Genomic DNA, 58,464 nt, shown 5'->3' on the forward strand with positions numbered 1-58,464 from the left:
TTTACATACCATGACATTATTGCAATGACAGATACAGGCCATTATACATTTTGTCAAAACCTATAAAATTGTACGGTGCCAAGTGTAAAGTATAATGTAAACTATAGACCAAGGTTAGTAGCAGTGACTCAATGTGTTCATCAACTGTAACAAATGTACCATACTCGTGAAAGATATTGTTGATGTGGGAAAGTTTGGGAGGGGAAGGGGGAGGAGTATAAGGGACTCCCCTAGATTTTTATGTAACATTTATGTAATCTAAAACTTCTTTAAAAATAAAAATATATATTTTAAAAATTTACATGCCATTACCAATGAAGTTTACCTTCTGGGAACTGCTTTGGCAGCTGATCAGTCAAATTCATTTACTCCCCCTACAAACTGATTTCTAAAGACACAGTAAGATCTCTTGATCCTAAGAGGTTTAACTGATGGCATTGGGAATTATCTGTTACAAGCACTTTTTCCACATTCATGGAACACTGGAGTATATCTGTTATAATGGGCCAGAATTGGCCATGGCAAGTTTGGCTCATATTCTTAACATCAGTGCTCATGAAGCAGCCAGCATGCCAAACTGACATAAGTAACAACAACAAAACTTAAAATCACCTTTGTCTATAACAGGTTTTAGTTAAAATAAGTCAGAATTACTTTATTGAATGCCAACATACACACAGTCAACCAAGGCCTGCTTCTTCTTTTGCTGCTGCCCTTCTGAAGTGATAAGAGGAAGGCATAATCAAAGTTTTTGTGAACCAGGTATTCTTCTGTATCTTATAGCACTTGAAATTCTAATAATGCTATGTAGAATATTCCTGTCTTTGCTAATTGCTATTTTAAATTCATTTCCCCAGAATTAAAAGTCAAATTGTAAGTTTCTGCAAGATTTTTCTATTTATTGGAGCATACCAAATTACCAATAAAACAGGAAGAACAGTGTTAGACAGGATATAAATGGCTTTGCAACCAGATAGAGGTAGGGTCAGATCCTGGCTCCAACGCTAGCCAAGTCACTGGTGAAACCACCTTTTCACATCTACACTCCCTACCTTGAAATTTTATTATGAGACAAAAGAATAATATTTGTAGAGAATTGGGCTTTTATTTTAAATACAAGTAATGAGAATTCTTGGGGACATTCCACTCTCCTCTGTCACTATCAGAACAATGCTTAAGTGAAGAAACATTCCTTTCCCTAACTTATGGCTTATTTGGACACAGTTGTGGTTTCTAAGGAGATATGCTTTGCTGATGTTACTGGTCATCTCCCCTGTCAAAGCAGAGCAGCCAAAGAGAATGAGTAGTAGGTCCTTGAGCTGGTATCATTCACTCTTCTGTAACTCTCTTCTCTTATTTGTAATGCTCATTTCTACTTTGAACGCGTGTTTAATTTAACTGCATTCTATGTCTGCTTCTGAAGGGAAAGTGTCATCTTTCTTTTCTATTCCCCCACAGTGCCCAGCAGCATGTTAAATATTTATTGATTAAGAAAATATTTGAGTGCCTACAATGCGCCAGACCCTTATTCTAGATTCTGGGTATACAACAGTTGACAAAACAGTAAAAGTCTCTGCCCTGTGGCACTTACATTCTATTGCATATTGGAAATGCAGTACTTGATTCTTGCTGCATTGGATAGGACAAAAGGACATTCTAATTCTTTTTCTAAATCTCATCAATTAAGCTGGAGAATTAAGGCAAGTAATTTGATGTGTGTGCTTCTCTACTTTCCAATATTTAGCAAATATATACACAAATACATGCATGGGAATCCCCACATCATCTCTTGGTTGATTGGCAAGAAAAAAAAATAGTTTACTTTCCCCAGTGTAAATAGTATTTGTGGCCCATTTTAAGAATTCATATTCATCTAGACATAATTGTCTTCAATCTGATAGGTACACTATAAATCCAAGAGATTTGGTAATAGAATTTTTAATGGTTAAAAAATAGTTAAAAGGGTTTTCAAACAACAAAATAAAAAATTACACCATTTTAGGTTTGCCTTTTAAGATGGCACAGCTAATCTTTAATATACATTTGTTAAAGGCACCATATATTAACAGGGTGAAGAAAGCAAGAAACCATGACTAAGCCACTTTCCCCAACTTCATTTTGTACAAGTGTATACATTTTAAGGCAGATGCTTTTCTGTGTAAAATACAACAGAAGAATATTCAACATTATATATTACCTGTTCACACACACAATTTTTTTTCAATAGCATTTGTCAGTATATTTATGAGAAAGCATATTAAAACAGTTTTCCCTAATAAGCTTATAGGAGTTGACGAACAATTTTTTTAAATTTTGGAGATTTCATTACAGACCCCTCACAGAAGATATAGAAAAGTCAATCTTTTCTTCTTGTTTCTTCTTTTAAAAATGTCCATATCAACTTGTTCACTATGTCAGGTTGGTCTTGCTGAAGCCAATGGCTGGCTTCTGACAAAATAGTTAGCCTGAAATAGTTTTGAACATATATCTTTGTGACTTCAGCCATCTCAACCTCCATAAATGCATCTCTCTCTCCCCACAGTAGCAGTGTTGGAGTGGTCACCATGTGATGTCTGAGAGGCAGACAGCTATAAAAACAAAACACGTGGGCTTGAGACTCATTGTAAAAGTTAAAACAATTTTCTCCATGATGCTCCATAAGGGCATGTGCTCGCAACAGGATGATATCGCCCCCAAGGGGTCAAGATACCTTACTCTGTATATATATAAAGCATGGATATACATACAGTAGACAGATAAACAGCATATCAGTGATATTAAAATTTCATGGGGTGAGGGCGATTAGGAAAAAAGTATCTAAAAAGGCTCCTTAGGGAGGTGGTGATGAAAAAAAAAAAAGGTTGAGAGACACCGCATTAGGCAATCAACCTGTACAATAAAAAATTTAAAAGGCTTCTAAGAAAGAATCCAATAAAATTTTAAATGGGATGAGGCTAGCAAAATTTATAGTGAAGATTACAAATTAAATATTAAATTCATCACTATGAGGAATAATTAGCTTTACAACAGGGGTTCTTAACAAGGGGTCCATGAGTTTGAATTGAAATTCAAAAAAACATTATTCTTGTGGGGATGTATCAGTGCAGGTGTGATATATTTATTAAATAATATGCAGTAGAGTGTGGACTTAGTAAGGGGTCCATGGTTTTCACCTGACTGGCAAAGGGGTTCAGGGAACAAAAAAGGTTAAGAACCCCTGCTTTAAAAGGATACCAGGATTTCTGAATGTTGTGTTACTATTTAAATACATTTTAACTTGTTTGTTAAATAATCTGATGCATTTTATATGAAAATTGGAACTTAAAAGTGAGAATATATGGACAGAGATTTAATATACGTGATACTATATTTATTTTGCAAAAAGACTTTAAAAAGAGTTTTTGTTATGTATTTTTAAAAATACAGAACAGCATAAAGAATAAAAATTAAATCATGCATAATTCCCACTGAAAAATAACCTTTGGTCATTATCTATGCTTATAGTCACAACTATATGATAAATACAATTCAATAAACATATACAATATATACACAGTATACAAATACACATTTTACATTACATGTTAAGAATTTTCTCATTTCATAACAGTTTTCAAAAATAAACATTTATTTTTCAAAATAAAAAGACACTATTTTATGGTATAATTACCTGTAAATGACTTGATTATTCTACTACAGTTGAATTTTTAGGTTTTGTGGTATTTTCCATTGTTTTAAGAAATGCTATACTGAGCATTTTGTGACAAAATCTTAATGGACATTTCAGATAATTTCCTTGGGCTAGCACCCAGGTAAAATCCTGAGCTGAAGGTCATAAACATTTTTAAAGCTCTTGATACCTTCTGCTACACTGTTTTTCAGAAAGTTGGGATGGTGTTAAATTATACTCCCATTGACTAGATGGAACAAGACCTCTCCAGCAATGAGTCTCATTTTTGCTAGTTATCAGAAATCTTGGCTTGTGGCTATTTGAGGTCCATAGTGGGATGTAGCTGGAATATGCAGGTTGACAGAAATGCTCACCAAGGCCTGAACTCTTGACTCCCATGGAAGGAACCATTATTTGGTTATGATACTTGTAAAAATTAAGTTTTTTTGAATAGGTAAACCAATAGAAAAATGCATTTCATACTTAATTATTGATGGATGGATTGCTACATACCACTTCCAAATCACATATGTTTTAGAGGGCATACAATGTTTAAAACTAAATATGTTCTAACATTTATCTGCATGTTTTTTAGAAATATCTGTGCATATAATAATTGAAACAGGAAGGTAAGGGGAATTTTAAAAACCCACTGAGGGAAGTGGATGTGGCTCAATGGATAGAGCTTCTGCCTACCATATAGGAGGTCCAGGGTTTGATACCCAGGACCTCCTGGCCATGTGGCGAGATGGCCCACATGGAGTGCTGCTGCATGCACGGAGTGCCACCCTGCACAGGGGTGTCTCCATGCAAGGAGTGCCCCCTGTGCAAGGAGTGCCGCCCCACGCAGGAGTGCAGCCCACCGAGGAGTGGTGCCTCCCACATGGAGAACTGACACAGCAAGATGATGCAACAAAAAGAGACAGAGAAGAGACAATATGAGACACAATGAATTAGGGAGCTGAGGTGATGCAAGAGAATGACTGCCTCTCTCCCACTCCGGCAGGTCCCAGGATGGGTTCCTGGAGCCACCTAATGAGAATAAAACAGACAAAGAACGCACAGCAAATGGACACAGAGAGTAGACAATGGGGCTGGAGGGGAGAGGGAAGATTAAAAAAAAAACTACTGAATGGACTGGGGGAGAGTGTAAACTTTAACATAAACTATAATCAATGCTGTGTAGCAATGCTCCAAAATGTATTCATCAAATGCAATGAATATACCACACTAATGAAAGAAGTTGTTGATGTGCAAGGAGTGGGGAGTGTGGGGATGAGGTATATGAGAACTTCATATTTTTAAATGTAGCATTTTCTGTCATTTATGTATCTTTAAAAAAAGATAATAAAAAAATTAAATTTAATTAAAAAAAAAAAAGCCTATTGGTAGGGCCCACTGGCAAGGCACTAAATTCTTGGCCCTACTTTGGAATTTATGCTCTCCAGTGTGACAGAGTTGAACTCAGTTTGTGGTTTCCCTACACATGGCTCTTCTGACCCTTATATTTGAACCTATAATTAGTACTAGGTGTACGTCCAAGAGACTTAAATCTTTGGCCTGTTCATGTACCAGCCAGGCCCTGAATCTCAATGGAGTTGAAACCCTACTCTCCTGGTCATTGAACTCACACAGGACAACTGACAAGGAGATGATGATGGACAACAACGATCCGAAGGAACTGAGAGAGTCTACAACTGCAAGCAAGAGAGTTCCATCCATCTGCCCTATAGGATTGAAGCCCCCTCTCAATTAGAGGGGAAGTGGGCATCACTTTCCTAGAATCATCAGGATTGGGGATGAAAATGAACTATGGACCAAAGTAGACTTACTGGTATTCTACTGTAGACTTATTGTGATTCTAGCAATGGAGGGACTTATATCACTGATGTGAAAGCAGTGGCCCCTGGAGGTTCTGAGGGCAGGGAGAGGGCAAAACAGGTATAATCTGGGGGCATTTTTTGGGCCTTGGGAATTGTCCTGAATGACATTGCAATGACAGATACAGGCCATTATATATCTTGCCATAACCTACAAAATTGTGCGGGAAAGAGTGCAAACTACAATATAAACTATAATCCATGCTTAGTGGCAATGCTCCAAAACATGTTATTCAATTGTAATGAATGTACCACACTAATGAAGGATGTTGTTAATGTGGGAAAATGTGGGAGGTGTAGGGAGCGAGGCATATGGGAATCCCCTTTATTTTTTATGTAACAGCTATGTAATCTAAGCATCTTTTTAAAAAAAATAAAAAAAATATAAAAAAAAAAAGCCTATTGGGTTCAAAAAAGGAAAGAGTAAATTCTTCACTAGATTAAATTGGGAATGAAAAAGGGGCATTTCCAGAAAAGCATATTCTCTGGTCCTGAGGTTCCAAAATGTTAGATTTCACATGAAATTTAAGTTACATATAAAATAATAGAAAACATTAAATATTTTAAGAGCATAGTATGTTAAACTGAATACCTTATTGGAAAACACAATGAAGTATTTCTAAATAGAAAAATAATTTTAGTAAGTATAGAAACAAAAAATCTAAAAATCTGTAATAAGTAGTAATGATTATTGCTCTATATTTTTAATCATTTAATCTATCAAAATGCATTTTATGGCTTCATAATGATCAAAGTGGAGATAATAGAATCTCATAGGGTATTTTGAATGCATGATAATAAGTAAATATCCCTTTCACCTAAAAAAAAAGGTATTTTAACTAACCTATTTCTGAATTTAACATGTTACTCCCCCAAACTCTGAGTTATTACCTGATTTGCAAGTATTAATGCATCATTTTCCATAATGTTATACACTTCATTGTTAACTTTTGTTTGTGGAAGTATTTCATTACTTTCATTAAAAAGTAGAGGGAAGTGGATGTGGCTCAAGTGATTGAGCTCCTGCCTACCACACAAGAGGTCCTGGATTTGGTTCCTGGTTCCTCCTCAAGAAGATGAGCAAGAGAGCAAGCTTGTGTGATAGGCAAGCACAGTGAGCTGACAAAACAAGGAGACACAAAGAGTAAAGACAATGAGAGATACAGCAAAGCAGGGAGCTGAGGTGGTTCAACCAATTGAGTGTCTCTCTCCCACATGAGGGTCCCAGGTTCGGTTTCCAGTACCTCCTAAAGTGAAGACAAGTAGACAAAGAGAGCACATAGCAAATGGACACAAAGTGCAGATAGCAAGTGCAAACAACAAGGGGGAGGGGTGGGAAATAAATTCTTAAAAAAAAAGTAAAGTAGAAAATAATAACACCCACACACCTACCAACTCAATTTAAGAATAAACCATTGTGGGAAGCAGATTTGGCTCAACTGATAGAGCATCTGCCTACCACATGGGAGGTCCTGGGTTCAAACCCAGGGCCTCCTGACCCATGTGGTGAGCTGGCCCATGTGCAGTGCTGATGCATGCAAGGAGTGCTGTGCTACACAGGGGTGTTCCCCGCATAGGAGAGCCCCACACGCAAGGAGTGCTCCCCTCATGGAGAGCCGCCCCATGCAAAAAAAGTGCAGCCTGCCCAGGAGTGGCGCCATACACATGGAGAGCTGATGCAGCAAGATGATGCAACAAAAAGAGACATAGAGTCCCGGTGCTGCTGATAAGAATCCAAGCGGACACAGAAGAACACACAGTGAGTGGACACAGAGAGCAGTCAATGGGGTGGAGGGAAGGGGTAAGGAGAGAGAAATAAATAAAAAATAAATCTGAAAAAAAAAAAGAAAAAACCATTGCAGATATAATTGCATCTTTCTGCACAGCCTTCCTTAATAGCATTTCTTTTTTTCCCTTCACCCTAAGACAGTAGTTCTCAAAGTATGGGCCCCTGGCCAGCAGCACCAGCAGCACCTGTGAACTTTTTAGAAATGCCAGTTCCTGGGCCCTATCCCAGACCAACTGAATCAGAAACTCTGGGGACGGGGCCCATCCCTCTGTCTTCTAACAAGCTCTCCAGGTGATTCTCATCCATACTAAAGTTAAGAATCACAGCCTGATGAATAATAACTAGGCTGATTTTTGTTCTTACCATGCTTATGAATATTTTAAAACTTTTATTATATGTGTTAGGATACTTCTTCTCCACTCCTCTGGTTTCCATGAGTAGACATTTTCCTTAAAAGCCCTCCTGGATTCTTGCCCACTCCTGGCTGGTAGATGACAACTGTTGGTTCACAGCTCTATACTGGGTGGATCTATCAAATAATATGTCCTGAGCCTAAGGGATTTATTCTCTTTCTCTCCCTTTCTCTCAGATCTGGGGAAGTGAGGATGAGTTTGCACTTCAGCTTCAAACTGTCCCATAGGCGAGCTGTTCCAAAGTCTAGACTAGAGGTAAGGAGTTAGCAAGACCATTTTGATTCTCATATTAAGCCCAGGCTTCAATCTAGCCTTTATCAGTAATGAAGGTGATATTTTGGTTTTCATCTGCCGACTCTTGTTTCATTTCTAACTGGTTCTGAAATGGGGTAGGAAAAAGGCATGCTATTTATCGGATCCCCTCAAATATCCCAACAATATATATTTCTCTAAATGATATATTCTGATATCTGGCATGTTTTTAAACTATATATAAATGGCATCTGTGTTAGGATGAATTGTGTCCCCCAGGAAACATGTTCTTAATCTTTTGTGTGTATGTGTTCTTAATCTTAATCCATTCCTGCAGGTGTGAAGCCATTAAAAATAAGACCTTTGGATGATGTTAATTTTAGTTAAGGTGCAGCCAACGGAATCAGGGTGGGTCTTAGTCTATTGGAGGCCTTATAGAGAAGGCAACAGGGAAAAAGCTATAGGGAGGGGTGGAGGCTGGAAGTTAACGGAATCTGGACACGAAAGGAGAGGACAACGTCACCATGTACATGGCCATGTAAAAGCGAAGACCCAGGCAGCCAGCCCCAGAATGCCACAGTCTTGGGACGGGGAAAGCATCACCTTGTTGACACTTCAAACTTGAACTTTCCCTTGCCTCAAAGTCCCGAGCCAATAAATTCCTCTTGTTAAGCCAACCCATTGTATGGTATTTGTCTTAGCAGCCAGGAAACTAAGACAGCATTGTATGGTACATATCCTTCTAGAACATGCTTTTGGGCTTTAACACATGTTTTTAAGATTGATCCATTACTGATACACGTAGCTCTAGTTCATTTTCACTCCTCAATAGAATTTCATCATACGATCCATTTACACAGATTGATCCTTTTTTCCTGTTAACAGACATTTACATTTTTCCAATTATTTTGATAATTCAAGTACTACTGAAAACATTCTTGTACATGCCCACTTTTGCACATGTGCAGGAGTTTCCTTAGCATATACTCCCAGAAATGGAATTGTTCATTGAAAGGTATGCACATTTTCAACCTTACCTTACTCGATGTGGTCAAGTTGTTTTTCAAACTGATTGTATGCTCCATAGGCAGTGTTTAAGAATTCTCTTTGCTTCATATCATTACCAACACTTGTTTTAAAATAGTTTCCAATCAAAGGAATGTGAAATATTTTTCATTTACCTGAGGTGGTAAAGACTGCTAGTTTCTCCATCTGTAGCTATATCTACTTCCTGATTTCTAATATTATTTGTGCCACTTCTTTTTCTCATGATCAATGTTGCCAAAAGTTTATCTATTTTAATAGTCTTTTCAAAGAACCTGCTTTTGGTTTGTTGATTCCATCTATTGTCTTTGTCATCTATTGAATTAATTTCTGCTTTTATCTAACTTAAATTATTTCTTCCCCTCAATTTTTTTTTTGTTTACACGCTGCTATTTCTCTAGCTTCTTGAATTGGACACATAACTTTTTTTTTTAAGATTTATTTATTTATTTATTTCTCTCCCCTTCTCCCCCCTACCCCTGTTGTCTGTTCTCTGTGTCTATTTGCTGCGTGTTCTTTGTCCGCTTCGTTGTTGTCAGCAGCACCGGAATCTGTGTTTCTTTTTGTTGCGTCATCTTGTTGTGTCAGCTCTCTATGTGTGCACCACCATTCTAGGGCAGGCTGCACTTTCTTTTGCTCTGGGTGGCTCTCCTTACAGGGCACACTCCTTGCGCGTGGGGCTCCCCTACGCAGGGGACACCCCTGCATAGCAGGGCACTCCTTGCATGCATCAGCACTGCGCATGGGCCAGCTCCACACAGGTCAAGGAGGCCCAGGGTTTGAACCGCGAACCTCCCATGTGGTAGACAGATGCCCTAACCACTGGGCCAAGTCTGCTTCCCACATAACTAACTTTCAATCTCCTTTTCTAATATAAGCATGTAAAACTATATATATCTTCCTGTTGTTTTAGTAGTGTATTTCACTATATTTTGATATTATCATTTTGTTGTAAGTTTTTAATAATTCCCATTATGATTTTTTTCTTTGACCCATGAATTATTTATGTGTTATTCAAATTTCTGAATATAGGGGTTTTTTAAAAAGTTGTTGTTATCAATTTCTAACTGCAATGTATTTGGAGAACATAATCTATATGATATTGATTATCTGGTATTAGTTAAGACTGGTTATATATTCCAGTATGTAATCAATCTTTGTCAATGTTCCTGTGTGATGGAAAAGAAAGTATATTTTCTAATTGTTCAGTGCAGTGTTCTAGTATTGTTCATTATACCAAATATGTTGAGAGGTTCTGACCTTTTATATCCTTATTAATTTTGTTTGGTTGACCAGTTGCCAAAAGAGGTGGATTAAAATATTCCAGTGTAATTGTAGATTTGTCCATTTCTCCCTGTAAATCTGTTTTGCTTTTTTTAAATGTTTTGTTATCAGCTTAGACTTTACCCTCTTGCAGGTTAGGTCCTATAGCTAGTCAGAGTCCCAGTTCCTTCTGGTTCCTCAGTTCCAGGTTTAGGACGCCCTTGGACCACGCCATGGTCCTGGGCAGGCTTGGGGTGATAAATGAACACTGTTTTCATGCCTGCCTATTATAATATACTACACTGTATTTATACTCTTATGACATAGTATAAAAGCCTGATTTAGAAGATGTGTTTGGCTTTAATTATCCTTTATAATGAACTGCTCAGTGGGGTGAGTTGTGCTTCTAGAAGATCTGATGTGACCTTAACCCACCTAGATTTAAGCTACATCAATCTAGTTAAAAACTGTCTTTTGCCTTTATCAATTTGTGAGTTTTGAACTTCACAGTCCTGCTCTTCTCTTCCTCTCTTTCTCTCTGTCTCTTCCTCCATGCTAACTAACAATGCTAGTGCTTACTCTTGGGAAGACAGGTCCTCCTGGTAAACAATCATTGAAAATAATCAAAAATTCTGTGTCCACTTGTATTCTTGTCAGTGGTACCCGGAATCCGTGTCTCCTTTTGTTGCATCATCTTGCTGCGTCAGCTCTCCTTGTGTGGTGCCATTCCTGGGCAGGCTGCACTTTTTTCGCACGGGGCAGCTCTCCTTAGCACTCCTTGCCTGTGGGGTTCCCCTACGCGGGGGACACCCCTGCGTGGCACAGCACTCCTTGCGTGCATCAGCCAGCTCCACATGGGTCAAGGAGGCCTGGGATTTGAACCCTGGACCTCCTATGTGGTAGGCAGATGTTCTATCCATTGAGCCAAATTCACTTCCCACCCCTGTCTTTCTAATCATTGCTTTGCTTGATAAATTGTCACCTGCAAATACCATCTAAATGAACAACTCTATAAGTTTTGTTGTTGTTATCAAAAAAGGTTTGGAATTTTCCTCCTTTCCTTTCATTCATATAATCCCTTGACTCCCCTTGAATTCTTTATTCAAAGAGTTTGAGGAATTTTGTCTCATTAGACTAATACTTGCTATAACATTTTTATATCTTCTTTCAAACTTTTTGTGTCCTTATGCTTTAATTGTGACTATTAATGCCATATAGCTGGGTTTTTGGTTTTTTTTTAATCCAGTTCACATTCTCTGTTTTTTAACTGGCAAGTTTAGTAAAATAAATAATATTTATTCTGATTACCGACATACTAAAATTGCTTCTGTCATCTTATTTTATGCTTTCTATCTGCCCTGCTTTCCTTCTTTTTTCTCCTTTCCTACCTTCTTTTGAACTGACAGTTTTCTTGTTTCCCTCTATTATTTTACAAAAAAATATTCTTGGCCACTATCGTTCCAATAGTAACTCTTTCATTCTTTGCTCTCTTTCTGGAATGCTGGATTTCTAAGTCTATTCTTAATGGCTAACATACCTATCTTTTATATTTTTAAATCTTTACACCTCTAAGCTACATTCTGGGTAATTTTCTTAGATCCCTCTTCTAATTCAAATGCTCTCTATAGTGTATCTGATCTTCTATTTAACTCACATATGGAATTTTAGATTTCAATGATCATATTTTCCATTCCTGGAAATTTTTTTTGGTTCTTTTTCAGCTCTTTCAAATCTTTCTTGGTACCATCTTATTCTTTTTTCATTAAAAAAATCTTTTATGTTTTTAATTATTTAAATGCCATATAATCTCTATTAGTTCTATCATGTGAAATCAGGAGTTCTGCTGTAATTATTAATGGTGGATTGGTGTTTTTTTGTAATTTGGTTTAAGAACTCATCTTCAGGGAATTTTATCTGTGAGAATATTGTGAGGCCTGAGGTAAGAGATGTATCTTCCAGAGAGGTCTTTGTTTTTGCCAGGATTCCTACAGGATGTTACCAGCTTAAGACCATTTTAAAATATAAATTCTGACCTGGGAATTCTAGTATCAGGCAGGTAGTTTAAATTCAACCTCTTCAAGTTAGGCTCTTCTTCCCACCCTCACTTTCTATGTTCCAGATACAGTGGTTTTTGTTGTGTTACTTGAAGCTACAACCCTCCATTCTTCCAAACGGACTTGGTACAAGTGATTTCTTTTTTGGAATACTGGTCCTCCTACCCCCAACCTCATCGAGTCAAAACCTAAGTCATCCTTCATTTATTTGTTTAAACATCATTTCATCTGAAAAGACTTCTTTAACCTCTTCTTCCACTCCAGACCAGGTCAGCTCCTTTGTACTATAATTTCTTAGAACTCTATACCTTTCTTTCAGAGGTTTTGTGTTAGTTTACAATCTGGACTCATTGCTGTGATTATATGATTACTGTGACTCTCCCACTAGGCTACAAGCTTTGTGAGATCAGGACCTTGTCTGGTTTTGCTCATTGCTATATCCTGAGTCCTATCATAATCTAGTACATAGAAAAAGCTTAGTAATATTTCTTAAATGAATAAATGATCATTAAAAATAGAACTAAAAGCATACATCTGTTCAAAATAATCTGAAGGAATAAAGGAGGTGGACAGAGTTATGGATAAAACAAGTGACAGCTACATAGAGAGTTCTTTACACTATTTTCCCTAGTTTTTCATATATTTGAAATTTTCCATAAAAAAAGATTATGCAACTTACTAAATAATCAGAATACTTAATCTGAGTCTTTAGATAAGGCATGAATTTAACCTTAAAAATAAAATGTTGACTCTTTAGGATCAAGTTGAACTATTTTATTTAACTAAAAAGAAATATGGGGGAGCAGATGTGGCTCAAGCAATTGAGTACCTGCTTCCCACTTAGAAGGTCCTGGGTTTGATCCCTGGTGCCTTCTTCAAAGAAGCAAACAACAAGCAAATGAAACAACAACACAGGGAACCAATGTGGTTCAAGGGTGGAGTGCTGGCTTCCCACGTACGAGGTCCTAGGTTTCAATCCTCAGCCACAGCAAAGAAAGAAAAGAAAGAAGGAAGGGGGGAAACGGACTTCGGCCCAGTGGTTAGGGCGTCCGTCTACCACATGGGAGGTCCGAGGTTCAAGCCCCGGGCCTCCTTGACCCGTGTGGAGCTGGCCCATGCGCAGTGCTGATGCGCACAAGGAGTGCCGTGCCACACAGGGGTGTCCCCCGCCTAGGGGAGCCCCACGCGCAAGGAGTGCACCCATAAGGAGAGCTGCCCAGCGCGAAGGAGGGAGCAGCCTGCCCAGGAATGGCGCCGCCCACACTTCCCGTGCCGCTGACGACAACAGAAGCGGACAAAGAAACAAGAGGCAGCAAAATGACACAGAAAACAGACAACCGGGGGAGGGGAGGGGAATTAAATAAATAAAAAAAATAAATAAATCTTAAAAAAAAAAAAAAAAAAAGAAAGAAGGAAGGAAGGGAGGGAGGGAGGAAGCGAGGAAGGGAGGAGGGGAGGAAGGGAGGGAGGGAGGGAGGGAGGGAGGAAGAAATTATACTGACCTGAAGATATTTCGGTAATGGTTAATGGGACCACTTAAAGCTCCAGGCTGGGAAAAGACGTAAATATGAGCTTCAAGATCTTCTGTTGTTAATCGACATCTTTTTCTTCCAATGCCAGTGCTGTGACTGGTAAAGAGATGTTTCAAAGCCTAATTTAAAGTAAAAGAGAATAATTAATACTTTCCATTCATCTAATAATAAACGAAATATCTGGCTTTTGAAAGGGCATGAAGGACAGTGGGCAGTTACAATTCCTAATTTCTGCTCTAGTCAGGTTAGGGACCTCACTTATTACAAACACATTGTATGCATTTCTCCTTTCCTGAATTTTTTTTTTATATTTTTCCCTTCTAACTCTCATGCACATGTCACTCTTATGAAAAGTATCCTACCTACTCAGTGTCTCTTCAAATCTTACAAGGCCCAGCTCAAGAACTACCCCCATCTGGAAGCCTTTCCAAATATTCCATCTAACAATAGTTTATCCATTTCCTGACAACCAGTTATAGAACTTGCGTTTCATATCAGTGTTGTACAACTTTTTTGACCACAGCCAGAGTAAGAACTGTATTTTACACCATGATGCAGTCCACAATCATACTCACATAGATAACTGAAACAGCCCTGACTTTTAATATAGTATGTACTAATATTTTCAGTTCAATTCTATTCTATTCATTTTTTAAAATTCTAATTAAAAGCTTCTAATGCCAGCATTTCGTAGATAAATGACTGATTCCAGATCTGGCACAGGAAATAAAAGATAAACCTGGGACATTAAGGAAACCAGCTATCACAGGCTAAGGGGCTCATGTCAAAAGGACACAGGAGACAACATGAAGTAGTCCCACTTGCCTGATATGGGACGATTTAGTCTTCAAAAAGAATTACTGTAATTGATTGATACACATCAAATATATTATTGTGAATTTTAATTCGTGATCTTATAATATATGCAAAAAAAACTTCTCATTGGTCATTACTGGAGGTTTCTATAGCACAATCATTGTTTTTTAAAGCAGTTTTATTGAGATATAGTCATATACCATACAATCTTTCCAAAGTCTACAGCCAATGGCTGTTAGAATAATCACAGGGTTGAGCATTCATCACCACAAAAATTTTTAGAACACAATTCATTATTAAAGTTGATTAATAAAGGGGAAAAAGCAAGCATTTATCTTAGCATTCTTGTGTGAACTGCACTTCAGGATAATCAAATAGTACATGTGGAAAAGTTCTTCTTTATAGAAGAATTCCAATTAATAAATTAAAAAAAAATGATAGAATCAGAAAATCACCATACTGCACATCCCAGTGAAAGAGTGGGCCTAGGCAATGATCATCAAGGGATGTGAAAATTACTTGGTGAACGTTTTTTAGGAAATGTTGGATAGGCTGAAAACTTGTGAGCCCACTGATGACTGTTAACATTACTAAGACAGGGACAACTTGATGTTACATGTTTCCTGAGGTAACACAATAGGAAATACACAGCAATACCTATTAAGAATTCTTGTCAAAATAAAACCGAATCTAACCAAGCCTCTAGATCAGCAACATACACCAATTAGGAAGAATGGGCCAGAGGAACAAGTTAAATAACATCACAATGAAGCAATCCACCAAATCCAAAATGCTCAGGATAAATGACCAAATTTCTTCATGAAATAAGTAGATTTAAAGAAAAAGAAAAAAAAGGAAGGAAGGACTGTTATAGATTTAAAGACTCTTAACAACCAAATACAATGTGTGGGCTTGTTTGGTCCCTGATTCAGAAAAATGAACCATATAAAAACAGTTGCGAGTTAAGGAAATTTGAGTATTAGCTTTTAATATTAGATTTGAGTATTAGATGGGTGTTAGATAACATTTAGGCATTGTTCATTTTTGTCGGTTTTGATAACGGTAGTGTGGTTTTATAGTAAAGAAATAACCTTACACTAAGAGTTCCAGCCTTTGCCTTTGGCTGTTGTAATGTCCTGCCTGATAAGGGGGTCTCTACTTACCTGGGGGCCTTGGGCCACACTAGATGGTAACAAAGGCATTTATGGTGGGAACTTACCTACTCTACCTCTGCAAGGGCTGGAGACTCAATGTCAGCCATGTGGGCAGTTAGCCTTTCCACATGATCAAGCCCTAATAAAAAACTCTGGACCAGAGCTCAAGAGCGCTTCCCTGGTTGACAATACTCTGTATGTTGTTAAACATTGTTGCCAGGAAGAGTTAATGCTGCCCTTGGGGAGGGTGCAACCAGAAGTATTTGGAACCCTCCTGGACTCTGCTCCACATCTTTTCCCTTGGCTGATTTTAATCTGTATCCTTTCTTGGCAATAAGCCATAAATGTAAGTATAACAATTTTCAGTGAGCTCTTTGAGTCCTTCTAGCAAATTTTTGAACCTGAGGATAGTCCTGGGAATCCCCTCGAACTGTCAAATGGTGTTAGAAGTGAAGGTAGTCTTGGGGACTGCCCCCTAAGTTCACAGTAGTTATGTAGAAAAAGAAGTCCTTCTCTGTCAGAGATATAAACAAAAGTATTTCTGAGTAAAATTATATTTTGTCTGATATTTAATTTTAAGTAATCCATGAAAAAAAAAAATGAGTATGATCGCTAGACTCCATATGGGGCTCAATGAGCCACAACTCCTGGAATTCATGTCTTTCTTCTGAAACGGAATCTGAGCAGGCTTGTGACTCACATTAGCCAAAAGAAAGCAGCATAAGTGACACTATGTCAGTTCCTGCTTGTTTTTTTGGAGGAGGACGGATACCCTGCTATAGAGAACATGTAGAGAAATTTTATAAGAGACCATCTGGAGAGGGAGAGGATCTGAGATAACATGGACACAAAAAAGGCCCAGCAGTCTCAGCTAAACCCAGTTTTCTAGCTGTACCAATTATCCAAGAGTTAAATGAGCCAACTTGAACCATTGGATAATGCAGTCCCAATCAGTATCATGTGGAGATGAAGAACCACCCAGCTGAGCCCAGTCAACCCAGAGAATAATGAAAGATAATAAAATGGTGGCCATTTTAAGCCACTAAATTTCTGGATGCCTTGTTATATAGCAATAGATAACTGAAACAGACTGAACTGAACTGAAACATTTAACCGTAAAATGTTGAAAACTGTTGAAGATGGGTGTTGGGCAGATGAGGGATTTTTTGTTTTCCCCAGAGTATGTTTTTAAATTCAATAGTAAAAAGTTTAAAAATAAATTTCAGATTCCTGGGTCCAATCTAAGTCCTCCTAAATATCAGAATGTCACATCAGGAACTAATAATATTTATTTTTAATAAATAACCCCAGTGATTTTCACTATACAGTAAAGTTTGAGAACCACTGCACATTCTGTATCATATACTCCAGCCCTTGATTATTTCAAATTTAACCATGCTGTTTCAATGAGGCATGTGTTTATCTCCTCCTTTTCCCTAGGACTTCAACGTCCTATTAGGGGGGGTACCATGACTCTTTTTTTTTTAACCTCCCCCAATATCTAACATAGTGTTAGACATATAAGAAGCATTCAATAAACTTCTCAGTAATAGTTAACTACATATGACTCCTAGTGCCAGTGTTCAGTGGTACAGATACCTGCATGCTTATTTTGGAGGTTTTGTTTACCCCTAACGCCTTCCAGCTCCTCTGCCATCAATTCTTCCACCCATCTATATTCACACATCCCCCATGAGATGTTCTCCAAAAAGAAGTATGCTTTTGGGGACACAGGCTCTCACAAAAAAACTGAACAGCCAGGTACTCAAATATACAAACAGACTGTAAAAATAAGTAAGCCTATAAGTGAGGTCTTAAAAACATTTATTTATTTATTAAGTTCTAATTTTTTTCTATTTTTATTTCTAAGGATAGATTTTATTTAAAAATGGCTTTTACTAATGATGACTTACCTCAAAATCATTTATTGAGAACATAAATTCTGGGAACCATGGTATTTGGAAGAAGTAATAATGGCTGGATTTGAACAGCTGGGCAGGGTGTCGTAAAATATATTCTGAAATTAAGATGACATGTTAGACCTTATCCAAAGGGTATAAATTATTTACTATTGAAAGAATTTCTTTTTAAGGCAATTTCATATTTAAGATGATCCCATAAAAAGAGTCTAAAGATAAGGATATATATATTTTTTGGAATAATTTTTATGTTCTTATATTTTAATAATGTAATTACTGGTATTTAGAAAATGTATAGCACTATTATTAAAAAGAAAATTCCACCTTATGAAGTCTTAACTTAGGAGGGAACAGGAGGCCAAACAACACTGCCTTTCCTCCAAGGTCATTATCACTGACCTGACACTTTCCTTAGGGGATGCATGTGGAGTTAATTTGCTCTTGTTGAAAAGATTTTCCTAACAGGCTAATTTGACTTGAACATCTATTCATTTGGCCTCAAAGGGAACTGAAGTGTTTCTTATAAATTCATTCATGCATTTAGACAATTTATTCATGCAATGGCTATTTGAGTGTCTAGTGTGCCGAGGGATTTAGCAGTGAACAAAATGTAAAAGACCCCACAAACAAGGAATTTACACAATAATAATTAACAAATACTTAAAAGATCATTTTCGATGGCAATAACACCATAAAGAAAATAAAACAAGGCAATCCGATTGAGAGTTACGGCAGCGTGGTTTGGGGGGATTATTACATAGTAGAGCTGGTCAGAGAAGGCCTTTTTGGGGAGGTGAGACATGCGCTAAGCCCTGAACGGTAAGAAGGAGTCAGCCACACAAAGATCTAGGTAGAGCAGCCCAGGAATATAAAGTAGAAGTACAAAGGTCCTGGTATTGGCCCATTCAAGAAGTAGGAAAAAAAAAAAAGTAGAAAGGACAGTGTGACTGGTGTGTAGTGAATGAGGCGGAGGTGGCACAAGGTAAGTCATAAAGGAAAGCAGGAACCCGATCATGTAGGGCCAGAATGGTAAGGATTTTATTTTAAGCACTTTGGGAAGACACTGAGGTTTTAAACTAGGGAGTAATGGGATCTGATATAGATATTATAGATGTGTACTTGTGTACTGTGCAGCATGCTTTTATTTTTCTTGCTTTAGAGGTCATTTTTTCCTTATTTCTCTTTCTGCATCTATATTCGACAAAGTTGGAAATTTTAGAAAAATAAATTACAGGTAAACGGAGCACTGTTCTGCCATACTTTTTGTAAAGTCATCATTGAACAAGATCTATTCAGCCCTGTGTTAAGGGCTATCAACACAATTAAGAGAAATTACACAGGCATGTTACTTTGTAACCACATATTAACCTGACCAGGGTTGCAACTATTACTAATGAAATGTTCCAGAAATATCCCAAGTATCTTCTTGTTGAAATGTCCATATAACATTTACTCTAGTTCTGATGAGTTGAACAAGCATGTAGCATGACTTCTGGTACCTAATTCAACTGAGAAAAAATATAATGAATCTCAGTTAGACGTTTGAATACTATGTTAACCTCCTGTACCTCAACAGAGAAAGGTCGACTGGACAGGTACCAAAAATTCAACTCTTACACTTAAAATATACAATATTTATGTAGTCACAGTCCCTTTCTCCCTTACCTGATTAATTCTGAGGAAGAAATAGAAATACATTATCCTGTACTTTTTGTTCCCTAGATTGCTGCCGTGGGTCACAGCATACCTGAACCTCAGTAAACTTGACAGGAGTAAAGAGGTATAAAATTACAATTTTTGTCAAAGCCAAATTAAAATGCACTTAGTCATTGTTCACAGGTCTTTAGTCTGTCTTAAGATTTTTGGAAGTTCTCTTTAAAGTGGCATTTACTCAGGGGTTCCCCAAGACCCTTTCAAAGTTCCAGGAGATCAAAACTATTTCAAAATCCTAGGACATTATTTACCTTTTTCTCTATGTTGACCTTTTCACTGAGGGTACAAAAGCAATGGCGGATAAATCCACTGATGCCGGCGCATAAATCAAAACAATGGAAGCAAACACTACTAGTAGTCATTGCAGTCTCTGCTGCCACACACTTGCCATTAATAAATTGCCAGTTTCACTTATTATTCTTGATAAAGAAGCAAAGTTACCTATTTTACTAAATCTCAAACAGTGAGTAAATGTCTTTTCGATATTCTGTGTTATGATATAGAATACAAATAAAGCAGTTCTGCTGCCCACCTAAAAACAATGATTGTCTCTAGGAAAAGCACTTCTAAAATAATTTGAACTGGTGAGTTGAACTAGCTGCATTTTTTATGGAACATCATTTTTACTTGAAGGGACAAGTGAAATTATTGCCACTCAGATTTGGGTATTTGGCAGATACTCTCTTGAAAAGAGACAAAGTGAGCCTGTCATATCCAGGAAAACAACCGACCGTATTTGTTGCAGTGGTAAATCTCAAGTTTTCAAATGAAAATTATAATTTGGAAAACTTTCATCTGTTACTATGGGCTTGACAGATTTGCAATAATTAAAGAATTTTCTGATGAGATTGGGGTGATAATGTTAATTTTTTTTACATTGTATAATGAAATGTGTCAACATTTGGAAGATCTTCATAACTTGGTGAACCAATATCTTCCAATGCATGATTATACAAAATCATGCATGGGTAAAATATTCATTCAAAGTGCTAGAATTACCAATGGATTTTAATGTAACAAAGTGCAAAAAGCTCATTTATATAATTTCAGATTCTACACTGTAACTTTAAGAAACACCAATTTTTGGTTTGGTATGGTATTAAAGAATAAAATCAACAGTGATATGAAAAGACTAGTGAAACACTTCCTTTTTCCAACTACATGTCTATGTGAGGCCAGATTTCTTCATATACTCCAACCTAAACAACATGCTGCAACAGATTGACGCAGAAGCAGCTATGAAAATATAGCTATTTTCTATTAGGCCAGAAATTAAAGAGATTCGCAAAAATGTAAAATAATGACATTCTTCTCACTAAAACTTTGTTTTGGAAGATAGTGCTATTTTTCATTAAACAGGGTACCAGAGAAACAATTGAGTTTGTTTTTAGGATTAAATGAGATAAATGTACCTGAATAGAACTTTTTAAAGTAATGTTTCCATGATTTGTTAAGCTACCTTCTGTCTGTATTTTATTTTTTGAAGTTGAAACAAAGTTGACTACAATAAAATGTTACTTAGGTTAACATGTAATGGATTAATTATTATTAATATTAATGAATACCTAAATTTTGATTTCTCAGTTTTAATTTACAATACAATGAATATAGACAAAACAAAAGTTCTATAAGATCTTTAATAATTTTTAAGAACACAAAATCCTAAAATTTGAGAACTGCTACTTTAAAGAATATTGCCATTCTTCATAGCCAAAGCACTCAGGCAAGAGGAAAATTTGTTTTTAAACTGTCAAGATTCATTACTGTCAAAGTAATGTCACTGCATTTTTTCCTTTTCTCCCTCTGCAATTTAACAGTAAAATATTTTCTAAAAGGGAATATAACTATGCAAGCAAACATGACGCTAAATTTTCTTAGTCCCTTCGGGAAGATTTAAAGCCAAGATATCTGACATTGTTATGGGTTAACATTATTATTTTAGTCGTTTACTTTTTGAAAGATTAGGTAAATCAAATTTTGCTTTTTTAATCCAAAGTGTCAGATTTGAATTGCCACGTTAGCATAGCTGTTTCAATGAAAACTTAAACTCACCTGTGAATACATTTGGATGAGGAAAGTTAATAACAATAAGTTTTATCACCACTTCAGGATAACAGATGGCAATCAGCCAAGCAATCATGCCTCCCCAGTCATGGCCAATAAGAACACATTTGCTATAACCTGTAATCGAGAAGCAAATGTTGACATTAGTGAAGGGAAACAGCTGCCTAATCACCTCACATAAATAGTTACACTTCTGAAACTAACTTATCCTTCTGCTATCCTTCCCTAATTATGCTCTTTGGACAGAGATCATTGAATTTGATGATTCCAAACCTGTCTGCACTTTTAAATCACCTAGGTAGCTTTTTACATATAATATTTAAAATAAAATTTAGATGCTCAGGTTCCACCCTATGCCCACAGATTCAGAATCTCTTCCAGAAATCTATATTAAAGAATAATAAAAATTCTGAAACCACCAGCTCAGCTCTAATCCCATGAACTAGGTTTTGGAAACCATAGTAAGACCACACATAATTAGGTAATAAGCAAGAACATTTGGGCAATTTTAAAAATATATTATGAATTATTTTTTAAATACTGAGGAATTTTGAGTTATAATAAAATCATAAAAGTTATGTCCAACTTGTAAATCTTTATTTCCAGGAAGCATCTTATTTTCTCTATAACTTCACAAATCCAATGTTACAGCTCAATATAATAAAATCTCATGAACATGGAAATGCAAAGTTAAACTGAATTAGAGCAAAGACTTGATTAATCAATTGATTAATTTCTATTGCTTAATAGAGAGTTCTACATGATTCCTTTTGTATGGATGGAGAAATCATTTGTAATTTATTCCTAGAGTAGTTAAAATTGCTTTATTTTTAAAATAAGTATCCCTTACTATCACCCCTCCCACCACTAACTAATCCCCCTCCCTAACCACTGCCCCACATACAAACACAGAAAAATATATTTATATTATTGATTTGGCTGGAAAAATGCATGGCAAATTTAGGTCAAGTCTGACTGAATTATCACAAAATATGAATGAAATATAGCTGTTGGAAATCCATGTCCCTGAGGCTATTTTACTGTAATCAGACTAAAATTACAATATTGCACTGTCATCCCCAGACCCTCTCCATTTTTTCTCTCTAAAAAATTTGACCTTATCTATGCTCTCATTAGATTATTGTAGAAAGGGCCTTTAATTTGATTTTATGGAGTTTCTCACTATATTCGTTGCATTAACATACTTAAGGTAGCAACTGACTTTCAGTGAAAAAGGTTGTAGTAGAGTAGATATGGCTAGAAAAACATTTATTTCTTTCTGCTTCCCCACTTCCATAGAAAGAATACACTTCCCTGCCCCTTTAATGTTAGGCTTGGCTATGTTTTTAGTTTTGTTCTTATGGCGGGTACATGACTTACTGGACTTGGGGCTTGGCCGTATGACTTGGTTTGGACAATGGGCTGCAACCAGAAACTTGAAATGTGCTTGTGCAGCTTGGCTTATTGCTGCTTCTGCCTTCACCATGAGAAGAGAATCCCTCAGCCCCTGAACCTGGGCTCTAGCCAAGCCCCGTAGGAAGCAGTCCCAGCTCACCCCACAGCTGGAAGCAAAGGCAGCCAGTGGGGCCCAGCCCATCTTACTATATTAGCCAATCAGCAGTTGGCCTACAGATCCATCAGTATAGATATAAATGCTTATTGCTTATGCCAGTGAGTTTGGGGTGGTCTGTTACACAACATTTTTTATACAACATTGTGGCACTAGCTGATTGGTACAAGAGAGATACTGCAAGTACTTCCCTATATTATAACATTTCTCAATGAACATTTAGGTATAAGTTCTGAAAAAATAATTGTCTGAGGGTAAAAATAAAAATTTCAGTTCTGAAAATAATATTATTATTAACTCTCTGTATTATCTCCTTTTAAAAACAAATACTGCAAGTTATCCTTGGCTGGTGAACAGAATTTGAATGTTAGCCCCTTAAAAATAATTAATACTTAAAAATAAAAACTAACCTACCTAAAGTATCCAAAATATCCTTTATATCTGTAACTAGACAGTCCAATTTATAATTATCTTGATGAATGGGAGCATCTGTTTCTCCATAGCCTCTCAAATCCAGCGCTACAACACGGTATCCACTTTTAAATTCCCTCAATTGGTGACGCCAAGAATACCTAAGGAAGAAAGACATAGTAAAAATATAACTAATACAAAGAATAACATTATAGATGGAAAATTATAAGAAACTCCTCATTTTGAGAAAAGCTGCATGTGAGCAGAAAAGATCTGTTTGAGAAGGAAACACTGACTTTGTTAGAATTTTTTTTTTACCATTACAATGGGGAATAACAGAGGGACATATGGGACATAGTTTACAGAATCTACAAAATATCAGACATCAAAAACTATATGCCTATTGTCCTTAATAAGTCAACTTTCTAAACTTAATTGATGCTTACAGATATCAGGGGATCTGTACTGTGTACAGTTAGTTATTTCACAGCCTGAATTTCTAAACAAAATAGACTAAAAAGGAAGATGAACTTGAGAGCTTTATCAAAACATCTGAATGCTTAACTGCCCCTGTACTTTTGATGGAGTAGTATGAGTGAAATGTTTCTTTAATGCAAAACCATTTGATTCTCTGATTGAAACATTTACTAGATAAAAATTTATTTCCCTAAAAAAAAGTAAAATTTCCTCACTTTATTCTATTATTGAATTGGGTTAAATGTTTATAATAATAACAACAACTTACTTATAGAGGACAAAAGTCTGAAGATAAAAAAATGATTAGAGGGTGGGTACAGTTCAGTAGTTGAGTGCCTGCCTTCCACAAATGAGGTCCCAGGTTCAAATAAAATAAAAATAAAAATAAAAAATTAGAAAACAATGATTATCATGGAAAGCATCTAATAAAACAATGGTTTAAGCTAAACCTCTGCTTGCTAAAGGAAAATTCTTCTGCGGAGAAGATCCTGCACCATGAACACAAGCAAAGGTGGTATTAAAAATATTTAGCAACCAAAACAGCATCAACACTGATCAGTTAGAGCAGGGGTTCTTAACCAGGGGTCCATGAACTTGAATCGAAATTCAAAAAACCATTATTCTGGGAAGTAGAAAGTGACTCAAGTGATTGAGCTCCTACCCACCAGATGGGAGGTCCTGGGTTCGCTTCCTGGTGCCTCCTAAAGAAGACGAGCAAGACAGCGAGCTGGCATGACAGGCTGGCACAGTGAGCTGACACAATGAGATGATGCAACAAGGAGACACAAGGAGGAAAGATAATGAGAGATACAGCAAGCAGGGAGCAGAGGTGATTCAAGCAAATTGGGTACCTCACACCACATGGGAGGCCCTGGGTTGGTTTCTGGTGCCCCCTGAAAAAAAAAGAAAACCAAGCAGGCAGAGAGCACACAATGAAAAGACACACAGAGCAGAGAGAAGATAGCAACAAGAAAGAGGGGACAAATTTAAAAAAACAACGTTATTTTTGTGAGTACGTGTTGGTGCAGGTGTGATATATTTGTTAAATAATACACAGTATAGTGTGGACTTTGTAAAAGTTCTGTGATTTTCACCTGACATGAAACAAAAGGTAAAAAGGTTAAGAACCCCTGAGTTAGAATGACCACAGTGCTGGAGCCAAGAACCAGAGGACTTTTTCTGGGCTGGGCATTCCTCTAAGCCTGAACAGGGAACTGCAGAATTAATGGAAATACACAGATCCATGAGATTTTCTTCTTCAAATAAGCAAAATCTTTTTCAATAACAGAAAAAAAAGACATGATTTAAAGTGACTCACTACGTTATGGAACTCAAAATATGTATTTTAAGAAAAGCATCTGTGTTCATGGAAACACAGTATAAAATTATCTGACACAAGCCAAAGGGGATATCATTGTCTGAAAATACTTTTGGAGTGCAATAGGCAAGCGAACATAGTGATTTAAGATTATCAACCAATAATGAGAGTGACTGCAACGTGATATGACACAAAGCAACAAGATCAATGAAATAAGTTAACCACTTTATATCAACAAATTATCAGGAAAGGTCAGATGCATATTTGGAATTATGAATGGATACAGAATCTCTGATCCATTACTAGGATATCTGTGACTTGTGAAAATCTGCAAAAGCATTGCTAATTAAGATGGATTTGAAAGTGTTAATAAACTATCTTTCTTGGCTAAGTCATACTATGTTGCTAATCTTTTTCATTTTTTTCTGAGTTGTAATAAACAAATGAAGTAGTTGGTTTCCTTAAAGAGACTCATCTGTCAACACATATGGTTTTATTATTTTGTCATTAGCCTTACCTAAAATTAAGAATTGAATTTTTATCTTTGTAACTGAAACCCAACTTTTCCCCTTTCATAATACCTTATACCCAATCATAAAGTTCTGTGGATTTAAACTTGTAAATATTTATTTAATCACTCTTCCTATCCATCCCTTCTATCATTTAAATTCAGGCTTTCATTAATGCAGAAACCTATTGACTGGTCCAACTGTGTCCATTTCATTCTCCTTGGCTCTATCTTCTACAAAGCCAGAGTGATTAAGCAAAACCACAAACTCTCTCATGTCATCTCCGTGCTTAAAACCTTTCCTGGACTCTCTGTTACTCAGAGAGTGAAGCCCAAATCATTAAACTGGCAGGCAAAATCTCCAGGATTTGACTATTGCCCAATCTTCCATGCTGATTACTTTATACCCTGTGTCATTAGCTTTATTATAATAATAGCTAACATGTGTATCATTCTTATTACATGCTGAGAACACATCTACATGTTTCACATATAGGAATGTTTGATCTTCAAAACAATCCTAGGAAGCGGTTGTGGCTCAAGTAGTTGGGTGCCTGCCTGCCACATGGGAGGTTCCAGGTTCAGCTGCTGGTACCACTTAAAAAAGACGATCAAGACAATGAGCTGACACGATGGGATGGCATGGTGAGCTGACACAACAAGATGATGCAAAGAAGAGACTCAACGAGGAAACACAATAAGAGAGACAGCAAGCAGGCCGCAGAGGTGGCTCAAACAATTGGGCACCTCCCTCCCACATGGGAGGCCCCAGGTTCAGTTCCTGGTGCCTGTTAAAAAAAAACCAAAGAAGACAAGAACACAACGAACAGACACAGAGAGCAGACAGTGAGCGCAAACATCAAGGGGGGTGGGGAAATAAATAAATACATCTTTAAAAAAAAGAATCCAATGCAGTAGGTATTATTCTCCCCACTTTACAGATGAAGAAACAGAGGCACAGAGATACTAGTTAAAGTGTCAAAGCTCTCAGAGTTAGCAAATAGCAGAGCCAGGACTTAAACTCCTGTTTGAGGCCCTGTTGTCTGAGTCCATGCTACACTAAGCCACTTGGATTGAATGCACACAGGTATTGGTTTTTGGTGGGGTTTTTGTTTGTTTTGCTTGTATCATTTTATCCATATGGTTTCCTTGGTCTGAAACTCCATCACTCCCCTCCACTCCCCTGTTTCCCACCATCCCTGGCCCTCATCTGTCAATTAACTCTTCCTCACATTGGCCTCTCCTCCTCCAGGAACTTCCTAGACTCCCTCCCTTACGTACTTGACCAGGGGGCCCCTTCTGAACTCTCACACTTGTACATACTCTCTTCATTGCACGTGGTACACTGTGATATAATGATCTACTGATAGCTGCCTCTGCTCTAGATTGTGGGCCCTCTGAGTTGCACGAAAAATACCTAAGCCACTCAGGGGCTCAGAACAGATTTATTGCAAAAGTGAAACAAACAAATGGAAGCACTTAATACTGCTAGTGCTAGAAGTACCAATTGTTCAATAAGATAATAGATTCCTGTCCCAGTTCAAGCCTAAGACACTGACAACTAAAGTTTCCAAATTCCTGTTAGGGAATTTATATTCAATTTCTATTAAAAAGTACATTGTTTTATTATGCTAAGTGAAATAAGCCAGACACAAAGGTTAGATAGCGTATGAGTCCACTTGCATGAAATATCTAGAATGAGAAAAGTCACAGAAGTAGAAAATAGAATAGAGGTTACCAGGGGCTGGGAGGGAGGTGGAATGGGGAGTTCATGCTCAGTGGGTACTGAGTTTCTGTTTGAGGTGATGAAAAATTGTGGTGGTGATGATAGCACAACATTGTAAATGCAATTTTTGCCACTGAATGGTGCACCTAAAAAGGGTTAAAATGACAAATTTTATGTGATAATATATATATACACACACATTACCACAATAAAAAATTTTTAAAAAAGAACCAATAGGTAACAAAAATATATTTTAATTTAAAAAATATTCTTCATTTGAATATCTTTTTTAAAAAAGATTTATTTATTTCTCTCCCCTTGCCGCCCCCCCCCCCATTGTCTGCTCTCTCTATCCATTCACTGTGTGTTCTTCTGTGTCTGCTTGTATTCTCATCAGCAGCACCAGGAATCTGTGTCTCTTTTTGTTGCGTCATCTTGTTGCGTCTGCTCTCTGTGTGTGTGACACCACTACTGGGCAGGCTGCATTTTTTTTTGCATGAGGCAGCTCTCCATTCGGGGCACACTCCTGCATTGCAAGGCCCTCATTGTGTGCATCAGCTCTGAACATGGGCCAGCTTACCACACTGGTCAGGAGGCCCTGGGTTTGAACCGTGGACCTCCCATGTGGTAGGCAGATGCTCTAACAGTTGAGTCAAATATGCTTCCCTGTTTTAATCTTTACCTATGTCTTCATTTAGAATTCACTTAAAGATTTCAAGATAGAAATTGAGTCCAAAATAACGTGTTCAATTCTGCAATATTTTACATTTAAAATTGTACGAGAGATTATGCAGTCATGATACCTGCATGTGTCATTATCTCATGAATAATTTATATTGCCTTAAAAATAAATTCAACTCCTGTTAACAGTGAGTGGAGGCAAACAATAACCTAAGCATTTCTATTTTAATACATTACAAAAGATAATTTTTAAATGTTATCTTCCTAGAGTTCATAAATAAAGCATTTTTTATTTACACTTTAACTCTAAACAAAAAAGAACGGATCTCAGACTGATGGGCATGTCATTCATACGATTAAAACAAAAACATTTTCCTCAATAATGAATGAACCACATGACAAAATCAATAACCCTTGAAAAGCTCACAAATAAACACAACTAGCTATTTTCATCCATGTTGCCTTTTTCAGGTAGCTTTAACTAACAGCAGAGGACACTCTGAGGGAAATAACCTCTTTCCAAGTTACTACTCCTCTCTTCTTATAGAAGGGCTCCTGGTTTTACCAGGTCAGCCATTCTCAGACGTAGACTATCCTTTCCCTCTTCTCAACAGAGAAGAGGCGGTAGTCGTCAGCCTCTGTACTCAGCTGTGGGGATAAAGAGCCCTCACTTGCCTCAGCACTTGAGCGATGCTGCTTGCATTCCATACAGCTGGTGATGAAGATGACTAAAGAAATTGCCTGCGTCAGCTCAAAATATTTTTAAAAGAGATTCAAATTGAGGTGGAAAGAGTGGGAGAAAAATCATCCTTGGATAAATAGCCTTATTTGGGTCTAATTTAGCTAAACGTCTCATAGATGTGTATCCTGTTTGATGTTTCCTTCAGATTTTAAGAAGGAAGACATGGGATTTTATTGTTTCTGTGCATTATCTAAAGGTACTTATTAAATGTTACCATTTCTACACAGCTATTTTTAACTAATAATATTAAATGCAGATAATACATTATATTTGTATGGAGCACTTTCACACAGATTACCAATGTATGATTGTTTTGTTTTCAGTGTATCAAGTATTTCTGGCCCGGGCACAAATTATAATTTCAAATAATTAGGCAAAACTTGATTGATAGAACAACAATGCTTATAGTTATAGTATAAAGTAAAGTTGGTTTGAAATGCCTGATATAAAGTTTTTAGGGCTTTTAAAATGAAAAAAGAAAAAGAAACAGAGAGAGAAATGGAAAAGAAAGGGCTTTTGTAAAAGAGAAGAGAAAGCCAGAGAGACAGACTTGAAATGTCTTATTCAGAACAGCTTTGTCCTAAACTCTAAGATTTGGATTGATGTTTTCCACTAGAATCTGAATGGATTTAACTAGACTCTATAAAGATAAATAGTGGCAGTTTGGAAGGAAAGACAGAGAGAAAGAACTTCACCAGAGGTTTTGATTTGGATTATGACATACTCAGGGGTTTTGTTTACCAGCAGTCTCCATGCAGTTGTTCCAGACTCTCCATTTCTAATCTCCCATTTTGGATTAATGGTCAGCAAAACTCAGGGAATTCAGTGTAGTCTATTGAATTACCTGCTTTGTTTTGTTTTCTTTCTTTCTCTCTTTGTCTCTTTCTTTCCCAGAATAGAGAAATTACTATCTGACATTTGGATATCCACAATGAATGAATGGGAATGAAGATGAATGAAGAAAATAAACATTTACTGAGTATTCACGGGGGCCATGTGCAAGGCCTTTAGCATGTTTTGTCTGTCTTTTTTCTCACAACTGTCACAATTATTGTAGATGATTGTACAGGGTTCTGCAGCAAGTCAGTGGCTGAGTTGAACTTCCTTCTTTCCCTCCTTCCCTCCTTCCCTCCTTCCCTCCTTCTCTCCTTCCTTCCCTCCTTCCTTCCTTCCTTCCTTCCTTCCCTCCCCCCTCCCTCCCCCACCTTGAGGTTTTCTTGCTATCTGCACTCTGTGTCCATTCACTGCATGTTCTTCTGTGTCTCCTTGTCTCCCTTTGTTGCATGATCTTGCTGCGCTAGTTCTCTGTGGGCACGGGCTGTCACTTCACCGCTGGTGCAGTCCAGCCTGCCTTCACAAGGAGGCCCTGGGACGCGAACCCAGGGCCTCCCATATGGTAGACGGGAGCCCAACTGATTGAGCCACAGCCGCTTCCCTGAATTTACTATTCATGTTACACTAGGCAGATTTGACAAATGCTTCGGACTCATATTTTATTGTGAGCCAATCCACCAAGTGAGTCCACATACATATTCTTGTATTGCACTGGCCTGTTTATCTATCATTTTATTAAGTTGTCTCCAGAATGGAAGAACAGATAAGTGTTTAATATGAAAATAATTTATTTATGTAAATAAATCTTCATGAGGGGAAAGATCTCAGGAAAAGGCATCCATAAACTTCCTGCTCTGGAAAAATTATGAAATACATGGGTCCTCATCATCCTCCATTCATTGTTTTTCAATGTCTAATACTTCCTAGGGCATTAGTATCGTCAGTGTGTTTATTAATAAAATCCCTTTCATTCATAAAGTATCTTAAAGTAATATCCCTTTCAGAACTAGATGTCTTTTAAATCAGGACTTTGATGATGAACAATTTAAAACTCTAAAGGAGGTAAAGAATCCATAAAAGTGGAATTTTAAATATTATGTGAGATAGTAAGAGAAAAATCTGGGGACAGGGCATTGTCCTTTGAGTCAACTCAGAGAATATGATTTTTTTCCACCATATTTCTTGACCCATTAGTTGGTGATCACAACCCTTTGTTAGTAACACTCTGGTTTGGGGGAGCAGATGTGGCTCCTGCTTCCACATGGGAGGTTCTGGGTTTGGTTCCTGATGCCTCCTAAAAACAAAAAGAACAAACAACAGGCAAACGAACAAAAAAACCAGCCCGGGGAGCTGATGTGGTTCAGTGGTTGAGCGCCCGCTTCCCACACACGAGGTTCTGGGTTCAATCCCTGGCCCTGGTACCTCAAAAAAAAAAACCCAAAAAACAAAAAGTCTCCTATTTTCTTTTCACTGCCTTATATGTATCATCTCCTTTAAAAATGTTCATTTAAAAGAGTTTAATCATGAGTTGCTTTTGTATGTACTTATTGGCCCTGTAGGGATCAAAGAAGAGCAGAACATTTCCCCCCAGGTAACTAGCAACTGTATATTTTTGGCTGTAGGTTTTCTTCCTAATATGAAATATTAATTTGTACTGCATTCATATGTGCCAGGTTGCTGTGAGCTTTGGAAACAGTTCATCTTTTGGGCTCCATGAGTTCTCTTGTCTTTTTGCCTCCCCTCAATCTAAGTCTCATCAAAAGTTTCCTGATAGCAGGTACTCCAAGCCTTTGGTTTCTTCTAAATTTCCTTTACATTCCCAATGTTATATTTTGTCCGCAGCAGGTTCTCTATAAACAGTTTTGTGACTATGTCATAAATTTGAAACATTAAAAGATATTTCTTTTAGACCTCAAAAAACATAAATTCAGGATGGTAGCGTGTAACTATCTTTAGACTAGAAAGAAAACCATTTCTGTGATTCAAGAACATTCAGGAATGATTACTTTGGGCAAATGATCATACAGTAGGGTCTATCAAAAGTCATTACTAAAAAAGACGTTATTATAAGAAAAGTCTTTAAAGCAAAAGAAAAAGTTAATTGATAAATTTTACCAGAATTCTGGAAATCCATGAAGTAGCAGCATAAGTGGTTTGCCTCTTTCTCCAGCAGCAACATAATGAAATCTTAACCCGGAATCCTACAGTAGAAAATAGAGGGCATAGAACTTTAATTGTATTTTTTGTGTTGTCCAAGTAAAACATTTAATACTTCCATTTCACTAAAAAATACTCACCAGCATTATTTTTTTCAGACAAATGTTCTTTTAATTTATTCTGACATGCTTTAAAGGAATGAATTACACTATTGAAAGAATTATCATCACTAAGTTTTGCTTTCTTTTGGGTTTGAGAGAGAAAAAGAAAACAACATGCAAAGGAGATTGAGAGATCACCTGCATTATTTTTATTTTATTTTGGTTTTTTTTATTTTCTTTTGCATTATTTTTAATGTCAAAAAATAAAATAAATATTATGAATTTTCAAAAGTAAGTAAACCATGATTTATCAACAGGAAGAACTGACAGATTCACTGCTGGTTTATTTTTTCTTTTTTTAAAAATATATTTTAAAAATTTTTTGAAGATACTTAGATTACACAAAATGTTACACCCAAAAATATAAGGGATTCCCGTATACCCCATCACTGTTGTTAAAATTTCCTTCACAGTGCCTTCCCTTCTCATTCTACAACAATTTTTACATTTATAAATTATGAGCTTCTGTCCCAATTTGTGACTTTCATCTTACTGATGTGTCATATCATCTCACTCAAATTCTGCAGGACATGTAAATAATTCCAATCCAAATTTATATTCCTGCCACATTTACCTCCTAGCTGTGTACTTTTCTCACTTGCCCGTCAAGAGCTGTGCCATCAGTTATGTAATTCACACCTCCTTCCCTTATTTTTAGGTCTCTCCTTCCCACATTATTATTTTAAGTTGAATGTTTCACGTACTGTCCCCCTTGCTGCCTGCCTCCCTCGTCACGTCAGTACGGGTGTTCCTCACAGCAGAGTGCCCTGAGTGCTGGAGCCTTCACTCTGCGTGTGGTTGACAGGACTGCCCGAGGAAAATAAAAAGCATTGGAATGAGACACGAAGACTGCAAATGTGAGGCGAAGTGAAGAAAGGAAAGTGGAGAAAATAGCGTGAAAGAAAAACAAAACTCAGGAAGCAAGTGAGTTAGAGAAACAACCATGAGCCAAAAGATGAGCATGGAGACGAGGTTTTAGATGAGGCAATGCGGCAATTAGGTTTTCAGAAACAAAAGAATCTCAAGGGTCGGTCGTCTAATTCAACCTTATCATTTTACAGATTTAGAAACTGAGGCCCACAGATGTTAAACACCGGTCAAAAGGTGGTTGGGAGCAGGACTGGGACCAGGACCCCTGTCTTGGTCTAACTCCCAGAGCAACTTTCTTTTCACTCCTTGGTTCTGTCCCTCTGGGGAAACTCTGCAAGGAGGCCAGAGTCAGAAGAAAAGTTTCGTAGAATTTTTGGTGATTCTTATACTACCTTTACTCCTCAGATTGACCCGAGATAACAAATCTGACTTGGTCTTTAACTCCAGAATGCCTACTTAAAAGTTCAGTAACTTCCTTTTTATTGGTGGCTCAGTGAGTCTTGGAGGGTTAACTGCTGTGGGTGCTTAATTAAATTTAGGTAACAATTACTTTATTGCACATACAATGCGGCAGGATTCTTTTACAAATATTAACTCATTTAATTCTCATATCAACCCCAGGCCTAATAAGGGCAAGAAAGAAATGCCCCTTGCCCCTCCAAACTCCAGCTGCTGAGCAATTTAGCTTCTAATAGGAATCTGGGACTTGGTGAAATAAATATCCCCTCATAGGAGGCTAGTTTTGAAAGGCCTGTGAGTCAGACAGTAGGGTGCATCACAAAGAGCCATTTCCCCTCACCACCTGGAGCCTTAGGAAATAGAATATGGGGGGGGGGGCACGAAGGGAGGTGAGAAGGCTTAGGGTAAAATGGACGATTAAAGAGTCTGCGTGCATGGTTGATATTTACTTTTTGTTCCATTACTTTGATCCTTGACTTCGTAGTCTGCTTCCCTCCCCACAAACATATACCGTTTACTTAATGCTCCAAGCTTCCTAGGTCATCTGGGAGTGCTCCTTCTGCTGAGCTGAAAAAATTCCTGATTTCCAGTGGCTCTAAAATGTGGGTAAGGACAGCGTCCTGATGCAGCCTGGCGCCCCCAGGAATAACTCCCAGCTCTAAAGGGCAAAAAGGTGACAGGAGACAGCTATCCCTTACAGTAGGATCGGGAGCGGAATTATGGTTTCGTTGGGGCAGGGGAGAAGGGCACAGCAATGTAGGAGGATCCTGGTCAGAGAAACTCTACATTCAGAAACCACAGAGCCTACCAAACAGATCGCTGTCAGTCTATCCCTCTCTCTTCATTCACGCGCGCGCACACACTCGAAAGACAAACAGGGAACCTGAAGACACACACCCAGACCCGGCCCGACCCCCCGCCAGGGTCCCTGTCCCCGCCGCGCGCCCCGCGCGCCCCGAGAACATCAGGGGACGCTGAGCCCGGCGTCACGAAGAGCCGCTCCGGCGCCCTCGGCTCTCGGGGCCGTCGCGTTCCCTCCGGTTACCGCCGGGCCGGCGCCGGCCTTCACCTTGATCCGCACGTAGCAGTGAGTGCCCAAGGAGGCGTCGTTCAGGCAAGCGGGAGGGTGCTCCCGGGCGGCCCGCCGGAAGGTCTGCGCGGGTGCCCGGCCGATGCTCCACAAAAGTTTGAGCAGGTGCATGGAGGCGCAGAGCGCGCAGTAACAGTAGACCAGGGACCAGAAGAGCAGGGACCGGATGGTGACCTTCAGGCGGGGCAGGCAGTCCCGCAGCCTCGCCATGGGCAGCGGCGGCGGCGGGGCGCGCTGCCCTCGGGAGCCTCGCGGAGCAACTGCGCTCGGCTCGGGGCGCGGGCGAAGGCGCGAGGGAGCGACGCGGCGGCGCGCCAGGCCCGCCCGCCCCCAGCGCGCGCCGCCTCCGCGCGCGCCTCCCCAGGGCCCCAGCCTCGGCTCCCGCGCGCACGCCGCGCGCCCGGCGGCCTCGGGACCAGCCCCGGGCCCCCGGGAGACCCCCGCACTGCGACATCCGCCCCGGACGAGGTAAGGGCAGACACCCCGCCGTCCTTCGTACAGCGTGAAAGCCCCTTTCAAAACTGCTACCCTGTGCGGAGACCGAAGGGGAGCCTGTATCACACCATCCTGAGTGCCGCGAAGGGACGCGCCACTCTCGTTTAGACCCGCGTTCAAGTCCCCCATTGCCCGAGTTGACCGTACTTTGATTATGTATTTTTCTGGATCGAAGAATTATGGCGCTCGTGGGTGGGGTGAGGGAAAAACGATTTCCGTACAGGACAGACATTACGCTATGCTCTTTACATATTACTTTATCTGTCCCTGGCAATCTTCTGGAGGTATTATTGTTCTTCACCTCTGCCTTCTCCTCCCCTCCCTGGCCCTTCCCAGAGTCTTTAATACGTCTGAGGAAATAGGCAGAGTCATTGTCAGCTCACCTTGGAAATGGCTGTAAAGTTAGCCTTGCCTTTACAGTGGATACCAAAGGTAGGTAATCCTTAGAAAATACTTAATAAAACTCCAGTGCCAAGGGTTTTTTGTTTGCCCCCGCTCCCAGAACCGACTCTCTCGGCTCCCCTGCTTCCTGCAGTCGACGAGGAGCCAGTGTTCGAGGAGGACTGGTAGGCAGAGCCCAAAGATCTAGACTATGGACTGAGAGAGAAGAGGGGCTCAGGAAGAAGCCGTGTCTTCAGACAACTCTCCTTCCTTACTCGCCTCAAAACTCCAACCTATCATCTTATCCATCTTCCCTTCTTCATTGAAAAAAATAGAAGCCAAAGGGGGCAGGAACTTTCCAGCTTTCTACCAAACTTTGAAGCTTACCAACCACCATCTTTCCACGTCTCTCCAGCTTCAAACACGGAAGAGTTGCTTACCTTCCTACACCTCAAATCCTACTGAATCTCCTCACCTCTTTGTATTCATTTTGAAAATTTTCAAACCTCAGAAAAGGTGAAGGACTAATTCAGTGAATACCCACATAATACCTTTCATCTATACTCATTAATTTTTAACAATTTTGCCACACTTCGCTTTCTCCCTCTCTTATATATGTAGCACACATGCACCTACACTATGGAGCTTGGACTAGAATAAGGAAATTGTGCCTAGAGTAGAAAATTTAAGGAGGCACTTCCTTGGGGTGCTGACCCTGCACCTGCACAATCCTGAGAGTGAATGCCTCCTTAAAGTGTGTGACTTAAGTGCCTCACAAGCACAAATCTTTTCTCAATAATCCCATCTTTATCTTGGCCTCCTGATAGGACACTGAGAGGGAATCTCCTAAGTGTCCAAGAGACCCCCTGGATTGATTGAGAAGGTCTTTGAGCCATACTCTTAATCTCTTCAAAGGACCCTTAGAGTATCTGAATTCACTGACCTTTTGATCTTTCTGAGGTTTTAGCAAAAAGTCGTAGACTAATACTCAGACTTTTCTCTAGAACATGCTCTTCTGACACTGTATCTTTTAATATCCATATGTTTTACCATCTGGACAGGCTGAGAATTTTCAAAATAATCCCAAACCCTTTTGTGTATCAGTTCTTGCTTCAATCTGTCTCTCTCTTTGTATATTTTACTGTAAGTATAAAGAAGAAACTAGGCAGTATCTTCAACATTTTGCTTGGGAATCTCCTTAGCTATACATCCTGCTTTATCATATACAAGTATTACATTCCACAAAAAAATTTCTTCTGGAAACAATTCCACTAAGCTTTCTGTCACTATGTAACAAAAATTCCCTCCTCCCAGCCTTCAATATGTCCCTAACTTCCTCCTGAGACCTCACTCTTCCTTCACCAGCATCCTTAAATTACAATGTCCACTAACATTCTGTTTAAGGCAGTTTAGACTTTCTCTATCATGGTCCTCAAAATTCTTCCAGCTTTTAGTGTCTACTGCCTAGTTCCAAAACCATTCCCACATTTTATTAGGTATATGTTTTAGCAGCATCCCACTTCTAGGTACCAAAACCTGTATTTGTTTTCTATTCTGTGTGTATTAGTCAAATTAGCCAAATTTGCTGATGCAAAATACCAGAAATTGGTTGGTTTTTATAAAGGGTATTTATTTGAGGTAGGAGCTTACAGATACCAGGCCATAAAGCATAAGTTACTTCCCTCACCAAAGTCTATTTGCACATGTTGGAGCAAGATGGCTGCCAATGGCTGTGAGGGTTCAGGCTTCCTGGGTTCCTCCCTTCCAGGGTCTTGCTTCTCTCTGGGTTCAAGATTCCTCTCTTCCCAGGGCTTGCTTCTTCCTGGGCTCAGGGTTCCTCTCTTCCTGGGGCTGGCTACTCTTTCCTCTGTGAGCTTACTTCCCAGGGCTCCAGCTTAAGGCTTCAGCATCAAACTCCAACATCAAAAACCCTCAACTCTGTCCTTTGCCATGCCTTTTATCTGCGTGTCCCTACCCACCAAGGGGCGGGTACTCAATGCTGTAATGACACAATATAATCTCATTTGCCCAGAGGAAAAGACCAGTTTACAAACATAATCCAATATTTTTTTTTTGGAATTCATCAATAATATCAAACTGCTACACTGTATAACAAATTACCACTAACTTAGTGGCTTAAAACACTATGCATTTACTGACATAAGAATAAATATATAGACCAATGGAATAGAATTCAGAATCTAGAAATAAACTCATAATTTTATAACCAATTGATTTTAGCCAAGGATGCAAAAACACCTCAGTGGCAGAAAGAATAGTCTTCTCAATAAAGGGTGCCAGAAAATTGGTCGTCCACATGCAAAAGAATGAAGTTGAACCCCTATCTCATACCATATACCCAAATTAAATCAAAGACATAAATATTTAAGGACTAAAACTTAAAGTCTTAGAAGAAAAGATAGGCATAGATTTTTCAGGACTTTGGAGTCTTAGAATTGACACTACAAGCAAAGTAACAAAAGAAAAAATAAACTGGACATAAAAATTAAAAACTTTTGTGCTTCTTTTCTTGGCACCATCAAGAAAGTAAAATCAGAGAAATTTTTGGCAAATCATATATCTGATAAGTCTGATATTGACTAAATAAAGAACATTTACAACTAAGTACTGAAAAGGCAAATAACACAATTTTTTTTTTTAGGTACGAGGGCCAGAGATTGAACCCGGAACCTTGTATGTGGAAGCCATTGCTCAACCACCGAGCCATATTGGCTCCCCTGAGTTGGTTTTTTCTGTTTGTTTGCTTGTTATTTGTGTTTTTGTTTTTTTTTAAGGAGGCATTGAGAACCAAACCTGGGACCTCCAGTGTGGGAAGCAGGCGCTCAACTGCTTGAGCCACATCCATTCCCCAACAACACACTTTTAAAATGGGCAAAAGATCTGACATTTCTCCACAGGAGATATTCAACATGCAATGAGCACATGAAAAGATACTCAACATTATTAGTTATCAGGAGATAACATATCAAAACCACAAGAGATACCACTTCATATCCACTAGAATGACTATAATCAAAAAGGCAGGGAAGCAGATTTGGCCCAATGGATAGGGCATCTGCCTACCACATGGGAGGTCTACAGTTCAAACCCAGGGCCTCCTGACCCATGTGATGAGCTGGCCCACGTGCAGTGCTGATGTGCGCAAGGAGTGCCGTGCCACGCAAGGGTGCCCCCCGCATAGGGGAGCCCCATGCGCAAGGAGTGCACCCCATAAGGAGAGCCGCCTGGCTCGAAAAAAGTGCAGCCTGCCTAGGAATGGCGCAGCACACACGGAGAGCTGACACAACAAGATGACGCAACAAAAGGAGACACAGATTCCTGGTGCCGCTGACAAGAATAGAAGTGGACACAGAAGAACACACAGCGAATGGACAGAGAGAGCAGACAACTCGGGGAGGGGCAGAGAAGGGGAGAGAAATAAATAAAAAATAAATCTTTAAAAAAAAAGGCAGGTAAATATAAATATGGAGAAGTTGAAAATATCATAGATGCTGGCAGAGGATAAAATGGTGCAGCTGCTTTGGATACTCTAGCAGTTCCTCAAATGATTCACAAGAGAGATACCATATGACCCAGAAATTCCCCTCCTGGATATATAACTGAGTGAAATGAAACTGTTGTTCTACACAAAATGTTCATAACAGCATTATTTGTAATAGCCAAAAAATGGAAACAACCCAAACGCCTATCGACTAATGAGTGGATAAAAAGAATGTGATATATTCATACAATGAAATATTATTTGGCAAGAAAAACGAATGAAGTAGGAAGTAGATGTGGCTCAAGTGATTGGGCTCCCATCTACCATATGGGAAGTCCTGGGTGTGATTCCTGGGGCCTCCTGGTGAAGGTGAGCTGGCTGGCACAGAGAGCTGATGCAATAAGATGATGCAACAAAAAAGAGACACAGAAGAAAAGACAATGGAGACACAACAAACCAGGGAGCTGAGGTGGCTCAAGTGACTGAGTGCCTCCCATGTCGTAAGGTCCCAGGATTGGTTCCCTGTGCCTCCTAAAAGAGATGAGAAGACAAGAAGACACAGAAGAACATGCAGTGAATGGACACAGAGAGCAGACAGCAAACACAAGCGGCAAGGGGGGAGGAAAAATAATAAAATAAAATAAAAAAGGAATGAAATACTGATACATGCTACAATGTGGATGAACCAAAGCCAGTTACAAAGAATCACATAATGTAAGATTACTTTTCTGTGAAATGTCTAGAATAGCCAAATCCACAGAGAAAGAAAGTAGATTAGTGATTGCATGGGTCTGAGTGGGATGAGGGGACTGGGAGGTATGGTGGGTTTTTATTTGTGGTAAAGCAAATGTTTGTAAATTGATGGTGGTGATGGTTATAAAACTCTGTGAATATACTAAAAGCCATTGACCCATACACTTTTGTTACTGAGCAAAAGCAGGGTTCTTTGCTGGATGCACTTCTTAATTCCTGAGACATCAGAGTTTGAAAGAGAGAAATAGTTTATTGCCAGAAAATAGCAAGGAGAAGCACATAGCAAGGAGAACAGATAGTGCAACAGACTAAAATCCATCTCCCCAATTTTGAGGGGTGTAGGGTTTTTATGGAGTCAAACGGGAGGGTGGAGTGGTTACCATCCCAAAAGTAAACATACACAAGGCTGAGGCCAGTCTAGAATGACCATAAACAAGGGCAAGTTTAGAATAACCACCACAATGGCAAGTATACACAAGGATGAGGCCAATCTAGCCAGTTTCAGTAATTTCAGGAATTAACTTTTGGCTATCCTATCCTATACTGGAAAAGTAAGAAAAAAGCATCTATATAATGATTCAGAAATCATAATCATTTGCTAATTCTTAACCCTCAGCTACACTTCAAATTGGAAAATTGTATGCTATGTTAATTATATCTCAGTAAAGCCATTTTAAAAAGCACATTTATTATCTCACCATTTTCTGAGGCCTAGAATTTGGACAGGGTTTAACTGGGTCCCTGCTCGGTCTCAGAAATTGCTATTGAGGTGTCAAGTGAGTTACATTCTCATTCAGAGCCTTGACTGGGGAGTGTGTCACTTCCAAATTCTCTCAGGTGTTGGCAGAATTCATCTCCTTGCAACTGTGCCTGAGGTTCCTGTTCTCTTGCTTGCTACCAGGCAGAGGCCGCTCCCAGATCACAGAGGCAATTTGTGGCTTCCTGCCGTGTGACCCTCTCCAAAGGCTGTTCACAACATGCCCGTTTGCTTCTTCAAGGCCAGCAAGAGAATCGCTCCACTCTGCTAAGATGGAGTTTCTATCACATAACATAATCATGAAAGCGACTTTTGCCGTGTAATGTAACATAACCAAAAGAATGGCATCCCACCACTTTTTCCATGTTCTGTTAGAAGCAAGTCACAGGTTTCACCTAGGAAAGAGATTATACAAGAACATGACTCATTCAGGGTCACCTTACCGTGTATTTTTCATACTGCACAACAAATTACCCCAAAACGTAGTGGCTTAAATCAACATTCATTATTTCACAGTTCCTGTGGGCCGGGACTCTGGCTGTGGCTTTGCTAGGTCCTTCGGCTCTGTATCTTCCACAAGTCTGCAGTCATCTCAAAGCTTGACCAGCTGCGATCTGCTTCCTCACTCGCTCAGGTATTTGTCGGCGGCATTCAGTTCCACGTGCCGTATTGGACTGAGGCATCAGTTCTTCATGAGCTGTTGGCAGGAGGCCTTCCTTGCTTCCTTGTGATGATGGCCTCTCCATCGAGCACCTCACCTGTTTGCTAGCCTCATCAAAGCCAGCGAGAGGGCAAGAGAAAGTTGCAGCAATAGAAGCAGAGCAAGGGAGATGGAAGTCACAGTCTTTCGTAATTTGATCACAAAAATGACATATCAATTTTGACATATTCTATTCATTAGAAGCAAATTGCTAGAGCCAGCCTATACTCAAATGAAGATTACCCACTAGCCTGGTAATTGGGAGCCATGTCAAAAGCTGCCTGCCACATGGCTTTTCATTTCTCATTTTTTCATTTCTCTTGAGATATTCTACCTAGGAGTAGAATTTCTAGATCATAAAGAAGGTGTATGCTCTCCAGTTCATTGGACTTACCGTCGACTGAGGGGGAGGTAAGAATGATCAACTACCACACCAGGAAACTGAGACTGTCCACAACTGCAAGCAGGAGAATCACATCCATCAGCCATGTGGGATCTACGCCCCTTCTCGATTTAGAGGTGGAGTGGACATCGCCATCCCAGGGTCCACAGGATGGAGGAATATAATATGGATTGCGGCAGACTTGCTGGTATTCTACTATAGAACTGTTGTGAGTCTAGCAAAGGAAGTAATTGTATCATTGATATGGAGACGGTGGCCAGGGGAGTTGCTGAGAGCAGGCAGAGGGAGGAAGAGATGTGATATGGAGCATTTTCAGGACATGGAGTTGGCCTTAATGATATTACAGGGACAGATGCAGGGCACTGTATGTCCTGCCATAACCCACTGGATGGACTGGGGGAGAGTGTGAGCTACAGTGTCAACTATGGTCCATGTGGTGTGGCAGTGCTCCAGGGTGTATTCACCAAATGCAATGAATGTGCCTTACTGATGAAGGGGAATGTTGATGTGGGAGATGTGGGGATGGAGTGGGGAGCGGGGTATACGGGAACCTCTTATGTTTTTTAATATAATGTTTTAAGCAATCTATTTTTAAAAAATACTAAAAAAGAAAAAGAAGGTGGCTCTTTTATTTTATTTTTTTAATTTATTTCTCTCCTCTTCTCCCCCCCACCCCCAAGTTGTCTGCTTTCTGTGTCCATTTGTTGTGTGTTCTTCTGTGACCCCTTCTATCCTTAACAGTGGCACCGGGAATCTGTGTTTCTTTTTTTTCCTGTTGCGTCATCTTGTGTCAGCTCTCTGTGTGTGCGGCGCCATTCTTGGGCTGGCTGCACTTTCTTTCGTGCTGGGCAGCTCTCCTTATGGGGCGCACTCCTTGTGCGGGGGACTCCCCTACGCGGGGGACACCCCTGCGTGGCACGGCACTCCTTGCGCACATCAGCGCTGCGCATGGGCCAGCTCCACACGGGTCAAGGAGGCCCGGGGTTTGAACCGCGGACCTCCCATGTGGTAGACGGACGCCCTATCCATTGGACCAAGTCCACTTCCCAGAAGGTGCATGTTTAATCTTTAAAAAACAAACAATAAAAAACTCCTGTTAAACAGTTTTCCAAAGTTGCTGTTACATTTTACATCCCTATTAACAATTATGATAATCCCAGTTCCTATCTGCATTTTTTACAAAGATATAATTTATATACTTATTTTTTTTTAGATTTATTTATTTATTCCCCCCCCTTCCCCTCCTCCCACCCTGCTGTTTCTGCTGTCTGTGTTGTCTTCTCTTCTTATTTTCTCTCCTCAGGATTTGATCCTGGAGACTCCTGATGTAGAGAGAGGTTCCCTGTCAATTTCTGCTGTACCTCACCCTGACTCTCCCCTTGTCTCTCTTTTGATGTGTCATCATCTTACTGCGTGACTTACTTGTGCAGGGCACTGGCTCACCACACAGACACTCGCGTAGGCACTGGTTTGCCACGTGGGCACACTTTCTATTCTTTTTTTTCACCAGGAGGCCCCAGTGATCAAACCCATTTCCTCCTATATGGTAGGTGGAAGCTCTATCACTTGAGCCACATCTGCTCCCCTAATTTATATACTTATAAATATGCATATATGACTTTGCATTTCCCCCCAACCCTTTCTGTTCTTTCCCCCTCCAGTTGCAGCAACATTCCCTTGCTAAACAGTTAAAAGGCAAACCTCAGGAAATGATCATTTGCTAATTCGTGATTGATCAGTAAGTCTTGTAACCGTGCCTTCCCCATCTGCACGTAGACAAGCATTATAAAAGACGCCTCTCCTTTTGCAACAAGCATGGCGACTGAACTCAGAAAATGCTGATTCTCCTCCCACCTCCGAGGATGAGGACGCCATGTAAGCACCCTACGTAAATGTTCTTTACTCGCCAAGCTGGGCTTGTCTTTCTTCGGTCTGACATATTCATTCTCAGTTTGGCGGGAAGCTGTCATTCTACACAGATCTTCCTCTTGATCGGGACAACTGACCTAGGCAGCTGGATACTCAGACCCAAGTATGAGCCAGGGTTGGAAATTCCACAGGGGAAATTCCAGGGTGCTCTGCTACCTCTGTTTTGGGAGGGGTTGCCTGATTACTTGATTGTTGCAGACCTCTGTGTGAGAATGGGGATGCACCAAGAATGCCAGAAGGAGTAGGAAGCGTATTCCAAGAACAAAAGATTATGAAGTTTAACAAAGATAGTAAGCTCACTGCAATCAGTTCTTGTGGGCTCTGCGGCTAGCTACATCAGACCTTCGGAGAAAGACAGAAATCCGCAGGCTGAATGAAGTAGGAAAATGGCTGGAGTATTGTTCTAGAGCAGGGGCTCTGAACCTTTTTTGTTCCACAGACTCCTTTGCCAGTTAGGTGAAAACCATGGACCCCTTACTAAGTCCACACTATACTTTATATTATTTAATAAATATCACAGTGCACCAGCATGTTCCCACAAGAATAAAGTTTTTTTTTGAATTTCAATTCAAGCTCATGAACCACTGGTTAAGTACCTCTGTTCTAGAGAGAAAAATCCTGTACCTCAATTTGGCCAGATGGCTCTGTAAATCAGCAGCTGGGCCAGTAAAGTTTCTACTCTGGGAAATGCCTCCAAGAGTAAACAAAGAATTTGTATGTTTCCTTACCTCATTCCCCATGTCAGATTTATATGACCGGGAAAATATATTGTACTCTGTAGTGGTTTGGTATTGTTTATGAATTCCAGAAATAGATATTGGATTATGTTTGTAAACTGTTTCTCTGGGCATATTAGACTGTATTAACTTCAGAGGTTTCACTTTTACTTGATTAAATTATGATTAGGGCTTTGATTGGGTCATGTCAGTAGGATGTTCAGTCCCCACCCTCTTGGTGGGCAGGGACTCACATAGAAAACAACGCAGCAGAGGAGAGAGTTGACGTTTTTGATGCTGGAGCCCCAGGAAGTAAATACGCAGAAGAAGAACACAGAGGAATAGAGATGGCTCCATAGACACGGTATAGGCCCGGGGAAGATAGAGAGCCTACAGCTGACCTTGTAGAGAGAACAGAGGAACTGAGCCTGGAAAGACTCAAGCACCAGAGAGAAAGACAAAGCCTTATGCCAGCCTATACCTGAGAAAGGTAGAAGCTGGGACCAATATACCTTAGGAAAAATAAGTCTGAACCCTCACAGAGACTGGCAGCCATCTTGCCCCAACACATGGCAACAGATTTTGGTGAGGGAAGTAACTTATGCTTTATGGCCTTGTGATTGTAAGTTTCTACTCCAAATAAATACCTTTTATAAAAGTCAATCGATTTCTGGTACTTTGCATCATCACCACTTTGGCTGCCCAATACAGCTTCTCACAGAGGAAGAAAATAAAACATTTCTTGCATGAACTATAATTGTTGCAATTTTATTCAACTTGGGTATAATCTCTCTAGGTTTATACAGATAATAATAAAAGAAATTAACACTATATTTATTAGATCTTTAAGATGATGAAAAATGTAGGTTTGTGTTTAATGAAATTAGGTTAAAGAAGAGAATGTAGTTCTGTCCTAAAAGTGAAATGACTAATTTTTCACAGAACAGAATGAGGTATGTATGTATTTCACTTGTGGAAGTGAATTCATAGTCAATGCTGGCTAAAATTTGATGTTTAAGGGAGTATGTTTTTGTCCTAAGATAAAGTGGCTGGTTTGCATCATAGTGAGAATATGTAGGACGAAACCTGAATAAATATGAAAAGCTGTAGAGAGCTTGTGAAAGTAAATTTTGTTTGTTGCTGATTATAATTTAATAAGCTTATTTAAAGGTGAAATTTGGCTTGAGGTGAAGTAACTAGGCTCTGTGGTTATGGATGGTTATGGGAAGTCCGTAAAAGCATTTTCTAAACTGAAGGATTTCAATATAAAAGGCTGATTCTGGGAAGCCATTAAGTAGAAATTTATGAGTTGATATTGATAACAAAAAGTAACTTCATAACAGAGAAACTTGTCAGAAGCCACTTCAATCTGCATATTAAGGTGATAGTAGAGGAAGATAATCTTGATTCCATTGGAAATCTTAGGTATTCCTATAATAATTGGGAAAAGAGATTTTTCCCCCTTTATGGCTGAAGTTTATTCATGAATACTGTGTATACTACAGCGAACATGATGGAAGCTGCTCATTTTAATCTGAAGTAAAATACTTTCAAGAGCCTTAAAAAGTATAGTTAGTTGCAATTAATATAAGTTACATGAGCAGTCTTTAGGAAGTATTATAAAATTGAGGGAATTTCCTAATCCTCTGTTAGTTAAATCTGGGTAAGCAAATTGTTACTTATATTTAGGGATTATATAAAATTCATAAAGACTTAAGGGCTCACTGTCAATAGTCTATCCTAATACTGATCTGCTTAGTGGTATTGTATAGTTTTGGTTATTCTTAGAGGAATGTAATATGTTATGAAAACAACCAAGTCACTTACCGGTTACCCTGTTCTGCTCTGATGCTTCTGTGAAGGAGTGTGCGGGTAGCTGGTCTTCAACACATAGGGCCGTTAAAGGAGAAGTAAAGCGAACCTGTAAGTTATGTTTTACCTGTTGATTAACATTATCTTGATGAAGGTGTAAAAGTAAAATGAAACAATGCTTCTACTATAGTCTGTAGTTAATGAAATACTCGTAAGGAAATTAGGGCCTAGACTGTAATCTCTTGCAGCAGTCAAATTTACTTCCGTGCTCTGATCTCTAATTGTTATTTCTAAATCCTGAGATGCTTTACTCTTTGCGTGTAACATACTAGCTCCCTAGAATTTTTGACTATCTGTATGACACCTGGAACTCAGAGCTAAAATTAGCCAGCTCTGAAGGTGCTGAGGAAGAGGCCTACAGCTACACAAAAAGAGCGGCTGTAGAGGAGTTGCCACAGGGTGGTGTCTGGCTAAGGCGCTAGACACCCCTATTCAATCTTCTGACCTGGTTAATATTATACAAGATTGTGGGGCCTGTTGATGGGTCTGACTGTGTCCAGTGCCTTACAACAGTGGCATGTGCACAAAACCAGCATACCCTTAAGGGACTGGCAATAGATTCATGCATTTAGACCAGACCCCAACTACCGCACATGGTGTCTCTCCATTTGAGTTTTTGGCGCAACCAGCCGTATGGCCCCTAAAACCATGATGGTACCTGCTGCATCACCTGGCCGTACCCCTGAAGAGGACGCTGCTGCTGAAAACTCCTGTGGCTTTACCAGCCGCGATGGCTTGTTCTCCTTGGCCTTGCAGTGGACAAATGCCTCCAGACTGGCTCTCTTTCAGAGTGCTGGAGGGCACCTTGCAACAGGCGGGCGGAACACTGGAGCCAGCCTCCCTGTTCTCACCACAGAATGCCACCTGCACGAAAGAGGTACCAACAGGGGCACTGCCTGCCAGTGTGAGGAGGGTAGAACCTAAAGAAACGCAGCCGGCATTAAGGCCTGCTCCCATGGAGGGTCGACCTGCGCGGTACTGAAAGCCCAATCCTGCCCACGCTTAGCAAATATCCTAGGGCCTGTCAGAGAAAGTCCCACTCTTACTTCACTCACTGGAGAAGACCTTCCCCTCTGGGTACCTACTTCACATTTGTGCTCTTGCCCTTAAGTCTCTCTTAATTCATTCGTATGGCTTTTCTAACATGTTCCTTGACTGAGATGCCACCCTGGCAACAATCCACAATCCGTTGGACTGTTGGTTGTGCAGATGCATGTCCACATCCCACAGCTCAGGTCTCCCCTGGAAGATCCTTCTCTTTGATGAATTGGAGTAACTGGCTAAAGGCTGCAAATAAGAGCTACCCTTTTAGGTGGCAGCTCCCAGAGCCCACAGATTCCTGTAATTACTAGTAGTCATTTGCTTTTTCTTGTTGCTCTGTACATTGTCGCTGTGGCCTTATATCACAGTACCACTAGTTATACCCGCTCCCGCCTTCCACGCTCAGGGCTTCATACAGAAGAGGTGTTGGAGAGACTGTAAGAGTTGTGGGATGTGGTGCATGTGACCTATATGGCTTTGTATTTTTCCCCATCCCTTCCAGTTCTTTCCGCCTCCAGTCACAGCAACATTCCATTTCTAGATAGTTAGAAGGCAGGCTTTGGGAAATGATTGTTTCCTAGCTCGTGGCTGCTTAGTAAATCCTGCAACACTGCATTTTTTAGAAGTCCTGCTGCTCTTCACATGCCTTCCCCATCTGCATGTAGATATGTCTTAGAAAAGACCCCTCTCATTTTGTCATGAGTGCATACAACTGAGCTTGGAAAATGCTGTCTCTCTTCCCTCTGCCGAGGATGAGGCCCCCACATAAGCCCCCCAAATAAGTGATTATTACTCACCAAGCCAGACTTGTCTGATTCTTTCTCTGGCCTGATGTATTCATTCTCAGTTCACCAGGAAGCTGTCGTTTTACACAACTCCTTGCCATGCTTGGGACATAAACATTAACATATACCCTTTTTAGTGTACAGTACAGTGAGTTTTGACAAGCAGATATAAAACCACCATGACAATTAATATTTAGAACAATTCTATCACAAAATTCCCTATACCCTTTTGCAGTTAGCCCCACTAACCCCTAGTAACCACTGATATTTTCTTTCCCTATAAATTTTTCCTTTGCAAGAATATTATGTAAATGGAATCATACATTGTTTCCCATTTCTTTCATTTAGCATAACACATTTGAGAGTCACCCATGCAGTTCCATGTATCTTTTTTTTTTTAATTGCTGAACAATATTTTATTTACTGTATGTACCTCAGTTTATTTATCCCTTTCCCTGTTAAGGGACATGAGTTGTTTCCAGTTTTTGGTGATTGCATTAGTTTATCGGCTGTAATGACAAATAAGATTACCTTAACAGGAAATTAATAGCTCACACTTGCAGAGCTAGAAGGCTTGTTTCCCCTGGTTACAGTAGCATTCTGGCTGGTTGGCAATCCTTGGGTTCTTTGGCTTTCCCATCACACAGCATCTCTTCCAGCTTCTGCTGACCTCCTCCCTGTGACTTTCTCTTCATAATGCCTCCAGAAATAAGATTAAGGACCAACCTCATTCAGTCGGGCCACACCTTAATGAAAAATAACATCTTCAGAAGATCCTATAAACGAGGGGTTCATACCTACAAGAATGGATTCAGATTAAAAGCGTGTTTTGTTTTTTTTCCCCCTGGGGTACATAATGCAACCTACCGTGGTGATTATGAATAAAACCCTATAAACATTCATGTAAAGCTTTTTTTTATGAATGTAAGTTTTCGTTTCACTTGAATGATTGCTGGGTCATGTGATAAGTGTACATTTAACTTTATGCAAAACTGCCAAATTTGTTTCCAAAGTTGCTGTAAATTTTGAATTCACACCAGCAATATGTGAAAGTTATATAGTTAGTTCACATTTTTGCAAGCACTTCATATTATCAAAAATTAAAAATTTTTTTTAGCTATTTTAGTAGTTTAGTAGTTTAGTAGTTTAGTATGTTTTCTTCTAGAAGTTTCATAGTTTTATGTTTTATACTTAGGTCTATCATCCATTTTTATTTAGTTTTTGTATAGGGTGCTAGGTATGGATTGGGGTTTATATTTTGCATATGAGTATCAAATTGTTTGGGCATTATTTGTTGAAAAGAATATCCTTTTTCTGTTGAATGACCATTGCATCTTTGTTGAAAATCAATTGACCATAAATACATGTTGGTCTATTTCTTGACTCTACTATGTTCTTTTTTAAAAAAAGATTAATTAATTTATTTATTTATTCCCCTCCCCCCCCCAATTGTCTGCTCTCGGTGTCCATTTGCAGTGCATTCCTCTCTGCTTGTTTTCTCGTTGCGTGGCACTGGGAACCAATCCCAGGACCTTTCAGAGTGGGAGAGAGGTGCTCAATCTCTTGTGCCACCTCAGCTCCCTGGTCTGCTGAGTCTCCCATTGCCTCTCCTCTGTGTCTCTTCTGCCCCTTCCCCTCCTTTTCTTCCTCTGGAATACACATAAACGCATAAGTTTGTGCTCTTCATGCCTGAGACCCTGCTCAATTTTTTCCATATCTATTCTTCTATCTGTGCAATTTCTGATGTCCTACCTTCTCATTCTAATTCTCTCCTCTGCTTCTTCAATTCTTCTGTTGTGTGATTCTAATGTATTTTTAATCTCTTCTTTTGTGCCTTTCATTAACATAAGATCCATTATTTTTCTATGTCTGTTTTCAGTTTCTTCCATATGCTCACCCGGTACCTTCTTAATATCTTTTATCTCTTCCTTCATCTCCTTGAATTGGTTTAGGAGATTTTAAGGACATCTTTGATAAGTTGTTCCAAATTCTGTATCCCTTCTGACTTATTAGTCTGCTCCTTTGATTGAGCCATGTCTTCCATTGTCTTAGTGTGGCTTGTGATTTTTTGCTGGTGTCTAGGCATCTGCTTATATTGATGAGTTTACTCTGATGGTCATTTTCTCTTTCTTGCCGAGAGTTTTATTTCTGTTTGGCTCTGTGATAGGGTTCGTCTTTGACACTTGTTTCAGCTTATTCTAATTCTTTAGAATTGCCAGTGTTTAACTAATCAAAACCAAACCAGGTAGCCACGAAGGGGGTACAGACCAGTTCAAAGAGCCAGTTCCTGTGGTGTGGCCTCTCTGTTTTCCCATCCTACTCTTCCTTTATGTTATACCACAGTTGCTTTGCCTCTGGAATCCGAGCGCCACTGTCTGGCTGCCCTGTGCCTGCCTGCACCTGCCTACACCCAGCAAGATTTCCCCATGGGATATCCACGCTGCTTCCCCTCTGCCCAGCAAGGCTGCCCACCTAGGCCACCTGCACCCCCCCACACACACACATACACACACAGTGGGGCCAGCTTGGCAGGCCACTCACATGGGCCTCTAGTGCTATTCCCTTACTGTTTCCCCCTCACTGGTTTGTCTGTCTTCCTGCCACTTCTGGAGGATGAGGACACCCTGCTACTTTGTATTCCACCATGTTGGAATTCTCCCTTCCAACAGGTGTTTTTAACCACATGCTTTCAAGACGTGTATCTGTAGGTGGTGCAAAATTGAAGCCAGGGAGTTACTATGTTCAGTCTCTGGGGTGAATCTTATACAATATGAGTCATTAATCTCCCAGGCACAGCTTAAAGCTGGATGGGACTTTGACTCCGGAACTACCTTTCCAATTTTTCCATGGAGGAAACGCAAGCTCCAGCAGGCTACAGGTCTAGATTGTGATTTCGATCCAGCGTTGACTCAAAGGCCACACTCCTAACAAGTTAGGCTGTAGCAGGCAACTCCTGTTCTGTACACCTTGGGAAAGAATGGGGTTCCAAGCCATGGGAGGTAGCATAGATGCAGAAAGGGGGTGGAATGCCCAAGCCTTGAACCACAGCACTATTCTCTCTTTTATGGCTGAGTTCCTAGTCTCAGAAATGAGGAGCTTGGTGTGAGCCTCTCCACAGTCACTGTGTGCCTGTTGTTTCTTCTCCACAGCATTTGGGGGTCTGGAAGATGAGGAAGCAAGTCTATTCTGGGCACCACTGGGCTTCTCTAGCACTCTTGGTTTCTTTCAGTTGGGGCTCGACAATGGCTCTGATTTCCGAGCTTCCAAGGCTTATGCAACAGTGGTGGCAATCACTTTGGAATGGTCCATTCCTCCTGGACTCTGCCAGGGTGCATGCCCCTATGCTTTTCTAATTTTTATTCTAGTAACATATATACAACTTAAAATTTCCCCCTTTTTACCACATTCAGATATATAATTTAGTGGTGTTAATTACCTTTGCAATATTGTGCTACCAATACCACCATCCTTTACCAAAACTTTTCTATCACCCCAAACAGAAACTTTGTACCAATTAAGCATTAACTCCCCATTCTCTACCCCAACCCTGGCCTCTGATAACCTATGTTTTAGTTTCTGACTCTGAATTTGCTTATTCTGATCATTTTATGTTAGTGACATCATACAATATTTGTTATTTTGTGTCTAGCTTATTTAACTCAAAAGGATGTCTTCAAGGTTAATCCATGTTGATGCATGTATCAGAACTTCATTCCTTTTTATGGCTGAGTAATATTCCATAGTCTGTATATACCAGACATTTTGTTCAGCCATTGATAGATACTTGGGTTGCTTCCATCTTTTGGCAACTGTGAATAATGCTATTACACTGCTAGGTAAATACCTGTTCAAGCCCCCGTTTTCAAATATTTTATGTATATAACTAGAAGTGGAATTGCTGGGTCATATGGTAATTCTATATTTAAATTTCTGAGGAACTACCAAACTGTTTTCCACAGTGGTTATACCATTTTACATTCCCACCAACAGTCAACAAAGTGTTCCTATTTCTGCATATCCCCTCCAATACTTGTTATTTTCTTTTTTCTTTTTTTCCCCAATAGTAGCCCTTATAGTGGGTATGAAATAGTATCTCACTCTGGTTTTGATTTGCATTTCCCTAATGGCTAATGATGTTGAGTATGTTTTTATCTCTTCTTATTAATGTAAACATTCATTGTTATAAATTTCCTCTGAGCACTGCCTTTGCTGTATCCTGTGTTTTGGTAGGTTGTGTTTTAATTTTCATTCATCTCTAGATATCTCCCCATTTTCTTTGTGATTTCTTCTTTGAGCCATTTGTTAAGAGTATATTATCTTATTTCTACATACTTGTGAGGTTTCCATTTCTCTCTTTGTTATTAATTTCTTCCTTCCATTTTGGTCAGAGAAGATATCTTGCATGATTTCAATCTTTTTATACTTGTTTAGACTTGTTTTGTGTGTGACTTAATATAAGTTCTATCCCACAGAATGATCCATATACATATAAGCAAACTGCATTCTGCTGTTGTTTGGTGAAGTGTTCCATGTGTCTGTTAGTTCTAGTTGGTTTATAGTATTGTTCACATCTTCTATGTTCTATTAATCTTCTGTCTATATGTTCTCTTGATTACTGAAAGTGTTATATCATAGTCTCCTATCTTTCATATAAAACTATTTCTCCTTTCAAATCTGTCAATATTTGCTCTGTCTATTTTGGGGCTCTGCTGTTAGGTGTGTATATATTTTTGATTGTTATATCTTCTTGGTAAGTTGAACTTTTTAGCAATATATAGTACTTTGAAACAGTTTTTGACTATATTTTATTTGATATAAGTATAATGTCCAAGCTCTCTTTTGGTTACTTTTGAATGTTATATTTTTTTCCATTCTTTCACTTCCAAACTACCTGTGTCTTTGAATTTAAGCTGAGCCTCTTGTGAACAGTTGGGTCATGCTTTTTTTAGTCTATTCTGCTAATCTCTGCCTTTTGATTAGAGAATATATAATCCATTACATTTACAGTAATTTCTTTAAATTTAATAATGTAGGACTTTCTTCTGCCATTTTGCTATTGACTTTTGTAAGTCGTATTTTTGTCCCCAAATTCCTCCATTCATGCCTAGTTTCATATTTATTTGATTTCTTGTAGTATACCATTTTGCTTCCCTTCTTATTCTCTTTATTCAAATTTTTCATATATTTTCTCTGTAGTGACTATGAGGCTTAAACTTAACATCCTAAATCTATAACAATCTTATTTGGTTTGATATCAACTTAACTTCAATAGTGAATACAAACTATATTATCATCCATCTCTGGTCCCCAACTTTGTTGTTTTTGATACATTACATTTTTATACATTTTGTCCAAAACCATAGATTTATCATCACTTTTTATGAATTTGCATTTCAGATCCTGTAAGCAGTAAAAAGTGGAGTTACAAACCTATAATACAATAGTACTGGCATTTATATTTACACATGTACCTATCTTTTCCAGACAACTTTATTCCTTCATCCAGCTTCAGTCTACTGTCTAATGTTCTTCCTTTCAATCTAAGGAACTTCCTATAGCATTTCTTTTAGGGCTGGTCTAGTAGTGATGAACTTCCTGTTTTCCCCTAGGGATGGCTTAATCTCACCTTCATTTTAAAAGACAGTTTTGCTAGATATAGTATTCTTTATTGACAATTTTTTTCTTTCAGCCCTATAAATAAGTCATTCTATTGCCTTCTTGCTGCCATGGTTTCTGATGAGAAATTGGCAGTTAATTTTGAGATTCCCTTGTACATAACATGTTGCTTCTTCTTTGCTGTTTTTAGGATTCTGTCTTTGTTTTTGGCTTTTCACAGTTTGATTAAAAAGTGTCTTATATTGGATCTCTTTGGGTTTACCCTATTTGGAGTTTATTGAGCTTCTTGGATGTATACATTCATATTTTTCCTTAAACTTGGGAAGTTTTCAGCCATTATTATTATTTTTTATCCCCCCCTTGTGGCTTTTTGCATGCTGTCTCCTCTCTGTGTCCATTCGCTGCATGCTTTTCTGTGGTTTTGGTCTTCCTTTTTTGTTGCGTCACCTTGCTGAGTTGGCTCTCTGTGGCACTTGTGGTCCAGGTGGCTCTCCACAGTGTGTGGATGAGCCTGCCTTCACAAAGGAGGCCTCGGGACACAAACCCAAGGCATCTCATATGGTAGATGGAAGCCCACCTGATTGAGTCACAGCTGCTTCCCCTCAGCCATTATTTTTTAATATCTTTCTCTTTCTTCTCCTTCTGGGGGCCCCATGATGTAAATATTGGTATGCTTAATGTTATCCCACAGATGTCTTAGGCTATGTTTACTTTTCCTCATTTTTTTCTCTTTCTGCTTCTCAGATTGTATAATTCCTAAAGCTACAAGCACATGCCCAAATGAGACAAATGCTCAGAAAAGAGCGGAAAGGACCCTTTACTTTTGCCTTGGTCTCTTTCAGGTTTATTGTTAGGAGAACTACTCAAACCATGTTGTTACATACAGCTATGGTTCATTTATTTCTGATGCTATTTAATATTCCATTGTGAAATTATACCAGTTTATTCATGCTCCAAATGAACAGCATTTGGTTGGTTCTTGTTTTCTATCTTTTTCCTTCCTTCCTTCCTTCCTGCCTCCCTTCCATTCCTCCTTCCTTTCTATTGTGATCATAGTTTGTATGTTTTATATAGTCTTCTAGATGTACATCTCCTGGTTTATAAGTTTCTCTAGGTTATATACTTGGAGTGGAATATGCCATTGTTGAATTTTATAACATGTCAAATTGTTTTCCAAACTGGTTATATATTTATATATATATCCCTATCAGCAGTGTATGAGTTCTCATTGATCCTCCCCAACACTTGATAATCATAGCCATCATTTTAGCTAATTTAATGGGTAAAGTGGCATCTCTTGTGGCCCTAGTTTTTATTTCCCTTAGTACTAAAGTGGCTTTAGTACTAAGCCACTTTATCCATATGTATTTCCTCTTAAGTGAAATGTCTGTTTGTGGTGAATTATCAATATTCTTCAGTTGCAGTGAATTTCCCAAGATTGCAGTAAGGTTGTATCTAAGTGGGTTTTAGCCAAATTGGGTTCTGGCCAGTGGGATGTTGGTGGAAGAGGTATAGGTCACTTCCAAGTCTCCTTCTAAAAAAGAAAACAACCTGCATGGTCCTCTAACTCACTCTGCCTTTTCTGAAGCAACGTTTGAGACCACACATTCCAGGTGCCATAATTACAAAATGGGAGAGGGTCACAAACTGTATTCAACTGTGTCTCAAAAAAATTTTTTTGTTGGACCACTTAAATTTTGGATATTTCTATTACAGCAGCTGACATAAGTTACCCTAATATGTTGTTAACATATTTTCTTTTTAAACATACTGCATATTAAACTTTTACCAATTATGTGTTGAAACAACCTCTCCTAGTTTGCAGCTCCACCTCCCCCCCCCCCTTTATATTGTCTTTTGTTTAGCAGAAGTTGTAAGAGTTGAATTGATCTATTTTTTCTTTCAAGGTCTGCTTTTTTCTCCTTTTTTTAAAGGAGGTACCTGGGATTAATGCTGGGGCCTTTTACATGGGAAGCAGGTGCTCAACCACTGAGCTACATCTGCTTCCCAAGGTCAACTCTTTTTGAGTCTTAAATTCTTCTGTATACAGTGGTTAAAATAATATCTATTCCCTTCTAAAAGTTTTAATGTTTTGTTTTTGACATTTAAGCCCTCAATCTGCTTATTTTTTTTTCCATGTGGACATCCCAGTTGTTTTAGAACCATTCGAAATCATGTTTCTCATTGATCTGCAATGCCACTTCTTGCATATAGTAGAGTTCCTATATGGATAGTTTCTTTTGGAACGCTATTCTGCTCTTAATTTTTTTTTTAAACTCTGAAAGCACTATAATGTAAAAATCTACTATTGGTAGTATCTTGACTGTTCTTGGTCTTTTGGTCTTCTATAGAAATTTATATCAACATCAGGTTCAGAAAAACCTTAGTGAAGTTTTAATCCTAATTGCATTGAATCTATAGAAAAAATTGAGAATTGCCATCCATGTGACATTGAGTCTTTACTTTCCATGAAAATGGAATAGCCCTTATACATTTCCTTTATGTTGAAACAATTAGTGGTAAACTTTTTAAAAAATTCATCCTCATTTTGATAGTTTTGCTGAGTAAACAATCTCAGGCTACGGCTATTCTTCTCTCAATTTTTTTTAGGAGGTACTGAGTACTGGGGATTGAAGCCAGTATCTGAGTTGGTTTTTTCATTTGTTTTTTAGGAGGTACCCAAGATTGAACCCAGGACCTCATATGTGGGAAGCAGGCGCTCAATCACTTGAGCTACATCCACTCCCATTCTCTCAAATTTTTGAAGATTTATTTCCAGTTTCAAGTTTCCACTGTTGCTGATAATTGATTCAAATTTCTATTTGGTGATAGCTCCTTTTCTCTGGCTGCTTGCAAAAGTCTTCTTTGTTTTTAATGTTGAGCAGGTCACTGAAAAATGCTTTAGTTTAGATTTTCTTTTATCTTGCTTGGGATGTTTTACTTCCAGGGTAAAAGAATTCAATTTTCATAATTTCAGGAAAATCACCATCATAATCTCCTCAAAATACTGACCCCCTTTTGTTCTCTTAATTTTTTCCAAGGACTGTGTTTAGATATATTTGACTTTTCATTTTATCCTCTAGGACAGGGGTTCTTAAACTTTTTTGTTCCATGGACCCCTTTGCCAGTCAGATGAAAACTACAGACCCCTTACTAAGTCCTCACTGTACTGTGTATTATTTAATAAATATATACACACCCACACCAACACATCCCCGCAAGAATGGTTTTTTTAAAAATTTCAATTCAAGCTCACAGACCCCTGGTTTAAGCACCCCTGCTCTAGGTCAAGGATGGCAAACTTTCTCTGTAAGAGGCCAGGTAGTAAGGCGCGCTACAGTGTCTGCTGCACACACTGCAAGTCTGCCATTACAGCACAAAAGCAGCCACAGATGGTAGGTGTGGCAGTTTGAGATTATTAATGAATCCCCAAAAAGAGAGATTATGTTTGTAAACTGGCCTGTTCCTCTAGGTATGATACCCTTTGTTTGTAGTAAATTCAAAAGTTTAAGTTTACTTAATAAAACCAATTTAGGGTCTTTGATTTGACCACATCAGTAAGGTGTGAGTCAGGGTTGAGTCCCTGCCCCCTTGTTGGGTTGATATAAACTGACACTTGCTCAAGAAGACAAAGGAAGAAAAAGAGCTCCATAGACAGGGCAGAGAAGAGAACTCTGATCCTGCGGCCCCAGGGAGATGAACCATTTGCCTGACAGCTTGCAGCTGAGCAGCTAGCAAGCCCAGCTAGCAAGCCCTATGCCAGCCTGTGGCTGAGAGGAAGGCTGAGTGCTCGCAGAGGTTGGCAACCATCTTGCGTCAACACGTGGCTGCTGAATTTGGTAAGAAAGCAACCTTGAGTTGGACTCTTTATAGCCTTGTAACTGTAAGCTTTTACCCCCAATAAATACCCTTTATAAAAGCCAACAGAGTTCTGGTACTTTGTATCAGCACCCCTTTGGCATCTTTAAAAAAATAAAAAATAAAAAATTTCTCCCCCCTCCATTGTCTGCTTTGTGTCCATTCGCTGTGTGTTCTCCTGTGTCTGCTTGTATTCATTCTCATTAGGCAGCTCTGGGAACCGATTCTGGGACCTTCTGGAGTGGGAGAGAGGCAGTCGTTCTCTTGCACCATCTCAGGTCCCTGTTCTGCTGTGACTCATCTCTCTTCGGTCTCTTTTTGTTGCATTATTTTGCTGTGCCAGCTCTCCGTGTGGGCCAGCACTCCCGCGCAGGGCAGCACTCTGCGCAGGCCAGTACTCCATGTGGGCCAGCTCACCATACTGGCCAGCTTGCCTTCACTAGGAGGCCCTGAATATCGAACCCTGGACCTCCTATAAGGTAAATGGGAGCCTAATTGCTTGAGCCACATCCGCTTCCCACTTTGGCATTTTTTAACATGTAGTTGCTCTTTAAAAAAAAAAAACCCAAAACTGTACAAATATAGGTGGCAAGGCAGATTTTTCCTGCAGTGTCAATTTTCCAACCCCTACTCTATCTAGAAATCTTACAATCTCATTTGCATTTTTTTTTCTCATTTCTGTGCTCTATCCAGGATATTTGTATGTATCTCCTAGCTCACTAATTTCTCTTCAGGCTGTGTCTGTTTTAACCCATCCATTGAGATTTTCTTAAAATTGAGTTTATTTCACCACTTTTCATTTCTAGAAATTTTCTTTTTTCCAAATCTGTACCCCCCACCCCAAATCTGTATTTCTGTAAACATTTTACATATAACTATTATACTGCAGTCCTTGGATGGATGCGGGGGGGTGAGGTGGTGACCTGTATTTGTTATTTCTCCTCCCACTTATTATTTTCTTATGTGATTCACCTTTGATCAGGAGTTAATTTCTTGACCTTAATTTGAAGTGATCTTGCTTCTGCCTGTAGCTAGTCTGGGACCTCATTAGCCTCTTAAAGGTATTCCCTCAAATTTCCTACCTTACCA

At 39.2% G+C, this 58,464-nt stretch overlaps 1 protein-coding gene across 1 annotated transcript; it reads right to left on the reverse strand.

The window, feature by feature from the left end:
* Nucleotides 1-878: 878 nt before the first annotated feature.
* Nucleotides 879-34,825, reverse strand: EPHX4 (epoxide hydrolase 4). Its single transcript, XM_058304807.2, has 7 exons — nucleotides 34,547-34,825; nucleotides 31,946-32,031; nucleotides 23,548-23,705; nucleotides 21,552-21,680; nucleotides 17,781-17,884; nucleotides 13,868-14,016; nucleotides 879-2,588 (listed from the first exon to the last, which is right to left on the reverse strand). The coding sequence occupies exons 1-7, from the start codon at nucleotides 34,775-34,777 to the stop codon at nucleotides 2,357-2,359; spliced, it is 1,089 nt and encodes a 362-aa protein (XP_058160790.1). The 5' UTR covers nucleotides 34,778-34,825; the 3' UTR covers nucleotides 879-2,356.
* Between the last annotated feature and the right edge of the window lie 23,639 nt (nucleotides 34,826-58,464).

The sequence above is a fragment of the Dasypus novemcinctus genome, chromosome 9 (genome assembly GCF_030445035.2).
Source record: "Dasypus novemcinctus isolate mDasNov1 chromosome 9, mDasNov1.1.hap2, whole genome shotgun sequence".
Lineage (NCBI taxonomy): Eukaryota > Metazoa > Chordata > Mammalia > Cingulata > Dasypodidae > Dasypus > Dasypus novemcinctus.

Coding starts and splice junctions, on each gene's coding strand:
- EPHX4 (XM_058304807.2), bottom strand. CDS start 34,777: ATGGCGAGGCTGCGGGACTGCCTGCCCCGCCTGAAGGTCACCATCCGG. Junction 32,032..34,546: donor ACTGCTACGTGCGGATCAAG/GTGAAGGCCGGC, acceptor TTTCTACTGTAG/GATTCCGGGTTAAGATTTCA. Junction 23,706..31,945: donor CATGGATTTCCAGAATTCTG/GTAAAATTTATC, acceptor TTTCTTCCTTAG/GTATTCTTGGCGTCACCAAT.